Source organism: Sabethes cyaneus, chromosome 2 (assembly GCF_943734655.1).
Source record: "Sabethes cyaneus chromosome 2, idSabCyanKW18_F2, whole genome shotgun sequence".
In the NCBI taxonomy this organism is placed as follows: domain Eukaryota; kingdom Metazoa; phylum Arthropoda; class Insecta; order Diptera; family Culicidae; genus Sabethes; species Sabethes cyaneus.
This window is the reverse complement of record NC_071354.1, coordinates 242,017,661-242,078,608: the sequence shown is the minus strand read 5'-3', so window position 1 is coordinate 242,078,608 and position 60,948 is coordinate 242,017,661. Positions and strand designations below refer to the sequence as shown.

Below are 60,948 nucleotides of genomic sequence, written 5' to 3'. Positions count from 1 at the left end.
AGTGTTGCGAAGCCCACACTCGTGTGGTCTAATTTTCTCACTCACGCGTACTCATTCCAACGAACACGCCGGCATTGAGCAGCCCTTTCGGACTCTCCCTCTTAATTACTATTCTTATTTAGGACCGGAAGCTCCATTCGAAGGTGTTGAGAACGATTAGGGCAAATCCACGGCTGTCGGATTATGGTATCACCAAGAATACATCGTAAGTAGGCTTCGTCTGTTAGAAGAATTGCAACCTTTCCGGGTCAGTAAGCAACCAAGCAGGATACTGAGGCAGAATCTGGTGGTCAAAAGAATCCGATAGTCGGTAGTTGTACAGAGAAGTTCTTACGAAGTGCTAAGAATGGATTCTCATGGACGACCAAACGTACGTGAAGATGTATTATAGGCAGCCTGTCTGGACAAAAGTTAACGGGACGATTTCTTCGAAGAGGACATTAATCCACCCAAACGCCCTAAATTCCGCCCAATTGAGAACTGTTGGGTAAACGTTAAATATAAGTTTAATAACAGTGGAAAGGTGACTCGGGATGCGGCAGCTATGAAGAAGTGGCATCAGCACAAAATGGCTACTCAGATTAGCCAACAGAGTGTCGATGAGTTCTAGATTATTAAATCGAAGACAAATCGGAATAATCTTTTAGCTGTTTCTCCCTGAGTCTCGCGTCAATTCGTAACATATTTTTAGACCATTTTAGACCAGCCGCTGATTGGCCGAATTGGACTGCTTTGCACGCATGAAAAAACACAAAAAGGACACTCAGTAGTGTTGTCAAGAACAATATATTCATAACTTTTGGTAAAACTGCTAGGAAATGTGTGAAAAGTTTCATAAGTTTACTGAAAAGAAGACAAAGACGCCAGTTGTCATGTCACGTCCCAGATTTCCCCTTAAAGCACCCATAAATGACGTTCATTTCCTGTACTCATCATTCTGTCATTTCTTCCTCCTTATAAACTCTTTTAGCCATTATCGCCACTCCTTCTCTCAACCTTGGACAGACTTGGTTCTAACTGCCCCAATTCGTGCTTCAAACGGAAACGGAAAATAAATGACTCAAGCTATATGACAAACTATACACGTACCTACTAGTTTGAATAGATTCCAAAAGAAATATTACTCAATCGGATAACTCATTTGAAGGATTAGAAGTCTACTTTTACTATTTTTTTTGGTTCAAGCCGATCAACATGGGATAAAAAGCAAATTTGATTAGATGGGATGTGAAAATTGATTTAAAAGTCGGTTATACCACTCACTGTCGGTGAATGTGTCATTTATGTATGAATAACTTATTCACACAACCTTCATTTCATTGAATCGTCATTGCGGCAGTACCTTACAGTTGGTCTAGCTCTAGCTGATTTAATATTGGTGATGTTTTGCAAATGTTAATACTAACAAGAAAATAATATGAAATATTTTTGTTAAATTAAAAATACTTAAAATTATTTCCAGCAGTGGCTGTGATGGTATTAATAAAGAATATAAAAAATAAATAAAAATCAGAGAGGTTGTGTACAAGACACGACCGCATATATAGTGACGCAGGACTACGTAAGTCTCTTTGTAGTGATAGTAGTATGTATTCATGCTTGTAATCATTCGATTCTTCATGTATACATGCTATATGGCTGGTAAATGGCTAGGTAATGCGTACCATCGGTGCCTTGTGCACTGGGCATAAAATAGACCCCACAGTGGTTCACAGCCTCTTACCTAGCAACTCCCACCCCAACCTCCTCGTGGTACCAGCCGGGATACGAGCAACCTCGGGTGGAGATCGGGTAACCAACCCCGGTGGAAACCAAGGTCGTATGCTGACAGGGGGGGGAGGGCTCCTTCGAGCTACGTTGGCCCTCCGGCGATACTGTGGGGTTGGTTGCGGGCTTTGCAAGCCTGAACCACTAAAAAAACCAAAGCAATGGACTCCGTAAGTAATAATAATAACTCTAATCGGAACAATCGGCAAAGACCCAGGCGACGAAAACGGACTAACGATTGGAAATTAGGAACATGGAACTGTCGGTCTCTAAATTTCCTCGGAAGTACCCACGTGCTTTCTAAAGAAGTGAAGAGCCGCAAGTTCGACATCGTAGCGCTGCAGGAGGTATGCTGGAAAGGAACGATGGTACGTACGTATAGAGATGGTCATACCATCTACCAGAGCTGCGGCAATACACACGAGCTGGGCACAGCTTTTATAGTGATGGGCGAGATGCAGAAGCGGGTGATCGGGTGGTGGCCGATCAACCCCCGAATGTGCAGATTAAGAATCAAGGGCCGATTCTTCAATATAAGCATAATTAACGTGCACAGCCCTCACCTCAGAAGTACCGATGATGACAAAGACGAATTCTACGCGCAGTTGGAGCGTGAATACGACCGCTGCCCAAGACATGATGTCAAAATTATCATCGGGGACTGTAATGCTCAGGTTGGTCAGGAGGAGGAATTCAAACCGGTGATTGGACGGTTCAGCGCTCACCCGCAAACGAACGAAAACGGCCTAAGACTTGTTGACTTCGCCGCCTCCAAGAACATGGCCATACGTAGTACCTTCTTCCAGCATAACCTCTACCATCGGTACACCTGGAGATCACCCAACCAGACAGAATCACAAATCGACCACGTTCTGATAGATGGTCGGCACTTTTCAGACATTATCGACGTCAGAACCTATCCGGGCGCTAACATTGATTCGGATCACTACCTAGTGATGGTAAGGATACGTCAAAAACTATCTGTTGTGAACAACATACGATACCGCCGCCCGCCACGGTATAATCTAGCGCGACTGAAGCAACCAGAGGTCGCCGAAAACTACGCGTTATCTCTCGAAACCGCGCTGCCGGAAGAGGGAGAGCTGGATGAAGCCCCTCTTGAAGACTGTTGGAATGCCGTGAAAACAGCCATTAACAGCGTAGCGGAGAACGTCCTAGGCAGTGTGGCACCGAATCGACGTAACGAATGGTTTGACGAGGAATGCCAGCAGATATTGGATGAGAAGAACGCAGCGCGGGTACAAATGCTGCGTAGAGCCACCCGTCAGAATGTGGAGCGATACAAACAGAAGCGGAGGCAGCAAACCCGACTCTTCAAGGAAAAGAAGCGCCACCAAGAGGAGAAGGAGTGCGAAGAACTCGAACAGCTGTACCGCTTTCACGACACACGGAAGTTCTATCAGAAACTCAACGGATCACGCAAAGGCTTCGTGCCGCGGGCCGAAATGTGCAGAGATAAAGATGGAGGTATCTTGACTGATGACCGTGCGGTGATCGAAAGGTGGAAGCAGCACTACGATGAACACCTGAATGGCGTGCAGGCGGAAGACCATGATAGCGAAGGAAGTGACCACATTGGTGCAGCAAGCGACGAAGATGTGCCACCCCCATCGATAAGGGAAGTTAAAGAAGCCATCCAGCGGCTGAAGAACAACAAAGCAGCGGGAAAGGATGGCATTGGAGCGGAACTTATTAAAATGGGCCCGGACAAGTTGGCCGGCTGTCTGCATCAATTGATTGTCAAGATTTGGGATACGGAACGACTACCGGAGGAGTGGAAAGACGGGGTTATCTGCCCTATCTACAAGAAAGGTGATAAGCTGGATTGTGAGAACTACCGAGCCATCACTATCCTGAATGCCGCCTACAAAGTGCTGTCGCAAGTCCTCTTTCATCGACTATCGCCAATAGCCAATAGATTTGTGGGAAGTTACCAGGCCGGCTTCATGGAGGGTCGGTCTACAACAGACCAAATCTTCACCCTGCGGCAGATCCTCCAGAAGTGCCGTGAATTCCGAGTCCCCACGCACCACCTGTTCATCGATTTCAAAGCCGCATATGATAGCGTAAACCGACAAGAGCTATGGAAAATTTTGGACGAAAACGGCTTTCCGGGTAAGCTTACTAGACTTATCATGGCTACGATGGATGGGATCCAGTGCTGTGTGAGAATCTCGGGTGGATTGTCGGACCCATTCGAATCTCGCAGGGGACTTCGACAAGGAGATGGTCTTTCCTGCCTGCTATTCAACATTGCGCTTGAAGGTGTTATAAGGCGAGCGGCGATCGAAATGCGGGGCACGATTTTCAATAAATCCAGTCAATTTATCTGCTTTGCTGACGACGTGGATGCTGTCGGCAGAACATTTGAGGCGGTGGAAGATCAGTACACCAGACTGAAACGCGAAGCAGAGAAGATTGGATTGCAGATAAATACGTCTAAAACGAAGTATATGCTGGCGGGCGGGACCGAGCGCGACAGGGCTCGCTTGGGCAGCACCGTGGTAATCGACGGGGATGAGTTCGAGGTAGTCGACGAGTTCGTATACCTTGGCTCGCTGGCAACAGAGGACAACAATACCAGCCGTGAGATTAAAAGACGTATTATCAGCGGAAGTCGGGCCTACTACGGACTCCACAAACACTTGCGGTCGAACAATCTGAGCCCCCGTACAAAGTGCACACTGTACAAAACGCTAATTAGACCGGTTGTCCTCTACGGGCACGAAACGTGGACATTGCTAGAAGAGGACCTACGAGCACTCGGAGTTTTCGAACGGCGGGTGCTAAGAACCATCTTTGGCGGAGTGCAAGAGAACGGTGTATGGAGGCGAAGAATGAACCACGAGCTCGCGCGTCTCTACGGCGAACCAAGTATTCAGAAAGTGGTTAAAGCTGGACGGATACGTTGGGCAGGACATGTTGCTAGAATGCCGGACAACTATCCTGCAAAAATGGTTTTCGCATCAAATCCGGTAGGAACAAGACGAAGAGGGGCACAGCGAGCGAGGTGGCAAGACCAGGTGGAGCGAGATCTGGCGAGCACTGGGTGCCCGCGGAACTGGAGATCAGTTGCCATGGACCGAAACAGATGGAGAAATTATACTGCGCAGGCCTTGTCATAAGACGTCAGGCCAATTAAGTAAGTAAGTACATGCTATATGCAACATATATAAATGTTACATGCGTTGTATGTAACGTTTATCAAAGTAGTAACATTGCATACGTTCAATTCTCAAAAGATTGTGAATTTGGAAACAATTTAACAAAATCAAGAACACAAACTATTACTTTCCTGCTACCTTACTGAAATTAAAGATTGTTTTTATTATCCATGGTTTCCCACGTTGAAGGGATTTTACCAATTCAATCCCATCAACAGCACATCTTTTCACTACACTTCTAATGAAACGGTAAGTATGCGTTTTCATACAGAGTCGTATTATAACCGAACACTACAGCTGTAGCACATTTTTCCAACACAGATATCAAATTCGCCGAGGTTTAATCGTCTCGCAGTAAAAAATTTGCGATCTGTTGGGACAACGAACTTGTGTCATTTTTTCTGGCACACTTCCCTAACACAGACATCAGATTGGACTAGGTTTAATCGCGTTCGTAATAAATCTGTTGGCTCGAGGAATCTTTGTCACTCTCTCTGGCGTACTTCCCAAGCAAGGACATCAAAATGGTCTAAGTTGAACCGCGGTGTTAAGAAATCTTGTTGAAATGAGGAAGCTTTGTCGCTTGTTTTGACTTACTTCCCAAGCACAGATTTCAAATTGGTATAGGTTTAGATCATCGTAAAGAATCTTCCAACCAATCACGAAGCGAGAATTCTGGTAAAACAAAGGTTTATTATTTTTAATTTTTCAATAGTTCAACATCAAGAATCCATACTTTTTTTCATTTGGGTTAATTCTTAGAAGATTTTCCGATCGATTGATGTAAGAATATTGAAAATCGATCGGAAAACCGCTGAGCTATTAGCGCTCAAAACCTTTCATTTTTCGTGACGCTCGCATTTTTCGATTTTTTGGAATGACACCCTATCTCAAAACTTGCCGTAAGACGTAGTCCTACGTCAAAATCATTCGATCATTGTATATCAAGCGAGATACACGTTTCATTCTCGTGTTAATTTAGAGAAAGCCCAATTGTTCTCTATCACGTGTCGGTTCCGCGATTAAGTTATCCGCTATTTCGTTTTTCGATTAATCGTGGAAATTATCAAGTCTACCTTGTCCGCTGTGTGGTGCCAGGATCCCACACTAGCAATAAGCAAATAACAAAAGAAGCAAAATTAATTTGGTTTAATCTAAAGCAACATTGCGCTGTTGTGGAAGCACATACAGAGTATATATTATAACAAAAGTTTGTTTTTGAGCGTCTTAGCAGAATACGAAAGTTGAGTGAAAGAAAAATCAAACCTATTTTCACAATAAAATTCCACTATTAATTTTAATTCAACAGATACGCTTTTCACCTTCCACTTGAAGGCTTCATAAATGTCCTTTTTTCAAACTGTTTTGTTGTTTAGATTTTTCTTTCATTTAAGAATATAATATAGTTTTTCCTAACAGTGATGCCAACTTTACAGTTTTCACTAGTATTGGAACATTATAAATCCATATCAATATTTTATATCAGTATTAACAGTATTAATATATTTTTATTTCTCCAAATAATTATTTCCTTGTGCCTTTTCTGCTCATTTTTTTTGATACTTTCCCTAAATTTGATTCGGAAACCGTTTTCATTATAACAGAGTTGGTACTAACAGGAATTGCGGCATGCATAGATCGGATACTAGGAATAGATGCTGCTGACAGGAAGCGATCCTTCAATATTTCCTTTTCTTCGCAACTCCGGCGAAGAACTAATTTATTTCATATGAATTATATAGAAACCTATACAATGATATACACTCAAGTCTCTTTTTACACGGTTTTTTTTACGATTTTTGAATTAACACGGTTTTTTTTATGATATTTTTTGAATTAACGCGGTTTTTTTTAAACGGTTTTTTGAATTAACACGGTTTTTTTAAACGATTTTTTGAATTAACACGGTTTTTCAGCGCGATATTTATGTTTTCTGAATTTACACAGTATTTTTTCCATGGTTTTTAAATTATAATGTTTGTATATCGTTCGGAAATTTTCTAAAAAAAGCCAGTATATGAAGTACCAAGACATGCTACGTCTAATACGTACATTCCCAGAATAGAATAGCGCAGAACAACGTAGGTCAGAGGAAATGGATATTACGAACCCCCTAAAACACACTCACATTATTAATAATAAAAAATAGTGTTTAATCAACAAAAAACTATCAATTTTAATCACGCGGTTAAGCGTCCCACCAGGACCCTTTCGTCGATTACGGAAAGGAAAAGCAACCTACTACCCGAAAAGCTCGACGCGCTCATGAGCTATAGCATATCTGCTCGATTAGTACCAGTCGCTCCCCCGAGAGCGGTAGCGTTCCCCGCCAGCAGTAGCTCAAGCCGAACGAAGCAGCCAACGCCGAAGGCAGCCAGCGTTCCCCGCAAGCAGCAGCCTTCCCCGAAAGCATCAGCCAGCTCCAGTAGCAGCCGCTCGTAGATCGAGTGATTTCCCCTCCACAGATCCAGAGCAGCAGCCGGCCGGCCCCGATATACTCACACATTGTAAGTTAGGTTAAATAAAAATCATCATCTAAATTGAAAGTTCTTTCTAAGCTGCCGTGTGTCCCTAATCGGTGTCAGAAAGCCGACCTCGAAAAGGAGTCTCTCTCCCTCTAGATCGAGCTAGCCAAGAGAAAAGAGATCGTGAGTATCCACCCCGGAAGTCCCCAGTGGTTCGACCAGCGACTTGGGGTAGTAGCGGGTTGTTTGCTACCAATAATTGAATAATGCATTATGCAACTGTGACAAATAACACAGTTTTGTGTTCCTACTACCACTTTTTTGGTAGTACGAACACAAAACTTCGAATCTAATTACACGTAAATTCATTTAGGACTGTACGAAACTGTTTCGTGGTAGAAAACAACGAAAGGAATTCATGGTACTGATACAAGATTTTACATTTTTACGACGATTTTGGAATTAACACGGTTTTTTTTACAACAATTTTTGAATTAACACGGTGTTTTTACAACAATTTTCGATTTAACACGGTTTTTTTTACAACAATTTTTGAATTAACGCGGTTTTTTTTAAACGGTTTTTTTTACACGGCACGTATCCCCCGTGTAAAAAAAGACTTGAGTGTATACTGCTCAGTTCGTCAATACAACACAGATTTTCGATAAAAGCAATTAGGCATTGATATTTTTTTGCATTTTGCTTTGCGCAAGTGAATGGTACCTATTGTTGCCCAGTTGACATTGCGTCACCTCTGCTGCTAGCCATCTCACATGGTTGAAGGCATGAGAATCTAGGAATTGTTTGTTTGACTTTTCGTTCACTCAATTTTCGTATTCTGCTAAGACGCTCAAAAACAAACTTTAGTTGTATTATATACTGTATATGTGCTCTCACAACAGCGCAATGTTACTTTAGATTAAACCAGAATAATTTTGCTTTGTTTTGTTATTTGCTTATTGCTAGGAAATTTTATTTTGTTTACGATTTGACTTGAAAAATTGGGAATTGTTTGTTTCAAAACGCTATATCTCGAGAACGGGACGGAACACGTCGTGGTTTTGAGTGATTCTTATGTAAAAAAGTCTGATGAACACGATGGTGTTGGTTGATCAAAATGTACTCATTGAGAGAAAAATACAAATTTAATTTTCAGATCAAAAATAAAAGTATTTGGCAGCGCTGCCGCAAAAAACTAATATTTTTTTCGGATTCCTCAGATGATTTCCCATGAAAATGTGGAACAGAGTTTTTTCTAAATTGAATATTTACGAAGATATAAGCAAAAGAAAATAAGCGAATTTGACGAAAATGATGCTTTTTCTAATAAAAGGGGAGGTTCCCAAAAATCGAGAGAAAGTCCAATCGGCACCAAACTTGGGATTTTTGCTTCTTGACCCAAAACGAACAATCTGGTCGAGTTTGGTGAAAATCCGAGAAGGTCGATTATAAGTTTGTACTTTTTCTCGGTCACTTGACGTGGAATGACCCATATTCATACAGAGTCATATTTTAACCGAACACTACAGCTTTAGCATATTTTTCCAACACAGATATCAAATTCGCCTAGGTCTAATCGTCTCGCAGTAAAGAATTTGCGATTTGTTGAGATAGCGAACTTGTGTCATATTTTCTGGCACACTTCCCTAACACAGACATCAAATTGGACTAGAATTAATCGCGTTCGTATGAAATCTGTTGGCACGAGGGGGCTTTATCACTCTTTCTGGCCTACTTCCCAAGCAAGGACATCAAAATGGTCTAGGTTTAATCGCGGTGTTAAGAAATCTTGTTGAAATGAGGAAACTTGGTCTCTTGTTTTGGCTTACTTCCCAAGCACAGATATCAAATTGGTATAGGTTTAGATCATGGCAAAGAATCTTCCAACCAATCACGAAGCGAGAATTCTGGTAAAACATAGGTTCATTATTTTCAATTTTTCAATAGTTCAACATCAAGAATCCATACTTTTCTTCCTTTGTGTCAATTCTTAGAAGATTTTCCGATCGATTGGTGTAAAAATATTGAAAATCGATAGGAAAACCGCTGAGCTGTTAGCGCTCAAAACCTTTCATTTTTCGTGACGCTCGCATTTTTCGATTTTTTGGAATGACACCCTATCTCAAATCTTGCCGTAAGACGTAGTCCTACGTCAAAAATGGAAAACGCTGCATTCGGAATATAATGTTTGACTTCAAATTTGTTTGTTTGTTGATTTGAAAGCGAGTATTTATTACCGGAAATTTCAGCCAGTACAGTCGATGATTCATGTTTCATAAATTTAGTTTCGTGCGGGAAACGTAGGAAATCAGTTTCGGGAAATCTTAGCTTGTGAGCTGTTGATTCGGAAGTGTTTGGCTGTTTACTTTTTCTCTATCACATGTAACTTACTCACGGAACTCTGAGTAGTATGCAGCAGTGAATACTACTACTGCGGCGTGTTCATCAGTGGATCATCAACTTTGCCACCAGTGCCATTAGCAACGTGATCAGAACGACGTGCACGGACGATCTGGTGAATTCACCCGAATTCCGCCGCTGCGCTTGTGCGGGTGTTGTAAAATTGGCACATGGGGTTTCTCTTCGCACGAACTTAAACAGGGACTCTACTAAATTTGCCGGCGTAGATTCTTTGCAGTCCTCCAGCACCCGGACGAAGCAGTCTCTCAGGTTGTCCATGTCACTGTGTTGAATTGATACCGATAAGTTTAGTGTGAAAGGTGGTGATAGATTGCTAAAACTTACTCGCATTGTTTTTTACCCATCACTAGCTTGGGAATTCCTTCGGAAAACTTTGGTGTAGGTTCATCCATGTAACCTCGGAGGGTGCTATTGAAACAGTCAATCAGAGGCTGCTTCTGCTCCTGGAAACATTCCGGTCCTTCTTCGGCGATGAATACTGTAACGGTTGAAAAACATATAATTTTGTGATGAAATTCAAACAGATCATGATCTTACAGGCAATTTGATCTCCATCCTTGTGACACACAAAGTTTAACAAACCATGGACAATGTTGACCAAAACTCTTTTGTTTTCTCGCTCGTCGTCTTCCAAGCAAACGTCGATATCATTCGAGAACGTGTTGATACATTCGATTGCTGTCGATCGCCTTCGACAGTATCTGACAAAATTAACATAATAAATTTAAGTAAACCAGAAGTGTCAGGCAGAAAACTCACTTATTGAAAACCGTATCCAAATCACCGGTCGGTTTCGCTAGCTTTATCTCCTGCTGCAGGTCGCTGAAATCGATCAGATCCTTCAGGCACTCGCTGAGCCGCTGGCCGGCTTGTTCCGCCTGCTCGAAGGCCGCATCGCTGCCGGCTGCTTTCGAACATTTTTCTTTGACAATTTTCTGAATGTCCTCCAGGCTGGGCAGGGTGATGTTTTGAAATTCCGGCGGTATCAGACCCTCCGGCAGGTGTTCCTTCAGCTTGTCGATGTCGAGATCTTTGATTTCCTGGGGAAGCTCATCGGTGGCACGCGTTACTGGCGGTTGAAACAAGTTTAATTTTTTAAGCAATGTGAGAAGGTATAAATAAGTTCCTACGTAAAAGAGCAAGAACATAAAATCCTGAATTTCTTTAGAATAAAAAAATATTCGATGTTTACTCTTAAGGATCAAAGTTACCTATGCCTGTTAACGAATGTCAAGTTTGTCAATAAACGCTGTTTCTGATTCATGATTTTCGACAAAAATGAATTCAATTTTTAAAACCAGTTCCGGGACTATGATAACAACAGTATCGATATCTTGTGAGTAATTTTTTTCAGCCCAAATGCGTGATGTAGCTAATTAGTGATAACACTAACCGATACCCGATAGAATTGAGATTAAAAAGTAATTGGTGGGATTAAAGTTGTGTGAAAAACTACTTATTTGTATCGAAGTCAAGGTGTCTCTACAATTCATATAAGTCATAGAATGTGTTGCCTGACCGCACAAATGTATATGACGTAAACGAGTGAACTTTATTCCTATTATGTTATCTGTTGCTTTAAATCACTCCGCCTGATAAGGACTGGTTGGACACAGCTATTTCTATCAACCAATGATTTCATGCGACATATTTTGTTTGAACAGCACGAATACATTTCAATTAACTAAACTCCACCGAGTATCTGTTACTAGCTTCAAATGGGCTGGATAAATTTATTAAACCAGTTTAAGCACTAATGGTTTTATCAAATTACTCACCTGAGAAGGATACTGCCAGCAATCCGATCGCAGCTATGAGGTTTGTCCGAATCATTTTGTATCCTATTTACTGCTGATAGCTGAATAAAAATTTCCAAGTGGTCCAAAGTCACTGGCGGTTCATCAGGAACTGAGCCTTCCGATCAGTTGCTATATTCTCACCGGTCGGTCATGCAGGAACGGCCGCGCGACAATGGACGCGGCTTGTCTTATCAAGTAAATACTAATTCTTTTTGTTTTGTCTTTATCAGGTACCTACAAGCAAGCAGACGTAATCGAAACTCATTATTTGAAATCATGTATCAACGGCCTAGCCTTGGGATTGTACGGCCGTCTGTGTGATGACTTATCGAAATCGCAATTAGGTTTGAAAACGATTATCCATTCTGGTCTCCTGCTCGAAACACATTTCCGATAAACATTACCCACAGTGTGGCGCTCGGTGACCAATTTGTACAATAATGGAATCAATTCGTTATCGTATACATTGTATTGCCCTTTCGAACTTTTAGAATATCAGTGCATGATGATGGTGTGATACCGGGCTGTTCATTCCTTAGTTGAAACTGAACAATTTAAATAAGCAGTGTGTTAAGCAACCTTTTGGTGGGCCGGGAAAACGAAAACAAGACGGTCTGCACCGCATCAAATTAATGCAAACAAATCAGTTTCAGCAGAAGCAATATCTCACAAAGAGTAATCACCAGAACAAATCTGGTTGCTAGCAAAATTGCTACTCACTTCGACGACTAACCATGAACAAACCAAACGAACACAAAAAAGTGTTTCATTTGACCCTGATCGGTCTATTTTTTTGGCAATCATGGACGGTAGGCCAATTATCGGTTCATTGCAAATTTACACAGTATGATTATTTGTAAAAAACTATTATCTTTTTGACAAAGGCAACAAATCCAGATGTTTTTTTTGTATTTCAAAAATTGCCACTAGTCATAAATAGGCACACACCCCTCTTGCAGCTCTGTTTGTTTTTTTCCTTTCCTTCATCATGAGCATATTCTACGAACGCTAAGCACAATCTGGTGTGGTCTGCGTCGTATTCCCATGATAACAACATATTTTCGAATGCTGGCTTACATCATACACACGGCGATGACACGCAATTTTGATAATGTACAAGCAATGAATGAACGACTTAAGTTAACTTACTTCGATTTATTCTTTTCGCACGGTGCAATTTATATCACAGATTCACCGGTGTTTACTCAAAAAAAAAGCCCCTGTCGAAATTAAAACAATCTCAGTCAGTCCAGGCAAGACGAACCCCGTTTCGAACGAGTGGTAAAACTAAACTGAAGAAGCTCGTCCGTCGCGTCGGTTTGATGGTGGTTGGTAACGCCGCCAGCGGGCTAGGCTAGGAATCGTGTGTACAATGTGTGTATTTTGCCTTGAATGAATGTAGGTATGTTGTACGTGAAGGTCGGTCTGTGTGAATACTGTGGGAGAGGCAATTGAATGAAAGCTATAAACTGCCTGTGGTACCTTCCTACTGCCTGCCACTGGCACTGGTGCCGGCTGATAGTCCAAAATCCAAAACTAGACGGCACTTCTTTCGAGAGAAACGTTACAAGTTTTGGCTATCATTAGCGATTGGCTGAAATCTACGTTGGAATTTACCAGAGGGATTGATCCATGTGAAGCAATTGTATTTTTGAAATTGTTCTGCTTGTTGCTTTCCACTTTTGTTAACCGCCTTCATATATTTGACCATAATTCAAAAACAACAATTGCTATGGTAAAATTTTATTACAAAAAAATTATGGAAATTGTTTAAAAATTTTTTTCATCGCCGCAGGAAATTTGGTGGAAAAATTGCTTTGGAGGAGTACTCGAAGGTCAGTAAGCAACCAAACTAACAGGACACTGAAGCGGAATCTAGTGAGGTTAAAAGACGTAACCGGAAGTTTTACGAAGTGCGAAGGATGCATCCTCATGGACGACAAACGATGGATTATGGGCAGCCCGAAAAAAGGTCTATAAAGCCACTGATCGAGGTGATGTCTCTAACAAATTCAAATCCGTTTTTGCTGATAAATTCGCTAGAAAGCTTATGATCTGGCAGGGTATTTCCAAGGCCATTTCCTGTTTGTCATCGAGGAGTGTCGCATTTTGCTCATTCTATCCTATTTTTAACATTTTTTGCCGTTATAGGACTATACCAAGCGAGGCTTTGAGAAAACAAAACTCGAAAACCTAATAATTTTGTGTAAAGGTACGCTGAATCGAATATACAGGGTTCCTCTTCTTTGGATGACGATTCTCATCACTTGATGCATCAGAAAACTACGGACATCACCCTACATTACCCAGGATAAAAGGTCAACCCAAAATACACAAACCAGGAACCGAAATGCGGAAATAATCACGGTAAACGGATCACCCACGGAAAAGATTGCCAAGTGGTAGGTAACTGAGTTCCAACAGCACATAACAATTCGTCGAGCACCTAAACACATCGGTAGAACTAACAGAAGACGACATAATCTTATCTCTTTCGATGTTACGGCCTTATTCTCGAGCGGTTCTGTGAAAGAATCGATGAGCATCTTGGAAGATTGGCTATTGAAACAACATGGAAACAATGCTTGGGAAAAAAGGTAGGAGGTTACTTGAAGCTTACACGCTTGTATATGGAGGAGACTTATTTACTTTACATTCAGGGGAAACTACTACAAACAGTTGAAAGTTACACCAATGGGCAATCCACTATCACCGTACCTGTGGGAACTATTTATGGCTAACCTTGAAAGTAAGTTAGAACAAAACCAGGTACTCCCGAAAAGATGGTGGCGATACGTCGACGACGATTTCAGCATAATCAAAAAAGGAGAACCGGAAACCATTCTAGCAGCCATAAACAACATCACGCACATATACATACACTTCACTTACGAAATAGAAAAAAAATGAAAACTTCCTTTCTTGGACATATTGGTAATTAGGCAAATAGAAAGTGCAGAACCCTTAACCCTCTCTGTCCCATGGTAGCACAGGTGATCCATGACTTTCGATACTAAAATCAGCCGATTAAGGTTTAAGGCATCTAAATGCGAATATTTCTATATCAGAACGTAGTAAAAACATGGTTTTACAAGCCGTATACTTGTGCTTGACGAATCGCTAATTCAAAGTTTTTTTAGACGACCAAGAACTGTAAACCACACAAATACCCTTGGGATAGAGAAGGTTAAAATTTGAAATATACTGAAAACCAACCAATACAAAATTTGTTAAACCTAACTCATTTAACCACTTGTACCAGCACAAAATGGCGGCTTTCCTTCATATGATACATAAGATGGAAACATTACCGTTGAATGAACCAGGAAAACAAAAAGAATTGGCTTACATATTAGAAACTGCAAAACAGAACGGATAGCAAGAAGCACTGTTCAAGCCATTATGTCCAAGAAAAGGGAAGGGAAGGAAAGCATACAAAAACTCACCAACAACACCAGAACTAACGAAGGTGGCAGTAGAATACGACGGAAACATAACACGTCCTCTCCATCGAAAAAATGAAGAAATTCGTAGTCGACCTCCAAAAAAACCAGCTTAAAAGCAAGTTGGGATCAACTGGGTTATTAGATTGAAGAACATAGAAAATCAGGGATTTATGAAATCAGTTGTCCGCATTGCGAAAAGGTTTACATCGGCCAGACGAGAAGAATTAAATCTGGAAACACGTATATGAGAACACTTGGCAGAGGTAGCCATCCACTAAGGCCATTACAAATCTTTTATAAAGTTTGTCTTTCTGGTACTGGGCAATTGAAGGGGGAGGGGGAGAGGCGAAAAAAAATTTTTTTTTGTTATTGAAAAAAACTGCCACCAAATCTATTGTTGCTATTCTACGAAAAGAAAAACAAAACTATCAAAGACGCAAAAGTAATAAACAACTGCGCAACTCGGGATCTGTAGAAACGAATTTGGTGAATTTCTGCGTAAATAGTATCAGCGCCAAAGCGCAAGTGGATACAGTTTATACCGATTTGAAAGCCGCTTTTGATTCCGTTAATCATACTATTCTTTTAAGCAAGTTGGAGAAACTTGGGTGTACCAGATTGATACAAGATTGTGCAGATGGTTGGAAACTTATCTTACGGATAGGCAACTTTTCGTACAACTTGGTAACTGCCGGTCTACCGCGTTTACAAATGGTTCTGGTGTGCCACAGGGTAGTAATTTGGGACCATTGCTATTCTGTATCTACATAGATGGTGCAGCGTTACTACTCAATGAAGGTGGAAGGCTTTTCATCGCTGGCGATCTGAAAATCTATCTTGAAGTCAGAAGAATCGAGGACTGCAGATTGTTGCAGAAGCTTCCGGATTTGTTTAGTGACTGGTGCGTAAGGAATCTATTGTTACTGAGTGTGGAGAAATTTTGCGTCATCAGTTTCCATCGCACTAGAAGCGCAATAGAGTTCGATTACGAAATTTCCGGATCCAAATTGAATAGGGCAGAACAGGTGAAGGATCTTGGAGTATTACTTGACGAGAAACTCACCATGAAATCCCACATTTCTGCCATCATTGACAAGTCCAATCGGAGTCTTGGGCTCATATTTAAGATTGCTAGTGAATTCAATGACCCGCTCTGCTTCAAAGCTCTCTATTGCTCTATTGTACGGCCAACGCTGGAATTTGCGAGCATCGTCCGCACGAATCTCTCTGGTCCGCCAGACTGAAAAACGTACAGCCAAAGTTTGTTCGATATGCACTTCGTTATCTTCTGTGGAGGAATCAGCAAAACTTAACACCATACGAAGACCGCTGTCGTCTGTTGGGTTTAATCACGCTAAGTCGACGTAGACAGGGTTCGCAATCTTTGATTGTCTGCAAGCTTTTGACTGGCGAATATGATGCACCGGACATCCTATCGCAAATCGGACACTACGCACCTTCACGTTTCTAGGTTAAATGTGGGTAGCCTTAACTTAATTTTTTTCTCGATGTATTTTTGTCACAGCTTGTCACAAAATTAATACCCCCTCTACTCCCTAATTGGGGATCGTCATTATTCAATGTTTTCCAAGTCTAGTCATCTCGCTAATATTAATTTTTAGTTAAGTTTTCCAGTAATTACTGGGTCGATTCGATAACTCTTAGTTGCATTTGAAAGTTACTATATTATGTATGATTAACGGCGGTTAGCTTTGAGATACGATGCGATGTCTAACAAGCCAGAGGTCGTATGTTTGAATCTCGACTGAGTGTTGCTTGCTAGATAGATTCAGCAGAATCGTTGCACTAGCTCTGTAATTGTCCTGTACTGTAACAGAAGCCGGCTGCGAAGCCTGTCGATAAAAAAGAGCAAAGTCTCAGGAAGACGTCAAAGCCCAAGGCATTGCTTTGCTAATTACTTATATGTCCATTTCCGCTGGTTCGGTAGAATTTCACCTGCCACCAGGAGATGCCGCCATTAGCCTCTAGGTCTGCAACTTTTGTTCTCCCCGAGTGGAATAGAAATCTTTCATTTCGAATTGCAGAGTGGTGGATTTTCAAATGGAAGTGAGAAATTTTCCATGAAATAAGTTAATCCAGTAATCGCCAAACTGTGGCCCGCGTGTCTCTTAGATAGTCTCATATCTAATTGGACCACGACAGAGTCAGAGACAAGTAAAACTGAAAAAACACACCCGGTTTGGTACAACATTGAACGTGCCGCTTGTTTGGATGGCCGGAACCCAACTGCTCGCTCGATATCATACGGCAGTGAAAGTGCGGCAGTAGTTTAATTTCAAAAACACTTGGGCACCAACCGATAGAGTGTGGATTGGAGTCCCACCTGCCTTTGAGTGACGCAATATATTTTTGGCCTCAACGAAATTTCCCAGTTCCATCCAGTTTATCATTCCTCTCTTCACTTTACAAAAAAAATCAGAGGGGTTGTGTACAGGACACGACCGCATATATAGGTGACGCAGGACTACGTAAGTCTCTTTGTAGTAATAGTAGCATGTATTCATGCTTGTAATAAGGTGTTTGCAGAGTGCATATCTAATGAAGAGCTGTTGGGCAGGTAAAAGTGACAGCTCCATATAAACTGTAAGGGTTGGAAAGGGCGAGATTTTTTAAATGATTTAATTTCTTCATTGAAAACAGAAATTACTATTTGCGTTATATGTATAGTAAGGTAATATATCTGATTACTAAATAACAAATCTATTTTCAACAAACAAGCTAAAACGCGGTAGAATTGATCAAAAATGTAACTATTAACTATGTTAGCGGCAAATATCTATAACCAGCGATTGCTTTCGGACAAGAAAACAATAAATTATACTAAAATCAATGCTACATTCAGTTGTTTCGAACTTGTAGCGGCATGCTACATCCGAAAATCGTATTTTTGGCTCACCGATTTAATGCTAATTCACTGAAATATTAGTTGCTAAATGTGAACATATATATCGGGATACATTTCTTGGTTGATTTAAGCACTAATTGTTTCGAATGTATAAATAATTTTAGAAAAAATGATCATTTTATCCAACGTGGTTTTGCTGCATCGAATAGGAAAAGATGCAATGTGTGCCTAACAGACGTCTTGCATGTGTGTGTAGCAAAGCCCTATCATTCGATTCTTCATGTATACATGCTATATGCAACATATATACATACTGCATGCGTTGTATGTAACATTTATCAAAGTAGTAACATTGCATACATTCAATTCTCGAAAGCTTGTGCATTTGAATACAATTTAACAAAATCAAGAACACAAACTATTGATTTCCTACTACCTTACTGAAATTAAAGATTGTTTTATTATAATGGGTACACCCATGGTTTCCCACGTTGAAGGGATTTTACCAATTCAATTCTATTTTATCAACAGCACATCTTTTCACTACGCTTCTAATGAAACGGCAAGCATGCGTATTCATACAGAGTCGTATTATAACCGAACACTACAGCTGTAGCACATTTTTCCAACACAGATATCAAATTCGTCTAGGTTTAATCGTCTCGCAGTAAAGAATTTGCGATCTGTTGGGACAACGAACTTGTGTCATTTTTTCTGGCACACTACCCTAACACAGACATCAAAATGGACTAAGTTTAATCGCGTTCGTAAGAAAACTGTTGGCACGAGGGGGCTTTGTCACTCTTTCTGGCGTACTTCCCAAGCAAGGACATCAAAATGGTCTAGGTTTAACTGCGGTGTTAAGAAATCTTGTTGAAATAAGGAAACTTCGTCACTTGTTTTAGCTTACTTCCCAAGCACAGATATCAAATTGGTATAGGTTTAGATCATCGTAAAGAATCTTCCAACCAATCACGACGCGAGAATTCTGGTAAAACATAGGTTCATTATTTTCAATTTTTCAATAGTTCAACATCAAGAATGCATACTTTTCTTCATTTGGGTCAATTCTTAGAAGATTTTCCGATCGATTGGTGTAAGAATGTTGAAAATTGATCGGAAAACCGCTGAGCTATTAGCGCTCAAAACCTTTCATTTTTCGTGACGCTCGCATTTTTCGATATTTTGGAATGACACCCTATCTCAAAACTTGCCGTAAGACGTAGTCCTACGTCAAAAATTGTAATGAGAGTGCTATGTCTCCTGTGGATTCTGTGGGCTTTGCGTTAGATATGCCTTCGATATCCCCAAAGTGAACTAAGGTTTTAGTTTTACGCTTCGAGACCTTCTTTGAAGTATACTTCAAATTTAATTTAAGGACTAATTTTTGTGCGTCGTTTTAATTTTCTAGAGGAAATCCTGAACTAGCCGAATAATAAATACCTGCCCTATATTGAAACCATTGGAAGGATCATTCGTAATAATTTACTCGAAAGAATTCGTATATCTTCTCAAACGTTGTTCCTCAATTTCTAAGTTGCAGAATGTTGCAACCAAATTTGTGCTTAATCATTTTCGGACAAGCACACATATGACTGAAATTTATAAGGCAGCAGACTTTAACGGACTTCATAAGTTACGTCTTACGACTTACATTCGGCAATTTTTTGCCGCTACTTTATTTACTTTACTTTATTATCGCATCACATACCGATTACAATAGGATTAGGTTGTCATTACTAAAAAGCTACATAAAAAGACGTGCTACAATATACTGCTATCCAGTAGTCTGCGGCGATATACGGATGAGCTCTCGTTAAAATCGAATAGGTCAGCAAACTGATTGAACTGACGGACCATTGATGCGATTGGTGAGAAGGCTGCATAATGGGTTGCCTGAAAGTCTACCTGACGCATGGTTCGCGGCCGTAATACTCTAGAAGGTGCGTAGAATCCGATGTGTGCTAGAAGATCTGGAGCACCGTACTCGGCAGTTATCAGTTTGACTATGAACACAGCTTGTGCAGCACGTCGACGTTGGTCTAAGGTCTTGAGGTCCAATAAGCGACAGCGATCTTCATAGGAAGGCAGATTGTGAGGATGGTTCCAATGAAGATTGCGCAAGGCATAACGAACGAATTTGCGCTGAATGCTCTCTATCCTCTCAATCCAAATTTCCTGATACGGGCACCAAACAATACTGGCAAATTCTAGTTTCGAACGGCCTAGCAAACAATACAGAGCTTTGAAGCATAGCGAGTCGTTGAATTCGCGAGCAATATTGAAGATAAATCCCAATTGACGGCTTGCTTTTTCGATAGTCGTTGAGATTTGTGGCCTGAAAGTTAGTTTCTCATCCAGTATCACACCTAAATCTTTCGCCTGTTGCACTCTGCTGAGTTTGGTGCCGGAAATATTGTAATCAAATTGAACAACATATTTTGTGCGATGGTAACTGAAACATTTTTGCACACTTAATGACAGCCGATTCCTCTCACACCAGTCGCCAAAAATATTTAAGGAATTCTGCAGTTCTACGCAATCTTCCGTTTGCCGGATAACGACGTATGTCTTCAAATCGTCAGCAAAAAACTGTCGTCCGACTCGATCAAGAATCAGCGCTGCATCATTTACGAATATTGAGAATAACAGAGGGCCCAGATTACTACCCTGCGGTACACCTGACTGATTCGTAAATGTAACAGATTGGCTATTTCCAATCCGTACGTAGAGCTTCCTATCAACAAGATATGATTCTAATCAGTTACAGATCCTCTCAGTTGTGGTTGACAGTGTCGAAGGGGATTTACAACGAAAAATTGTCCAAACACATTTTAATCACATTTAAGCCAGGGTTGGTGAACAGATATTATTTAGGGTTGATGTAACTTTCTAATTAACATAAAATAAGTGTTTTTCTACTAAATATGCCACTATTTAGGATATTTATGCAACAACCAAACGAGTTTAAAGCACGTTTGGTTTTTTAATACAATATTTTTATGTTGTATCGTTAATTAAAAATCACTTACAAAATGGGGTTTCCGCCAACTTTTATGATTTTTGGGTCACTGTGCGATCCACTCTGATCTATCAACTTTCGCCACAAGTACGACGGGAGGGGGGCCCTGTAGTCGCAAGGTTACCGAGTCTGCCTTGACAAGCGAGTGGTCGTGGGTTCGAATCTTAGTAGAATCCGGCCATTCGATGTTAAGTGACTTTAGCATGGGTTTATTCTCAGGCCCTCCACATCCTTCCTACTGCATTCTGCATTTACTAACAATGAAAGCCTCTTGCCAGGGCAAGTTAGAAGAGTGGTACTTGCTTGAGGTGCGAATGAAGCCTCTTGTTCAAGGGCAAATTATAGCTTGTTCCGCTTCCTGGTTATAGGAACGAGATTGGTAATGCATAAGTAGTAAGGAATACATACACACCCTCACTCTGTGCTGAACTCTGCTTTACCGACCATGAAGCCTTTAGCCGGGACTGGTTATAAGAATGATACTTGCTCGAGGTGCGAATGAAGCCTCTTGTCCAAGGACAAATTGTAACTAGTCTCCGCGCTTCCTGGCTCTAGAGCTAGATTGGTTGAAAAGTAGTAAGAAGCGTAGAGGGAAAAAGGGGTGAAAACACACCGACACTTTAAGCACGGATAATAAGCAGTTCGCTCACTCTATAGCGATACTGCAATAACAACGAAGTGCGGAACAACACCTGGATAAGATCATAATAGATCAAAATGGTGGTCGTAGTGATAATATCCACTTAAAAAAAAAAGTACGACGGGAATCTTTAAATACAAGCAGTACTTGTAGCTCGCGAACCGTATACCTCAGGCACAAGAAAATTGTCACTCATTTTATTTCACTATAACATGTTTAATCGTGTTTAGAATATTTACTATCGAAACAGGAAGCACTGCGCGCATTGTACAATTCCTTCAAGCAAACGGAGATCGTGGGAAAAGCCAGGGTATTATTGTTAGAGTCGGACTACTGCCAGGGTAGGGCCATCGCGATTTTTCAGTTTTAGTAGCTCGTGTCACCTATGTACAAACATTTTAAATCTTACTTCTATGACTGCTAATTTTTCACCGCTAATTGCTAGTTTTGATTGTGTGATAAAAGACGGGCTCTGAATTCAGTAGCTAAAACGATATTCACAAGAAGGTTTGCTGGTGCAATGAATTCATCTTCTATGAATTGGTCTATGAATCCACTATGATGGAATAAATAAGTTATAATTGAGACGCATTGCCAAAAGCCAATCAGCAGCAATGAAGAATTGGTTTAATTTTCTCATACAGTCCGCAACCTGCAGTCAGTTTGGTTTTTCTGACTATCGAGGAGAGTATCCAGGCGCGGACCTTTCTTGGTGTATTAAAATAGTGTTAAGTATGATGTGTTTCATAACCAATATTGAAAGAAAATTCCGTCATGGAACGCGTTTGGTAAGACGAAGCGCTTCTCATCAGACTCAGGCCACTTATGTAGTCATAGTTGGACCAACCTAATTTTGAGCGCAGAAGTGCAATATTTGCTTGCCAACGTTAAATATAGGGTAAAGAACTAGTTTTAAGCAGTCTAAGCGGGTCACTGATTGTTTTACCTTATTACAAGCGATGGGTTGACTAAGTGGGGGATATCAGCATACCAATCTTCTTGCTATCTTTAGTTCTTCAAGCTGTTACCATTGGAAGACACTATTGTTGAGCTAAACTTTTGATTTTTCGCTTTAAAAGTTGGAGCGGTGGAACTAATTTTGAACACACCGAACCCATTTTCACCCGCAAGGTGCTGTTTTCAGCAATCCTGAAATCTGAATTTTTTTACGTCCCGTTAAAAAATCCCTCGAACTTTTCCCCCTATTCAGTAAGTTCGCGTTCCTATCCGCGACCTACTAATCGGCATCTGATGCGTAATCGGCATAGCGTATCGGCATATGCGTAAAATGCCATCTGTTTAAATTGTTTATCGGGGCATACACTCACCGCACCGTTCGGCAAACGGTATTCGTCGTCTCTTTTATTCTCTGGTGTTCTTATGGGAAACTGCGAGTTTGACGTCTCACTCGCTGTTTATAAGGATGGTGGGAGAACAAAAGAGGCAAACATAGAAGTGCACACGATCTAACTTTAGAACAGTGTTGTCATAGCAAATAACATTGAAACACATCGTTGCTTCATTAAATCACTGAGAAAATCTTCGAAAATTATTGAAAAAGCTGTCTTTTGTGTTGTTTTTAATAAAGAAAAATTAATTATGAACATACATTTCTCTTAAAACTATTGAACCACGTTTTCACCATAGGAGGTTTCAGTTAATTTCAAACTTAAAATTCTTATTTCCAGAACCGAAACAGTATCTTGGCAACACGATAGTTCATCAGTTGTGCTGCAGCTGCTGCTACTGGTGAACAGGTTCCATCAACTCAGAATTTGTTTTCAGTTTTGTTAGAAAATAATAAAACTTTCGGCTAGTGACAAAGCCTTAGATAATAGAAAAAAAGATAGTGAATAATATGGTATGTGACAATTGAGTGCTTGACTTTCAGAGTGGTTGTAATCAGTGCTGAAAATTTGATGAATTCGTTAGTAGCGAGGTGGCGATTGCTGAAGAGCAGCTGAAAAATGTACGTTTTTGGACAACAATTTTTAATTCATCATATTTCTTGTCGGAAACCCAGTAAATTGTGTTTGTGTGAATCAAATGTATGGTTAAGTGATTTGTGAAGATGATCCTATCAAAAGATTTTGAAAATATGAATAAAAAAGTGCATTTTCGGATCATTTATGTTCAACTGATTAAAATAGGTAACACTGCTTAACTCGTTCCTTACCCTACATGCATTATGATAAAATAAAGCAAAATTAATATGAATAAAATTTTCTTTGTTTTTCCCTTGCGTAGTATTGCAGTCATAATATACCTCAGAGAAGGCGATAATGGTATTATTAATCTGTTAGACTCCCTATCGAGTGGGTAGGGGATGGTAAAACTCCTAAAATTGATTGAATCTTACTTGACGACCAGACTGCAGATTGTCCGACTGAAAGAACACCTTTCTGACCCAATAAAGGTAACATTCGGGGGGTTTCACAGGGCTCTCATTTAAGTCCTTTTCATTTTGTTTATCAATGACGTAACCTTAATACCGAATCGTTTTAAAGTACTGGTTTATGCTGATGACATGACAAAACCCTCAGTTAAAACTTTAAGTATTTCGACGTTTTTTACAACTGGTGCATCAATAGTCTGCCCGGCCTGCATTTTACTTTCGAAAAAAATAATACAACAAGTCAACTAGGCAGTAACCAAGTTAGTCGAACATTGTTTTATTACTTCTAGTCACAATTGTCCATAGTATGGTATTAAATTATTATGTTTGTCAAATGTTTAAAAATATTAACTGCATAAAAAACATTACTTTCGAGTCCTACAAACTAATAACGCAAAAACAGATGGAATAGACAGAGTATAGCGGGCAGTTCCAAGACTGTGAATGTTTCATCGCACTTTTGAAAATCGCTTTGTTTCTTTTTCTTTTATTTGGTAGCATGCTGCTCATCTAAAGATGTACTTTGATAATAAATAGTATTGTTGCATTTTTAACGACTTAGCATACGTTACGGGACAACTGCGTCCAACAATATTGAGAAAGGTGATTTACAGTTTGTAGGCCTGACGGACCATCAGATCGAAGTAGGCGTCTGAATCGATTGAGGCACTTAGACCGGAGTAGTAGTTGAGAAACTCTTCCTTGGTGACGGTTCCATCCACGTTACCATTCTCCTCGAAATTGGCAAGGAACTTGCGTAGAATGTTGTCCTCAGTTTCCTCGCCGCTGATGTACAGTGGGTGGTTCTTGACCGAGTAGACGTTCCTGTGAAAAATTAATCAATTTCAACATCTGTTTAACTTGAATCATAACCTTGAAACTATACTTCAAATCTTCAACCGTGATAGTTCCATCGCCAGTTTTGTCCAACTTAGCGAAGGCTTGTTCAACGATGCTCTTGCGCGAGTCGGACATGAATGGTCTTATGGCAACCAAGAATTCCGTCATGTTGATGGAACCACTGCCATCCGTGTCGAATCTGTACGAAAAAAAAATTACATAATTTTTATCATTCATTGGTAACCAGTTTACTTCATTACTTATTGAAAATCTCCGTTGCTTCCTCGCTGGTAACTTCCAGTCCGGTGTCGTGCAAACCCTTGATGAATTCTTCGACCGACAGTGCCTTGTTGCCGTCGTCGTCCATACGACGGAAGCAGCGGCCCAGACCTAGGATTCCGGATGCCCCGCGGGCCAGACACATGTGGCGCAGCTTCTCGACGGAATCCGATAGCGAGCCGGACGAGAGCGCACGACGGCTGCGGTTGATCATTTCCGATTCTTGACGCGACATTGCACTGACGGGACGATGTGCCATCTGGAATTCAGTGCGATGTAAAATTTATTAATTAATATCTATTCGTATTAGTAGATAGTATCGTAATAGTAGATTTCTATTACTACATTGTATTTTTTTTTTCATTGAGGATGCAAATAATGTGACAGCATTTGCATCCCAAATATAACCCATCCGGTTTTAAAAAAAAAGGCCGTGTCGATATTTGTAGCAATTACACACCTGCAGCCGCAAGGTTACTCTGCTTTGACAAGCGGGTAGTCGTGCGATTGAATTTTAGTAACATCCTTCCAATTGATGTCTAATGACTAGCGCGGGTTTGTTTTCCGGCTACTTTTTACTGGAAGATAAGGACCACTGCGACCATTATTTTGCTAAATTGTGCTACTAATTTCCTTTCCTTCGTGCTAAATTCTATATCATCCCGCTAAAACCTTTTGACAAGACAGAAGTCACTTTTATAAGTTAAATGTAATGAACAACTTCGCCAAGGATTGCTACCCAGGTAAGGCTTCGTACACAAATTACGTAACGCTTGGAGGGGTGGGAGGGGGCCCAGTTTGCGTTACTTTTTGTTACATAGGGGGGCGGGGGAGTCCGAAGAATAGTTACGTAACAAAATTATGAATACCAAAAAACAGCCGCAAAACGAAGAAAAGACGTGTTGATGGTGTGAAACAGTGAATTTATTTAGACTGATGGAGATTCAAATTTAAAATTCTAGTTTGTAGCTCATGAAGACGATCCTACTACATTTCCAAATATTGTGTATCCAGGACAAAATTGGACTTCCGAAAAAACGGCAAACGATTTTTCTTCCGTACCGTACAATAAACCTAGTGTCGGAAGTGGTGCGCTGTATAGCACGTCTCAATTGCTATAGCGCACTACTTCCGACACTAGGTTTATAATGTATGGTACGGAAGAAAAATCGTTTGCCGTTTTTCCGGAAGTCCAATTCATTGCTGGCGACACAATGTTATGATTGATAACCAATTGACCTCAACATGAATCAGTGCCTGATTGTTGTTTTTAACATGATTTTGTTCAATTCATTAAAATAAAAAATTATTCGATTTGTTGGAATTTTTTTCAATGTAAAGGGGGGAGGGGGTTTGGCCAACGTTACGTAATTTAATGGGGGGGTTATGCCAATCGTTACTTATCGTTACATAGGGGAGGGAGGGGGTAAAAAATCCGGATTTTTTGCGTTACGTAATTTGTGTACCACGCCTAACCAATATTTAAGCATTAACGTAATCAGTAAATCAACCGTTTATTGATATTTCGGGCATTTTTTGACGTAGGACTACGTCTTTGTTTACTATACTGAGACTGGGTAGCACTTTGTGAAATCGAAAATAGAAGTGTAACGTTTGAATGAAAGATTTCAAATACTAATAACTGCTAAACTACTGAGCGAAACTGGACAATTTATATGTCGTTGGATAGTTAAAATGACCAGCAATTTATAGGAGATAAGAAAGTAATTTAATGGAGGGTGCGAGACGGGGGGTTCTTACAAATTTCCTCATGACTCGAGAACTAATCAAGCAAATAGAACCAAATTTAGCATGTGAGGGTTTCAGAAGGCAAGAATTTTTTCTATGGTGTACTGAGACCCCTCCCCTCTTTAGGAGGGGGAGCTCCCATACAAATGAAATCCAAATTTTCTCATAACTCGAGAACTAATCAAGCAAATGGAACCAAATTTGGCAAGTGGGGGTTTTAGAAGGCAGGATTTTTTTTCTATTGTGTGCTGAGATCATCCCTCTTTTAACAGAGGGGGCTCCTATACAAATGAAGTACAAATTTCCTCATAACTCGAGAACTAATCAAGGAAATGGAACTAAACTTGGCATGTGGGGGTTTTTGGAAGCAATAATGCTATTTTATGATAGTTCGAGACCCTTGTGGTAGGAGGATAAGGCAGTCACAGATTCCTATAAACATACATATACCAGAAATGCAGTTCGCACTAGTCTTTGATCTAATGATCTTATATAGTCCTACGCCACCCTTTCGTACCCCGCTGTATACCTTGTAGTTTTTGCTGTACGTTAATGTAAATTAGTTTTCTTTTTTGACTGCATTGCGGTTTTAAATAGGCATCCAAAATTCTATTCAAAGTATTCTTATCAGTATAATTAGCTGCAAATAAGTAATGTCGACATTATAAGAAGGTTAGCAGTAAAGAAGCCGTATACTTTGTCAATAGAATAGTAAACTTAGAACCTATCCTTCTCTAATCGCGCGTTCGTGACACCAGTTTAGCGCAAAAAGAAATGCAGTGCAGGTTCCAGCAAACACCCGGACTATGTCACAATAGAGCAATAGTGCTGGTCGCAGTGATCAGTCCACACAATTAAAAAATACGCTCGTAGTTGCTAGTTGAAACTTTTTTTTTTTGGTTTTTAGTGCTATAAACTTTTATTTTAAACTTGAAAAGCGCGATAACCTTGGAAAAAATATCAAAGTTGTAGGTTGGAAAAGGCCACAAATTTAAAGCTAAAGCTCTATTGCCTGGAAAATAAACCTTTTAGAAATTATAAAATATGTTAGATTTTTTTATATAAAGTTTTGCGAAACTTGAATTAATGTCCTCTCTTTTTACGTCCAAAATTTGTAATTATGTCTTCTTTTTACGTCTTAAATTTAAATTACGGTCCTCTATTTTTACGTTATTAATATTGAATTAATGTCTTCTCTTTTTTCGTCCAAAATTTGAATAGTCCTTTTATTACGTTTGAAATTTGATTTAATGTCCTCTCTTCTTGCATCCAAAATTTGAATTACCGTCCTCTTTTTTTACGCCCGAAATTTGACTTAACGTCCTATTTTTTTACGTCCGAAATTTGAATTAACATCCTCTCTTTTTACGTTCAAAATTTGAATTATAGTCCTTTTTTTACATCTGAAATTTGGATTAACGTCCACTCGATTTACGTCCAAAATTTTAAAATATGTCCCTTTTTACGTCTGAGATTTGAATTAACGTCCTTGAGATAATGTCCTCTCTTTCTACGTCCGAAGTTTGAATTGATATCCACTTTTTTGCGGCCGATTTTTTAAGTCACCCCAATACTGGACGTACAACGAGACTTGATTGTTCTTATGTACTTCTAAATATACAAACAATTCCATGAATAACGCTGATAATGTGTAACTGATAGAAAGGTAAGTAGCAAAAGGTAGAAAAGCAATCTGAAAAGGTAAGAAAACTAATTTGATAAATAACTTGAGGAAAATTATTTGAAGAAAATAGAAACATAAAGTAAGACAAATTGGTAGCATGGTAAGAAAGAGAAGTCTAGATTAGGTGAGATCAAGTGAGAGAAAGTAAATGAAAGAGTTGGTAAGAAAGGGAAAGAGAACGAGTTGGTGAGAGAAAGACAGAAGGAGTCAATGAGAGAGGGATAGAGAACGAGTTGATGAAAAAAAGCGAGAACGAGTTCGCTCGAGAGAAAGAGAACGAATTGGTGTTTGTGCATGAAAGAGAGAGAAGAGTATGTTAAGAAAATAACAAGAGGGAAAAACAATAACGTTATAAAATATTTGTGAAGGCCTAGCGAGGAAAAGCAAAACCCCAAAGTCAAGCAAAATAACGGAAGAAAGCAATATAGCGACAATAAAAGAGCAACCGGAAAAAAATAAAGATAAAATGTAATAGAAAGTAAGAGAAGGGAGATATAGGCGAGAAAGGGGATGTACTATAGTGAGATAGTAAACAAAATAGTTAGTGCGCATTTCCATCTCAACTAGCAAAACGGTTCGAAATTTTACCAATATCATGCAAAAATTCATTTTTCATTGAACATAAATTTCTTCGAAAAGAGAAACTTTTCAAAAGGCCATTTTAAGAAATGAGATTAAGTTTTTCCAAAAAATCATATCGAAAACTGCTTATTTGATTAAAATAACGTGGATGGAAAAGTTGTAGGTAATTAAATGTACTTTTAGAGAAAAATTACACTGAAAGATTAATTTTCTCAAAACAAATGCCCTCAGATTTGCTTCAATTTTTAAAGATGGCTTGAATTATGCCTCTAGTGAAGAACTATCGATGGACACTTTTTCAAGTTAAATCTTTGAAATTTACCAAGTTTTTAAAATTATCCAAATTTTACTTTTTTTTGTAAAATTGAAACAAAATCAAATTTAACGAGTTATTTTGGATATTTCGAAAGTTATGTCATAAACTTTTTCCTCAGGACCATCCATTCTCAAGTTATCGCAAATTTAAAGCCCAAAAATTACGTATTAGTGTAATTCTATGCGAAAGCTGTCTCGGACACTTCGTTTTAGGTTACAAAGCAAAAATCATAAAATCATCACATTTTCAAAGAAAATTGCTCAACAAATTGCTTGCGGCAGTGCTGCCAAATATTTTTTTAATTCGTTTTGAAAAGAAAATTTACATTTTTATCTCAACGAGTAGAAGTTTCAATCCCATCGTGTTTCCCAGGTTTTTTTTTACATAAGAATCACTTGTTATCACGAAGTGTACAGTACCTACCTTGTGCGTTCTTATGCATACCTACTCATTGGTGAAAGAAATTTGTTTCCCAATTTGATGCGGCATAATTATAAAATCAATTACCTTTTTGGGATTTTATTTCCATACTAGGAATGGAAGCAAGACCCCGTAATTAAACAGTAAAGGCGCGGAATACTCAGGCCAGGGTTACAAAAATGGCAGACGTCGGATGAGACCTTGCAGATATTCATCAAACGATAAGGAGCGGGAAAGTATAGTCCGAATTAAAACGAGTTGTTTTTTCAATTAGCGTAAAACATAAAATAAATTCAAAGCATATAATTGTGGTTTATTAAAGCTCAGTAAAATAGAAGGTTAGGTTCATGGTCGTTTTATTGTTAAAGCACGCCTCAGCTTGTGCTTATTATTGATGACCAGCTAACGATAGTGGAAACAACCACTTAGCACTCCATAGTGCGCGAACTCGTCCTTGTATAGGTTAATATAAAAATAGCGCTTCTAACCACTAGTGAATGCATAAAGCAAGCAGTCGTTAGAAGGTTCCTGAGAAGAGAATCTCAAAGTCATCCACAAAAGGAATGTTTCGAAAGAAAGAAAATTGTTCTCTTCGGACAACCGAAACGACTACTCTCAGGTCAAGGTTAAAACAAATGTAATCAATTATAATATCTGAATCCATTGTTGAGCTGAAAATATCTTCACACCATCCCACAATTCAACCTTGATAACGATGTTTATCCTTCACTAGTCAATGACGATAGATCATTCACCCTTCGGTTACTAATAATAATTAGCAGGTTGAGCCCTTTACTGCCCGCCTGCCTTCTTGTGCGGTTCTTTTTCTAAGGTCATCATGAGTACACATTTCTCTGATTCCATTTGCATTAGTTCATCATTTATGCAACTAGTAACTTTTTCAACATTTCAATTTTTGTGGATTCACTGTTGTGCTCAGGTAGTACGTTGGGGCTTGTACGGTCCAATACATGTACTTTTACCAAATTAACGTAACTGGCAATCGGTCCACTATCGACCGTACGTCTCCATTGCGGAATTTTGTTTGACAAACACGCACTAGAGTCGAACCGCCCACTGCCAAGCTTTGGAAGCGTAAGGGTGGGGGATGATTTTTATAACTTAAATGACCTCATTTTAACACCACCAGTCTTACGTTGAATGGGAAAGATCAATTCTGCCTATACTGACAATCTTCTGGTTGATCATTCCGATGAAAACAACCGAATTGCACACAAAAAAGTAGCACCCGATTGCGTATCACTGCGAAGTTCGCCGACGTCATCGATTTATCAAGGTTCCCGGATCGAATCGGCATGGGAATTAGGTCGTTAATGTATTCATTCATTCATAGATACCTTGAGGGAAATTCTGTTGTTGAAATTGTGTATCGCCCGCATAGTGGTCGTCGCTTTGTAAAAGAATAGAATATCCGTTTTTTTGGTGTTGTTCAGGAAAACCGCGAACGGACAGACGAAAAGTTAGGACACAGGGTTTTTTCTTCACTCTACTGAGGTAGACGCGGTCACTGTCGTAATTTTGCTTAGGTTTTGCAAATGTGCAGATTTACTCGAAGTCCCCGGTTGAAGAATTATTGAAAGGCACTACTGTAGAGCTCATATTTCGCTTCTAGCCTATTAGAGTAGATACTAGTCTCTAGCAGTACGTTTCGATTGTGCAAAAATCTACCAACGGAAGATCGGTTCTTTGATGTTCGCTATACGCGCACGAAACGAGTACGGATTGTTTACTCGGTTAAGACTCGGCAAGGACTAATCTCCGCTGCAAGGAATGTGGAAAGCGAAAGGCTCAAGCATAGGGAAAATACCCAGTAGCCAAAGGTCTGCCGTACACACACCTCTTGAAACGTCCGGTGGTGTGTGAAAAGTAGGTGAACTCGGTGTCGGCGAAAAAAGGGTAAAACGGGAGAGCCGGGGGGAAGTGAAATCAACTGATAAATTATGGAACGTGTTGTATGGGTAATTGACGTGTGCGGCTTAAATTTGTTATTTTGTTATTTTTTCCCATTTTTGTTTCGATTTAACATCTTCTGGAAAACTTTTAGGGAAAATCTAGTTAAAAAATATCGGACTTTTAAAATAAATCAATATCCTAATAAAAGGAGGGTTTGTTGATCAACAAACATATGCTTTCATTTCTTCGTCGTACTGCAAAATATGTTTATCCATTGGAAGTGAAATCAATCGGTTACTATTGATGTCAGTCGCCAGTAGCTATTGTTTGCTGTTACGCAATCTTTTCCCCCAGCACTTGGAAGGAAGGCAATCAAGAAGCAACACTTTCGATAGCTTCCGTTCAATGCAATGTCTAAAAACTAATATTATCATATTAGCACGTTCTACAGTTCAAATTAATAATTGACTTCCGTGTGAATTCAAAACTGCTATCATTCATTTTACCTACATCGCACGATTTGCGAAATTCCCATCAACCACCAACTCTGATCGTGCGTTCCCATCACACCCGTTCAGTCAGTAGGCGTAGTAGGTGGTGGGGTTTGTTTATACCGGCGGATCCTATGGCAACGCCATAGCAGTTTTGCGCTTAGAAATATACCTAGGACTCCGTTCGGTAAAGCCGTGTACGACAAGAACTATATTGAATGCCTATGTGGTCGTCGGAACGAATGCGAAAGTTCACATCCAATTCCGTGTGGGGTTCGTGACTTTCGCTTTCATCACGACTCTTCTGCCTCTGGTGAGCATTTGCCGTGTGACTTGGCTTGATTGGGTTTTGCACATGAAGTGAAGGCACATTGTCTGTTCCAGTAACGGTAGGAAGTTAAAATGCTGACTGGGTGAATCGTTAGCTGAAGCTCCTGCTAGAGGGCGATAGATGGCGCATTGAACCGAGCCGGTTGTGCTTTTATGGAATTGATGGAACTGTATCGTTTTATTACTAAATTTTAATGAATGTACTGCTTCAAGTGAATATTTGGCGTACTTTTTTTTGGCAAATTTTAAAATTGTTCTAGAAGAGGATACATGATGTAAAAGCACAGATTGAAGTGAGTAAATTGGATGAGAAAATTTCGGTAATTAGGTTTTTTTTCACTTCAACAGAAACACATTTTTTGTTAAAATATGAAATCTGAAATTTTACTAAATTTGCCTGGAAAATCAGGGATTTTTGTTTTTCGTATCGAGTTGCCATGCTGATCCATCAAAATCGATTGCGCGATTAGGGTAGCCAACCTATGTTGGATCCCATCAGCAGCCGTCTACAATTTTGACACTTCCATTTGATTTTGCTGTAAATGTCCAAATTATGTACAGCTGCCGATGGGGTACAAATACGTTGGTTACTCGGTAGGGCGATATCTTTGAAATAAAAAAAAAGGGCGTAACATAAATGTGGGCGCTCTCTTCGAAAACTCAAATGCTTCTCAACAATGGATCGGCTTAACAGCTCGGAATCGACTATTCTACCGAATCCCAAGTGATTAGATCGTTCAAGAAGCATCAGACTAAAGGTCGGACGGGAGAGTATTTTCAGCCATCTCAGTGGTATCCTGAACAATATTTATGAATTATGGTGCAACTCTTTTCGAAACAAATTTACATACCAATTGGTTGGATAACATTTGCTGAATATTTAAGTGCATTTTGGTATTAACCCTTTATAAGGCAGTAGCATCTACGTGTAGAATTAACACAAATCATTCATTTGATGCAATCTAAGTGTGTTAATATTGGCTGGGAGCGGTTTGAGGTTTTTGAATATGTCGATGTAATGAGATGCTTCCAGTGCTCCAGTATGGGCACAAAGCAATTAATTGCAGCAACACTCTGTGCTGTTCTAAGTGTGCTAAAGGACATCCTGTCGGCCAATGTGAAGCAAACACCGAAAAACGCACTATATGCGTTTCTGCAAACGAACAGCTAAAAACCATCGCGCGCTGAGCAGCTAGATGTAAATCATGCATGCTGGAGTACAAAATGTCCACTGTATCCAAAGCGTCTCAAAAAATCAAAGTTCAAAATTGACTATGCTGCATAGCAGTCAGTTCAAACTTCACCGTGGATTGATGCCAACTCTGGACCGGTGGCTCTAAACGACGAGTACGATGGACCATGCTGGTGTGGTGACAGGGTCTTCTAACCCAGTTATGCAGGCAAGTGCAATTGTAATCCGGACATTCCTTCCGCTGATGTATTTCCGCTTCCAACTTGGAATCTCCACATGCAGAGAGTTTTGTTTCGGAACTTCCACGTCAATGGCGTGGATGGTATTTGTGCATACTATCAGAATGTACGAGGTTTAAGGACTAAGGTGGACGACCTATTCCTTGCAACTAATGACTGCAACTACGATGTAATCCTGCTAACTGAAACCGGCTTGGACGGCTGCATCGATTCCCTTCAGCTGTTTGGATCTTGCTAGCGCTGCTGTGGTCGATAGATTTGAATTCCTGAACTTGAAACAAGTCAATTCACTGCGTAATAATCTCGGACGAACACTGGACCTCGTTTACTGCCTTCCTGAACAAGAGATCGCTGCGCGTCGGGCTATTTCTCCGTCACTTCCTGTTGATTTTCCCCATCCTCCATTGGATTTATTTTTGCCTATACTGGCATGCCCCGTTGAAGTTCCGGCTGTCAGTTTCGAAATTGCGCCTCTGAACTATCGTCGTATTAACTTTGATGTTCTTGTGAACCACCTTTTGTCTCTGGATTGGGCTACTTTATTAGACGAGATCGTTGTGAATGATATGGCACTGCGGTTTCGCGATGCTATTTGCACCTGGCTGAACGAGAATCTTCCCAGAATTAAACCTCCTTCAAAACCTGTCTGAAGTAATAGTGAGTTGCACAGATTGAAACGACATCGAAGCGCAAAGCAGAGACTACTTCGTAAGCAACGAATACCGCAGAATAAACACGCTTTCAAATTTGCCAGCGATGCATACCGTAGGCTAGATAGTTCTCTCTACAAATCACACGTACTGTGGACGCAATTCAGATTGCAAACTAATCCAAAAAGCTTCTGGACATTCGTAAACTCTAGGAGGAAAGGATTCCTTCTAGTGTATTCTTGGGCGGAACGGAATCATCACCTGTTACTGAATCTTGCGAATTATTCGCTGATCATTTTTCTTCTGTGTTCGCCAGTGGATGTACCACGCAGTCTGATGCTGAAATAGCTGCGTCAGGTGTCGCCGATGGTGCTATTGATCTGGACATTTTTGACATCACTCCCGACATGGTCATTTCTGGTGCATAGAAATTGAATCGCTCCTACTCGCTTGGTCCCGATGGTGTTCCGGCTATTATTTGCTGTCGCTGCGCTACTGCTCTTGCTGTGCCTCTAAGTCGAATTTTCACCAAATCGTTTGAGCAACGGAAGTTTCCAACGCTGTGGAAACAGTCCCATATGTTTCACGTATTTAAAAAAGGAGAAAAGCGAGATGTAAGGAACTGCAGAGGCATTACCAGTCTTCTGCTGGATCAAAGCTCTTTGACATTATCGTAAGTAGTATAATTCTGAATAGCACCTAAAATTATATATCAGTCGACCAGCATGGTTTTATGCCCGGTCGTTCTGTGGCGACGAACTTGATGGATTTCACTAGTACCTGCATCTCACTGATAGAAGCTGGAACTCAAATTGACGCTGTGTACACAGATATTCAGGCCGCTTTCAACACAGTGGATCATCGAATACTCTTGCACAAGCTCTCTAAACTCGGTATATCTGATTGACTTCATGGTTGAGCTCATATCTAACAGACCGTACTTTACGGGTCAAATTGGATTCCACAGTTTCACGTGCATTGAGTAATACTTCTGGTGTTCCGCAAGGCAGTAACCTGGGACCTTTGTTATTCGCCTTGTACTTTCACGACATAACCATTCTGCTTGGTTCCGGATGCACACTGGTATATGCCGACGGTCTAAAGATCTACTTCGTTTTGAAATCTATCGCTGATTGCTACCGATTGCAAATGCTGTTGGACACCTTTGCTGATTGGTGTAATAAAAACAAGCTCACAATAAGCATTGCCAAATGTGTGGTTATAACATTCCACCGATGTAATACGCACATCTCATTTGATTGCCGAATAAACGGAGCTATTCTCGGACATTATACTGCTGTCATCTCTAGAGCTTCGCAACAATTTGGGTTCATCACAAAAATTTCCCGAGACTTCACAGATTCCCATTGTTTGAAGGCATTGTACTGCGCGTTGGTATGGCCAATACTTGAGAATGCCTGTGTCATTTGGACTCCTCATAACCTGTGTTGGAAAGTCAGAATAGAACGTGCTCAACGAAGATTTGTTCGAATCGCCCTGAGACATCTACCCTGGCGTCTACCTCACAATCTTCCCCGCTACGTAGACCGATGCCAGCTTTTGGATTTGGAGACATTAGAGAGTCGTCGAAGGATTTAACAAGCAACTTTTGTGGCCAAGCTGCTTAACAATGAAATAGATGCCCCGGCTCTGCTGTCCCGTATTGAGTTTCGTGCTTCACGTAGACAGCTTTACTCATCCAATTTACTGGCAACCAGATTCCATCGGACTATGTACGGGTTTTATGAACCATTGACGTCATGCATCCGCACCTTCACGCTGGTCGAAGAGTTATTTGACTTTGGAGACATTTCTTCACGCGCCTTCAGTAGAAGACTGACAAGATCTAGGATGCTGCAATAGCTTTGTTCTAGATTTAAGTTTATATTCATGTAGATAATATCAAAATTGTCAGATGAATCGACCAAAATACAAATACAAATAACACTAATGGCCGGCTGTGAAGTCTGTCGATAGAGAAGGCCAGAAGGGTCATGTTTTAGAGAGACGTTTAAGCCCAATTTACCTCCGGTATCAAGTCTCATTAAAAACCTAATGTAAGTGCCATTTCATTTCCGATTTCAAGCGCAATTTAAAGTCCTAATGAGGCCAAATTGGTTATTTTAATTCAATGCTAATTTTAAATTCAATTTCAAATCCGTTTTCAGGCCCAATTTCAGGAGCTTTTTAATATTCGATAAGTAATTACAATTATGCCTCAGATCTTAAGTACAATTTGAAGTCTAATTTAACGTTTCAATTTCAAGCCTAATTTAATTTCATCATTAATTTTAATTCATTATTAAAATACAAATATTACGGGACGCAAAAATTTAGGTTGACTTTAATTTTATATTTTACATAATTCATTCTAATGATGTTCTCCTAGTTGGCCTCGAGGTATGATGCTGGCCCAATAAGTCAGTCGTCGTATGTTCGAATCTCAGCTGGGAGAGGCTGTTAGCGTTAGTAGGATCGTAGCAACTGGCCCTGCAATTGTCCTGTACTCTTACAGCTGGTTGCGAAGTCTGTCGTATAGAAAAACAGAAAGTCAAGTTTCGATAACCCATTTAGGTCAAGTAAGATTTCTGTTAATGTTGATCGAAGAATCCTAGAATGCATAAAGTCTTCTCGACAGGAAAGGAAATTCAGGTAAAGCTAACCAGGGAGAGGGTGACAAGGGGGTAATCGCTGATCCGCAGTGAACCACTCTGCAAAAGTAGGAGCAAAATATTAAACCTTTTAGTTAATTTTATAAATTCAGAAAGGAGAGAAACACGTTTCAACGTCTTAACGTTGACAAGATTGGTATTCGACTGTATTACAGAGTTGAAATCATATATCTATGCAGGCTGCGGGACCAGCGGTGCGTCTGATAGCAGCGGCTTTTTGGGATTTGGCAACGGATTCTCGTTATAAATACTGTGCACTAACTGTTTAGTCTCGAGGGTTGGGCTTGGGACACGGGTGCGGCTCTATGATTTAAAGTTTCTGTCGACTAACGCGAACGCTCACGCCTTGCTGCGCTCAATTTACTTTGTAGAGCTACACAAATGGCAGGGGAATGGAATATGAAATTTGTTCCATGAGTCGAGCAAGTTGATAATTTCTTTGTGGTTCATTTGTGGTTGTTTGTGTGGAAAAATTGATGACGGGTGCGCAGTTGATGACGACCCGTGTTAGACGGGGCTGACATCTCCACTTTTTTCTACACTACCACCCCTATTCTGTATTTCGAACGAATCTTTTGCTCGTTCGACTTGTTTCGAACAAGATGTTTTGCCCATAAAAATAGGTTACACGTACTTACACCACCAATGATAAAATGGTTCAAAGTAAAATGAGAAATTGATAAAAATCAGCAAACCTCTCGTCTTCTCTATAAATTTTCTCTACAGGGTGTTAGGTAGGTTTATGCAACTATTTCAGAGGAAAATAGACGACCACATTTGATGAAAATGAAAAGAATCCTTCTACGCATATAGTCAATCGTTATAACGATTATTAAACGTTTTTAGCTTTCGGTTAAGTTTGCCTTAAATTAGTTCTAGTACAAAAAGTATACTTACTAGCTCAATTCTCTTACCTTCATTCGAAAACTGAGCAAATTTTTCATTGGAAATTGCCTTTAAGCTTTCTATTGCATGAAATTTAGTAACTTCTCAGAAGTAAATAAGCGTGTTAAAGTTGGTTGCTTTTATCCATCAATTTGCAGCTCTGGTATCGATCTACAATTCGTTCTGTAGCGTGAAACGGCTATCTCTTATAATTTCATTGCAATTTAATTTTAAACGTATCGTGCTGAGTGTTGAATTACTATCTGAAAACACACGAGTTCATACAGCACGCATAGCACACTAGATCACCGCGTGCGACAGACATGGTTTGGCATGTATGAAAAACAACAATGCCAGCAACCACGTTTTTCATAAACTGAGGATTCGCCTTCACTTTTATGTGCATAATCCTGCAAAACTCAAACTGCTTGGGGTTTTCCGCAGGCAGTAGCTCTTGAATATGTAGTGTAGAAAGGATGCATTTATACCGGTTCAGCACGCTCCATACCTTCCAGTGCGACACGGGGTTGTGGCGCAACTTGGCTTATGTTTGTCTTGGGTCTTGGGAAAAGAGATAACCGCTTCACGTCAAAAGACGAATTGTAGAACGGTACCAGAACTTCAAATTGATAGATAAATGCAATCAACTTTATTACGCATTTTTGGGAGAAATTTGATGAAAACACTTATTTCAAAGCGCTTTGCTTCTGAAAAGTTACTGAATTTCTTGAAGTAGATATAAGTGTTATTGATATTTAATTTAGTCATTTCCCAACCAAAGGAAATCAAACTTTAAGAAAATTAAGAAAGAAACGCTCACAAAAACCTTAGTCCTTGAGAAAATGTTAATTGCCTTTACCTGTTGCTTGTGTGCACAAATTTCGAACTCTATTCAATTTTGACCTCTACAGGCATTCAGGTAATTTAGACAATACCAATTTTTTGCTATTTTCCAGCTTCAACTTCAATTTAATATTCAGTCACGCCTTTTCGTACCAGTTTTCGCAACTCATTTTTGATTTGTTTCAGGCTATGATTCAACTGGCACTAATTCACGTCCATTCTATATTTTCCACCACGTTATGAGTCAAAAGTAAACCAGTACCATTTGCCAATAAAAGTATGAATTATTTGCAATAATTCTGTATCCGTTCTAATCGAATGCCGCAGCCACAAGTTCAGTCATCCAGGGTTTTCCACACAATCTTTCAGCGTAAACATGGTTGAGGCCGAGACCTATTCTGGCAAAATGTGCTCACTAGAGTTTCATCGAGAACGGAGGAAAAACCAGCCACGCGTGAAATTATTCGTCTTGGTTAAGTCGTTTTCTTCCGATGCGATGTGTGTCGTTCGACAACAGTGCGGCCCCAGCCCCAGACAAGGCCAAATATGGAACCTTGCGACGTCGGTTGCTGCGAACAAGCAGGCAACAGTAAAACCCAAATACGCTTCGCTGACCCCGATCACCCAATGAGCCGGGCCGTTACCATACCTAGGTAAATGATCCTAATTTAGTTTAGGTTGCTTGAAACAGTTTCAAGCTGAAGTGAAATCATTCGCTTAATTTTACGGTGAACTTAGTTTTCCTCTTATTAAGTACGCAAATACTAGGATCAATCACGACGAATTGCTCATATTGCTTCAGCTCTGAGCGTTCACATTTTTTCCTATGAATTCATCGCAGATGTATGAATGAAACAATTTGCGACATCTTGTGACTCATTTCGCACTTTACAAGGCCACCATCGTGATGTGAAGATGTGAATCAACTGCTTTTTTCTAAGCCTTATAAACACACATAAAAAACAACATGTAGAGTAGATAGAGAAGATTAAGATATTTACACAATGGTACGCCCCACAGATGAAAAAATCTGCCTCTATTTAGAGCAGAGGAAAAAAGTGTTAATTTCTTATTTTTCCACAACACTTCACTAGCGTCCGTCAACACCTGTGCAGAAATGCAGCAAACTATCTGAAGCACTGTACACTGTTAATTTTAAGCCAACCGAACGAGAAGCGAACTTAACCGGACCGTACCGTTGAACGCGCAAATCGCAAATGCGAACCAATTTTTTCTCGGCTGGCGGCTTCGCCGTCCATTACTATTAGTCAGCCGGGCGCGCGCCACGTGAATATCTGTGTTATTCTTTTCCGGCACAGCACCCCCTCCTCTGCCGATGCCGATGCCGGTGGCACCTCGGATACAGTAATTTAATACCCTTCTATGGGGGTGGGGCGGAGGTGCCCGATTGCCCCGGCTCACCGCGCTGTCTGCTGTATGCATTTCAATGGGGCAGGGTAAATGGCCGTTTTCTTTTCCGAACAAAGATAAAATCATGGAAGGAACACTCCTAATGGACAGTTATTTTGTGCTTTTGGAATTAAACTTAACGTTGACATTGAATTTTGTACGGTTTTCCAGATTTGCAAAAAAAAATAAATTTTACTTTAACAGACTAATTTTTCTCTTCTATTTATTACTTCCTTTCTATTGCACGAAACGTTTCGGACTTTCGATTAAATATTGATCGCGTGTGCTTGTAATAAAGGATATCCATTATCGTTGTCCTCGTGGACCGGGAGTCCACGTTGCTTCTACCTAATTATGGTGCTCTTATCGCGTTTTACTATTCATGTAATATCCCCCGTTTCAAAGAAAGTAATGTTTGACACACAAAAGATAATGATCAATGGCAAACCACGGTTACGGTCATATTACGGTCCGGGTGATGCGATACGATGCGACGTAGGGTATGTTGCTGCTTCGTCGTAATTGCCTATTCCCGTCCTATCCAACACAAATTATTAAAAATATCAGCATTTTTATGAAACACAATGCGAAACTAGTTATTCCCTAATATTTTAGTTTGCTGACTATCATACGTGATCAGTCAAAATGAGCTGAGGTCTATTTAAATGCTTTTTATCATTAAAGATGTCCTACCAGCTAAATTTCCTACGTTTTTTCGTGCGACGAAGAAGAAAATGTCGACTAATCGTTTTAATTTCCGTCATTCATAAATGAAAATAACTCACGCAAGGCACTGTCGTTATTCTACAGCCAGGAAAACTTGCCTGACCAGCAGAAATTTTGCAGAAAAACATTTGTCCTGCCGTCCTACACAAATACATGCGCGTTAGCTTCGTAAACATTGTTGTGATTTTTAGTTCGAACGATGAAAAATTTTGATGGACGGATTTTAAAACGGTACGACGAATTTAAGAAATAAATTCAAGTGATTTCAAAGTTCACGGATCGGAGGGTAAGTGTGTTTTAGTCAAATCAGCACAAGAACTTTTGGAGTATTCATTAAATCCAACCAACAAATGATGAAAATTAGAATAGATTTACTTACTACGACGGGAAATTAAAAATAAACCCTATGTCCGCTTCAATCGATTGCAATGTATTAGAAATTCTGAACTATTCATGGCTCTGGGAAAGTGTTTTGTTTTCAAACTGCAGTCTAGGTCATCATGTGATGATTTTCCTTTTATCGATTTTTTTTCACTAGCAACTACGGGACATTCAATTATAGAATTATAGGTAAATACAGAGCGATATCAATTTTTAATTCTCTGTCGCTGGGTATTTTATATTTAACGTTCATACTATCGAATGAATCTGATTCTGATTGTGAATGCAACTCTCATAGGTAACTTTCAAATCTGTGAAGATTGTATCAACTTGAACCTTTTTGTTTCATGTGCAAAATGCATATAGACGTAAAATTAAGAAGATTCGTGCTAGTAGACGGTCCAGGGATAAATCCATGTTGATCAGTGGAAATATAATCTTTCGTACGAGACAGAATAAAGGTGCTTACGACAATTTCGAATAGTATATTTGGTGAAAGACCCTGTGGGTTCAAACCACTTTTTTATAAAAAAAAATCGAATATCTTAGAGGCGGCAGAGACACTCCGGTCAACACTGAATGTAACACAATGTTGCTGTTATGTAACACAGAAGCAACATTGTAATGTAACAAAGTTACCAAAATTTGAGTAACATTTAAATAAAAAAAATTTTTTCATTTAAATGTTACGTCAAATTTTGATAAAAGTTGTAATGTTACACATTTAATGTTATTGCTACATAACCTACAGGTAACATTTTAATGTAACAATGCTACCATTATGTTATTTAAATGTAACGTCAAATTTTGATAACTTTGTAACATTACTTTGTGTAATGTTACAAAGTTATCAAACAACATTACAAGCAACATTACTTTGTGTAATGTTACAAAGTTATCAAAATTTGACATTACATTTAAATAACATAATGGTAGCATTGTTACATTAAAATGTTACCTGTAGGTTATGTAGCAATAACATTAAATGTGTAACATTACAACTTTTATCAAAATTTGACGTAACATTTAAATGAAAAAAATGGTAGCATTGTTACGTTAAAATGTTACCTGTAGGTTATGTAACAAGAACTTTAAGTTTGTAATGTAACAAACTTAATGTTATTGTTACATAACCTACAGGTAACATTTTAACGTAACAATGCTACCATTTTTTTATTTAAATGTTACGGCAAATTTTGATACCTTTGTAACATTACAATGTTACTTCTGTGTTACCTAACAGTAACATTGTGTTACTTTCAGTGTTGAACACCGTGTGTTCACCACAGACGTGCTGGACAAAAGGAGACTGCAAACCCCTCTTATTAAGTTATTTTTAGGCACAAATTGTGCCTCTTCCTTCATCTACTGTAGAACCACCGACCGAGAAGTTTAATCTAATTTTGTTTCTACTGGCGGGACGACGACACTATGCAGGTCCTTGCGACTTACAAAGCACTGTGTGTGACGTTTGATACTTACCAAATGAAACTGTTACTGGTATATCGATACTTAATATTTTTTTGAAATGATGGTTTTTACAATTGATGGAGGGATGGTAGGGGAAAGTAATGAAATTTATTTGGGAAAGGAGGGGAAAGAGTGGAAAGGAAGGGGGGTGATAGGTAGCTACGCTTAACACGTTGTCGTTGTGACTCCTATCTTTTGTCCAATGCTTGTTAAGCGACAACGACAACTTGTTAAACGTAGCTACCTATCACCCCCCTTCCTTTCCACTCTTTCCCCTCCTTTCCCAAAAAATTTTCATTACTTTCCTCTACCGTCCCTCCATCAATTGTAAAAACCATCGTTTCAAAAAAATATTAATATTAATGCCTGACCGCATTGCAAGCATAGATGCCATTTTCACAGATTTTTTCACACGCATAAATTTGGGACCCTATCATTTCTTCCGCAATATTTAATTTTTCTAGCGTATTTTTTTCTATAATATACATAGTTTATGAAGTACTTTAATTATCAGACACATAGTAGAACCAGAACTCACAGGAACTGACATAATTGGTGGGTCCCAAATTTAAGCGTGGGAAAATATCTGTGATTCTGGCATCTATGATAGCAAGGTCAAAGACTAAAACACGAGTTTGGTCAATATCGATACTTGTCAAACTGTACCAAAATCTGCAAAAATAACGGAATATTTAAAGTTTCCACCACTATAGGTACTACCACAACTACTCGAGCATCTACCCTACATGAATTAAAAGGAATCGAATAATAAATGATGTGGAATCTAAATGTACTTTTTATTTGTCGATTATTTAAAGAACAAAGTTTGTTGACGGAGGCCTGAATATATGTAAAGTCTCGAAAATACTAGACGAAATGACTAGCAAATGCGCTTGCTAGCTAATCGTAAACTGCGTGAGTTTATTATCAGCTTTTAAGTGCACTTGCTAGCAGTTAGTGAATTCGCATAGTATTTTCGAGTCTGTACATACATTCTGGTGGCAAGTATTATTGAGGTGTCACAGTTAAGTATTTTTTGTGACGTTACAAAAACATTTATATTGTTACATAACGGTAATAATAGGATTGTTACATAACAATGGCAATAATGTAACGTAACATTACATTTCTTTAATGTTATTGCAATGTTACATAAACATTATCGCAATGTTACATTGTAATGTAACAATGTTATGTAAAAAAGTGGGAAATTCAACCATCCTGTTACTCTCAGGTTACGTAACTTCAACATCACATCATAACACAGTTACGTAACAATCTGGTTAATGTTATGTAACAATGTTGACCGGGTAGTTATGCCCAGGGCCGGCGCTTCCTTCAAGCAAAACAAGTAGCTTCTTGGAGCGCCACTTCGAGGGGGCGCCATTTCGCCTACATTAAAAAACTGTAGCATTAAATGAATAAGTGGTTAATGTAAAACTTTCTTCCTTCTCCTTTAGCAGCATAAAACCGGGATCGCAAGTGGTGTATCTAGAGTCTCTCCGCTGTATTGGGTCCTGGGTTATTTGCCGCCAATTTTTGACCATCTCGACACAAGCAAATCCTGGACTTCAACCTGGTCGAGGCATCTAGTAAGTTGGGTTAGCTCTATTCCTCTCTATTCCTAAATACACGTACGAACATGTTGGCCGAAAATGTTGGTGAATTCATGTTCGTTCGACAGTCTCGCCTGTGTATGAGCGTCACGAACCAAGCACGCGAAGGAAGATGTTGGGCTTGTCGCTCGACCTGAATGACCCGCCAACATTTTATTCGTTTCCAACCCAACGTATGCGTACGTGTCTGGGGCCCTTAAGACCGATGAAGGTCTAGAAGAGAACAGATTCACTGCACGGTCATACGGTATTCTTGTGACGTGACCGACCCATCGTATTCTCCCTACTTTCGACGAGTGTATTTTGAAAATCATTCCAAGTAGTGCCTGCAGTGCATGACTCATACGCCTACGCCATTCTTCGCTTTCCGTTTGCGCTCCACCTCCTCCTGATGAAAATCTGTTCGCAACAAAACACAACAATCAAAACACTCAGATAAACGTGGTGGGAAAGTGACATTGATGATATTAAATTATTTAGAAATTTTTCGGGAGAGACTTTCGAATCTGTTCAGAATCGGCAATCAGCAGATTCATCTTCGATGAAGTAGCAAGGTATGAGGACGAAATTTCTGAAGTATATGGAAATATGAACCGAAGTTTTTCGTTTTTAAAGCTTTATCATTCTAATAATGGGTTTCAAGAAACCGACAATTATTCAAAAGAAATGGCGGTTGACTTCGACCAGCGTTGCGAAGCCCACACTCGTGTGGACTAATTTTCTCACACACGCGTAATCGTTCTAATGAATAGGCCGACATAAGCATTCGGACAAGCTTGCGGACTCCCGCTCTTGTTTATTCATTCACTGCAACGCCTTTTGCGAGTGTGTATTTAGCTAACAGCCACGGTCGTCGCTCTCGCACGCCATTACAGCCTGAGCACTGATACCGATCACTCACGAGGACTCGTACTCCCGCCCGCGTGTAAAATTGAGGGCGTAAGATGAAGAAGAAAACAAAAAGTAATGCAACATCTGTATCCCAGTGTGCCACCAGCTCTCACGGGCACCTGGCTGCTCACGAGTTGTTTGCCTCGTGAATGGCTATGCAGAAAGACGCTACGAGACTATGCGTTTGCGAGTGTGTAGGTAGTAAAATGTCTGCACACAACAACGCCGGCTGTTGTTCGTTTGTTCTGGGGGCGCCATTTTGAGAATTTGCGTGGAGCGACAAATTAGCTAGCGCCGGCCCTTGTTATCCCACGATAGTTCCTCACGTTCCGACGATCGCCTCTTTTGAATACTGGAAACATGAAAGATTCCTTTCAAATAGCAGGAAATTTATATTGGTCGAATGATTTGTTGAATATACAACGCAAAGGTTCAGCCAAATCGTGCGCACATTTACCGATGACGACATATGGAATCCCATGCGGACCCGCAGAAAACGACCGTTGCATTTTTTGCAGCAATTAAGATCATATTCCGTAGTTATATCAAATGTGCTTTTTATTAAAGGTGGATGAGCGTTTAGAATGGTAGACTGGATGAAAAATATATTGCGCAGTTCATTTGCTGAGTGGGACTCTAACCCACACCCTCTCGGTTTGCCCAAGTGTTTTAAGAGTTCAGGTAGTTCAACGCTGTGTTTTCGATAGTTGCACATTGCCAAGCTGAGTTGGCATTAATATTGCACTCAGCAGTCAGTGTGATAGCTAATGGTGGATGATACGGGTCAATGGCGTAAACGTCAGGTACACATCGTCATTCGGAAGAACAGAAATCCAAGTCCTTGATGATTGCATTGATAGTTTGCCTGGCGGAGATTAAAAAAAAAATCCAAGCCATCCACTAGCGCCGCAGCCGCAACAGACAGTTGTGTTGTGCATACTATTGAAGCAATTGTTCCAATTAATACGAGGCTGTTTGTAACAAACTAAACCCCAAACTAAAACTACTGCTTTTCTTGTAGACCTATTGCTGCACAGTTCGGAAAGCGAGGCAATATGCGTATCGATAACACCAACCAGCTAGCTTTTGTCAGGTAGAATATACACGCCACAAATTGACAATTTTATACCACGCACTAAGGAACGACCATTCGTTGTTTCGACAATAGAACTGCAATGGTCATTTGCGACAGCAATGAAAACGCCTCCAAAGCAGGTCTTATCACTAATAAGACGATTCCGATCACAACGAAATACGTTGAATGATGATCCAAAAATTTGTGAGTGGTTGCGATCATTCAACCCGGTCTCAGTCAGTTTGATAAGGTCACAGCTGGATGCAGGCGTTGTCAAGAATATATCGTCAATTTTCGGCACTTAGACACCTTACGTTCTGATAGAAGTGGTAAATTTCATTCACATTGTTTGCATCACACGTGGGTTGTTGAGCGAGGAAGTGGGAAGCCGAAATATTAGAACTAGACGAGTACGAACTAGGACGAGAACGAGAACGAGTTTCACCAGGTAGTACGATTGTGTCCGAGGAGGGCACTATGGGGCTTCCATAGTGCCTGTTAACGAGTGTCCCGAGTCCAGAGTGGTAGAAACAGTAGGCACGTGAAGGGTATCATCTACGTTTTTAGTAAGTTGACCCGAGTATGTTCCCCCAGTTTATTCTGCTATATAGTAAACTAGCTGACCCGACAAACTTCGTATTGCCACAAATTAACCTGTGTTGTACATAAATCATGAATCTCGGATGATCTTTGTCACTTCTCGAGTTTTGCAAGTCCCCCAGTGGGCGGCGCTTCCGACGGCGGGTCACCGGCAACACTCGCGACCGGCTCGTCCTGAATGATCTAGTGTTACTATAGATAGTTTTTGTGGTCTTGTTATTGATTAATGTTTTATGGAAGAGTCTCGAATTTCTCGAGTTGGATTAGTTTTTGAGTTTCGCAAAAATTTCTGTTTTATTTGTATGAGAGTCCATATCCCCCTACCACAGGGGTGAGAGGTCTCTAACTATCATAAAATAAATTCAAGACTCAAAAATCTCCTACATGCTAAATTTGGTTCCATTTGCTTGATTAGTTCTAAAGTTATGAGCAAATTTGTATTTCGTTTGAATGGGAGCCCCCCCCCCCTCCTAAAAAGGTAAGTCCTCATTCATCATGGGAAAAATGGTTGCCTCCAAAAACACCCACATGCCAAATATGGTTCCATTTGCTTGATTAGTTCTCGAATTATGAGGAAATTTGTATTTCATTTGTGTAGAATTCCCCCCTTTTGAAGTGTGGAAGGATCCTAATTCACCGTAGAAAATATTTTTGCCTCCAAAAACCTCCACATGCCGAATTTGGTTCTATTTGCTTGATTAGTTCTCGAGTTATGGGGAAATTTGTATTGCATTTGTATTGGAGCCCCCCCTCCTAATGTGAGAAGAGGTCCTAATTCATCACAGAAAAAATTCTTGCCTCCAAAAACACCTACACGCCAAATTTGGTTCCATTTGCTGGATTAGTTCTCGAGTTATGAGGAAATTTGTATTTCGTTTGTATAGGACCCCCCCTCCTAAAGTGGGGAGGGGTCCCAATTCATCATTGAAAAAAAATTGTCTCCAAAAACACACACATGCCAAATTTGGTTCAATTCGCTTGATTAGTTCTCGAGTTATGAGGAAATTTGTATTTCATTTGTACAGGAGCCCCTCCTCTTAAAGTGGGGAGGGGTCCTAATTCACCATAGAAAATTTTCTTGCTCTCGAAAACCTTCACATGCCAAATTTGGTTGCATTTGCTTGATTAGTTCTCGAGTTATGAGGAAATTTGTATGGAAGTCCCCCCTCTTAAAGGAGAGAGGAGTTATAATTCCTCTTATAAAGAGGGAAGGGGTCTCAATTCACCATAGAATAAATTCTTGTCACCAAAAAAAACACCCACATGCCAAATGTTGTTCTATTTGCTTGATTAGTTCTCGAGTTAGGAGGAAATTTGTATTTCATTTGTACAGGAGTCCCCCCTCTTAGAGTGGGGAGGGGCCCTAATTCACCGTAGAAAATTTTCTTGCCCTCGAAAACCTTCACATGCCAAAGTTGGTTCCATTTGCTTGATTAGTTCTCGAGTTATGAGGAAATTTGTATGGAAGTCCCCCCTCTTAAAGGAGAGAGGAGTTATAATTCCTCTTATAAAGAGGGAAGGGGTCTCAATTCACCATAGAATAAATTCTTGTCACCAAAAAAAACACCCACATGCCAAATGTTGTTCTATTTGCTTGATTAGTTCTCGAGTTATGAGGAAATAGGTATTTCATTTGTACAGGAGCCCCCCCTCTTAAAGTGAGGAGGGGTCCTAATTCAACATAGAAAATTTTCTTGCCCTCGAAAACCTTCACATGCCAAATTTGGTTCCATTTGCTTGATTAGTTCTCGAGTTATGAGGAAATTTGTATGGAAACCCCCCCTCTTAAAGGGGAGAGAAGTTATAATTCCCCTTATAAAGAGGGGAGGGGTCTCAAATTACCCTAGAATAAATTCTTGTCACCAAAAAAAACACCCACATGCCAAATTTGGTTCTATTTGCTTGATTAGTTCTCGAGTTATGCAGAAATTTGTGTTTCATTTGTATGGGAGCCCCCCCTCTTAGTGGGGGGAGGGGTCTCTAACCATCACTAAAACCTTTCCTGGCCCCAAAAACCTCTACATGCAAATTTTCACGCCGATTGGTTCAGTAGTTTTTGATTCTATAAGGAACACAGGACAGACAGACAGAAATCCTTCTTTATAGGTATAGATAATAACTAATTCTACAAATATCCCATATATAACTTTTTCAAATTTTGCCTGGCTAAGACCAGGCTTGGTACGCTCTTTCCGCTTCGATTTTGCTCTTTTGATTACTGCTCCTCAACCAAGCGTGGATGGTGAAAGGTAGCTGCTCGATCAGTTAGAACCCCGAATGTTCGGCATCGTGGTACTGTAGGAGATCCTACGTCAGATCGCGAGAAGGTGTAGAGGATTCGTGGCGGCAAAGCCCACAAGCCGACACGAATGATAACGGCCAGCGATGCATCAACTTTGCAGCTTCCCGAAGCTTGGTGATTAGAAGCATTTCTTTCCCCATAAAAATATCCACAAAGCTACCTATAGATCATCTGACCAACGAACCTTGAACCAAATCGGCCATATTCTCATCGAAAGCCGGTTTTTCATCACAAACGTACGCTCAAAACTATCGACGTTTAATATCTCGCGACAAAGCCTCGGTTAAACATTCGGCAATTAGGCAACCCGCGAGTTGCCGAGAACTACTGTGCGCGTACTGGATGAAGCTCTACCTACTTAAATGCTTCGACCCTCGAAGACCGATGGAGTCAATGTCAATGAGGCCGTCACGTCAACCCAGTGCTAGGGGAGGAAACCTCGAGCGCACGAAAGGATTGGTTACGGGGAATGCCAACAAGCGATGAAGGAAAAAAGGAGGAAAAATTATCTAAGCACTTCCACGAGAAATAATTTGGCCAAGTATCGACGAGCGCGGAATGAGTTGGCCACGAACCTGGGGAGGAAAAAGCACCAGAAGAAGCCCAGGAATCGTTCAGAGTTAGAACAACTATTCCGGGCTAATTACACACGGAAGTTTTACAAGAAGGTGAACCAAACTTGTGAGGACTACACACCGAAGCTTGGCATTTATAGAGACGACGGCGGGAAACCAATAACAAACGAGCACGAGGCGGTTGACAGATGGAAGCAGTTCTTCAATGAGCATCTCAATGGCGATTTAACGGAAGGAAACGCAACGGAAGTTAATCTAGGAGTGCTTACAAACGATAACAGCTTGCCGACTCCCGATCAAAGAGATCCAGAGAGAAATCGGTCCACTAGCAATGGCACTTCACTGGATAATTTCAAGGATTTGTGAAGAGAAGAAACTACTGGAGGAGTGGATGGAAGGTGTGGTTTGTCCCATCGACAAAAAAATAACCAGCCGTAATTGGTTTCGGCGCTTCAAAGACGGTGATTCCAATCTCGATTATCGTTCACGTACGTGAAAATAGACCAAGCATCTTCAAAAACGCTAAATTGGCATTGCTGGATGCAGATCCGTGCCAAACGTAAGAAGAGCTTACTTCGGGGTTATGAGTAGTTACTTGCCAAAGCATTTCCAAACGGTTGCATGCGTTGGGAATGACTCAAAAGCAAGGAACTTCAAGCGTCCTTTTTTCGTCTGTGAAAACAAACGCTTCATGCAACGTGACGGTAATATCGAAAAATTTAATTCTGTTTGCAATATGCTCTTACATGTTTCTCGGTTATTTTTACAACTTAAAATGTAGACAATAATCATACTATGGATTACAAAATGTTTTATCGCAGCAAAAAATCGGTAGTAAAATAAGATTAGCAGCGAAACTAAATAGGAGTCTATTGCTCATAAGAAGCAGTCCTGTTAGCAATAATGATTATAGACTAAACCTCATGATTTTAGTCATGAACTTGAAATGCGGTCAGGCATATATTAATATTTTTGCGAAACGATGGTTCTACAATTGATGAAGGGACGTGAAGGGAAAGTAATGAAGGATTTTTTTTTGGGAATGGAGGGGAAAGAGTGGAAAGGAAGGGGTGGGGGGGGGGGGTAATAGGTGGGAGTCACAACGACAGCTTGTTAGGCGTAGCTACCTATTACCCCCCTTCCTTTCCACTTTTTCCCCTTCATTCCTAAAAAAAAATCCTTCATTACTTTCCCTTACCGTCCCTTCATCTATTGTAGAACCATCGTTTCAAAAAAATATTAATAATGATTAAATTATGTTGTTTGTTTTTATTAACACATAATTCTGCCCTCACTATAACCACGAAAACCGTCGCTATGGCTATTCAACATTCAGCGAAGCAGTAATTTTTTGTCTAATTTCAACCTTTTACACAGGTAACTTAACATATTTAGTAGTAGTAGATTCGTTCGCAAAATTATTCTTTTCCGCTTCTGATTACTGTGCTCTGAGCAATGGATACCACCATTAAGGCGAATATCCTCACGAACTTTCATGCGCCAATGAAAATATAAGACCAGCAGTATGAGGGTACAGAATAAATACTATGAGGATAGGAATATAATGAGAGGAAATGGAAAGAAATTAAAATAAACGAGTCAATTAACCAGACAAAAAGTTTCTTCGAACTTGTTTGTCCAGCGTAGTGCATTAACGAAACAGATGTTCTGGCGATTTCGCTTTCCTAGCAACTAGACACGTGTACTTTCATAGGGATCGATGATTGCCAGTATTGTCAGGTCAGGTCTTCCCCATTGCATTGGAGACTTGTCTCCAAGTTTTCCGTCCGATATTTGGATTTTGAAACTAACAACTAATCTTAAATCTTCATTCACTACGTGAAGCGTCTCGCGCCTCCACCAATTACGAAGAAAAAGCGGACGCGTGGTTATTTATTAGCTTAATCACTATAAGCGTGAAACGTATCGCGCCTCCACCAATTGCAAAGAAAACGCGGATGCGTGGTTATTTATTAAACACCTGACTTTTGATAAGAGTGAAATAAGACGATCTTTTATTTCACGTAATTTGAAAGGCTACTGTGCTACAGGTGCAAGATGATGTAGTGAGTTTCGTTGAACTGAATCAACAGGTTTCAATTCTCACAGCACAAATAATCCTGTTATCGATTTTTCATCGCTCGTTTGAACCACACGTGCCTTATCTCTTGGGCCGTAACAACGGGGGTTTCTTATCACACTAACCGTTATCTTATGCCAGTCTGGTATTTTCCGGCCGGAATACCACATGTTGAATTTTCCGACCGTCGGATCCCAACCTGACCACTCTATCAATTTATGAACTTTTTTCCATGTGAAAATAAAAATAATATTTTTCATTCTTTTCACATCCACGATAATAAATACCAAAAGCACTCATTAATTAATTCTGTAAATATTTCACAACCATTTACTAAAGTATTCACCTTCCTATTATCCCGACGGATCGCCTCTTTACTGTCTGCAGTTACACCGGATTGCATAAACTTTCTCTGCAGCAACGATTTTTTATCCAACACTATAAGCGAAGCGAAGACACTACTATGTTGCTATTGGTAAATGAACCGAAAGAAAAACCTCTGAAAACTGATTCGTGTGTGCCGCACAGCAGCAGGCAGGATTCAATGTTCAGGCTGAACTGCCATAAACGGCTATGGCCCTCGGAGTTGGAATAGGTTGAACACGATTTCGGCTTCTTACTCTGTTGTTGTTGCTCTTACCACCAGCGTTCTTCCTCCGATTGTTGTCGCTCGTAGTTTGTCGGAATCTGCCTGACTGACTGGAATGACCATTTAGTTAGGTGCGGCCGAAACTACTATATTACTATCCTCAGCAACTGCATTGTATTTAATTTACTATGCCTAGGTTCAACGGCTTTCTAGTGGAGCGACACGGACATGCTTTTTTGGAGGTCAAATTATTTAATACGGTGAAATTGAAAGTGGTCTGGGGGTAATACACCCAGTTAATGGAAGATTAACGATAGAAAAAAATGATAAAAGCTTTTTGTACGCTTTTTTACATATTTTGTAAATAGAACACTGTATCGAAATGGTTTGTCTCGTTGGGTGGCGTTAATGGTCTGCTATCATGCTGAATCAAGCCTCTTGTATATAAAGCATATATACAAATAGATATAGTTTTCGATCGCATGTCTTTTCTTTGGTGTCTGGAAACATTCTCCATGAAAAAGGTACCAAGCTTTGCCAATAATTGCTTGTTATGGCATAACCACATCAATTCGCTTGGCAGAGACGAATTTCCATTTGATTCCACGTGTGTGACGAGGAAGTTTACGCAATTTTGCTCGATTTATCGTTCTAAATTTTTGCTGCTATAATTCAACGTTAATATTGAACCGATGCCATCAGATAGCTTTAAATTGCACAAATGGATTATCGTATGTCATAAGGCAGTAACACCTCCGGCCCGACCTTAATTCGCTAAACATAAATGATTCATGCAATCGTCATATGATTTATTACTTCACGCTTGGTTGGTATTTGACTGATATGTGTAGCATACGGACAATGAAATATCTGTTGGTTGTTTGTTCGCAAACTAATTTAAGGAGACTATATGTATATGTTGCACAAGCCACCAGCAGTAGGAGTGTCGCAATTCTGGTAATACTTTCATATTATGATGTCATTCAAGCCACGACAGAATGTTGAAATGTAGATAGATTTGACTCATTTTTACACTACCGCTGAGAACTTTCATACTAAACCTTATTTTGGACGACAGTAAGTTCGACCGGCGTCACTTATTGCTGGAGACGCCTTGTCTCTGATCTACCAATGACTGGTGTACTGTTCAGCGCGGTTTCGTTCAAGCTTTCGAGCAGTGAGCTCGAATGGTTTCCCGTTTCACGGCGTGATGGAGCCACCATGCAACCGTCAAAGGTGTTCACTGCGAATCGTACCAATCCTCGCTAGGCTAGCCGGCAAAACGTATTCGAGCGTACGCACGTGTTGCTGTATGTATGTTTCCATCGCTTACTTTGTTCGTCATCAATATTGGAAGCTACAACGACTTATCGCCGGCATTTTTTGCTCAATGTGGCCTCTCGTGATTGACCTCTTTCGATTGAATAATCTTTTTGTTCCGCAAGTAAGACGCGGAATGGAAGTTTCGGAAATTGCGTCCGCAAAGTCTATTTTAGAAACACGTTTTTAGTAGTGTTGGTTGATAACTGATTTGATTAAGTTGGATTGTAAATAAAGATAATGAAGATCAATTATGAAGGATACATGAAATTATTATCTGATAAGTTTCAAAACAAGAACGAAAACAATTTAAAATACTAAAAATCATCTAGATATAGGGCTCTTGTGAATATGTCAACATCAAAACCCAACCCACCACGAGACAAGACAAGAGCCATCGCCGCTGTCTCGTTTGACTGTAAATTGATGGGCTTTCATTGGATGGAAAGCTTAGTTTGTTTCATTTCATTTTCTCGCTCTCGTTGAACCCGCCGGTGCCGGGCGGTGCAATAAAAATGTTTTTTTACTAGAAACAGTAAACAGAGAAACCGGTTAAATCTTAGCACGTGATGTCAGCGTGCTCGCCAGCTGATCGTTGTTGGTTTGTGTAGGATTGTTTTTTCTTTCTCTTACTTTGTAAACACGATTACCGCACCTCTTCTGGAACACTTTACAGTTCACACTGGAAAAGAATGGTGCCGTAAGATATGGGTAAATGAAAGAAACGAACTGTCAGCGAGCGCGCAGGTGAAAGACGGTGAGGACGGTGGGTTATTTTATATCCGTCAACACCGCATCACGTAGAAAGAGGTCTTATCGTGTCTAGCTACGTACGTTGTCAGCGAATTAAAATGTAATTTTCTTCGACTCGCTTTACTTTGCTACTCGAACTCCGTGTCCTGCTGAAGCCGGCCCGGTTCTGGCTGGCTGACACGCGGAGACAGTTAGTCACTGTTTACAGTTGAAGGTGTTAGTAGCGAAGCAATCAACCGATTTTACGATAATCACGTCAAGCAGCATGGAATGTGCCATACGGCTATGCGTGTCCGTTTTCAGAAGATAAACTTTGTAGGTCGGTTTGTGATGAAATTTTTGGTTCGATTAGGGCACACGTTCAATAATTTTACGTGTATTTGTCAAGTTTTCTACGTGCCACAATGGCGGACACCGCAATGAATGTTTAAAAATTTTGACATTTATTGTGACAAGTTTATTTACGTCAGTTTGACAATCGATTTCTTTCCACATGTTCTCATGCCAACACTAAAGATACATGTGAAAAGTGTTAAATTTTTACTTAACTGCATCTCTTGCAAATACTTTCGCCGGTTTGTATTCGCTTTCATGACGATTATGACCAGTTGCTGTTGCTAATCCTAGCACTTGGTAACTGAATCCAATGAGATTATCAACTCTTTTTATTTTAATCTTGCGAGCATCTAAAAATGTTTCCATCGGACGTCCTTCTGATCCACCTGCATCTGGTGATATACCGATAATCATTGAAGTACTTAACTATACCCAATTATGTTCCATTTGGTTTTAGTATTAGGTACGTATATAAGTTCCTGCTATTGTTAATAGATGGCTCTAAAAGTAAGTGTTGGTCAATGTTGACATACCCAAAACGTCATAAACCAAACTTAGTAAACACACCGCTTTGACAACAGGTCTGATAAAAATGTCTGATTTTGAGGGTGCTAGGAAGCTTGGCGCAAATATTTCAGGGGATGATAGAGAACCACATTTGCCGAAAAAAAATCCTTCTGCGCATATGGTCAATCTGAATCGTTACCGAATTATTAAACCTTTTTAGTTTCTGTTTCTGTTTCCCTTAAGTTAGTTCTGGTACAAAAAGTATGCTGGCTAGCTCAATTCTGTTACTTTTATTCAACAGCTGAGAAAATTTTGTACTGAAAATTGTCCTTAAACCTTCTATTTCGTGAAATAAAGTAACTTGTCAACAGCAAAAAGCTTTGAAATAGGCGTTTCTCCAAGGTTTGCATCATTTTTTTCCTAAAAAAGTGCGACAAAGTTGATTGCTTTTATCTACCAATTCAAAGCTCTGGTACCGTTCTACAATTCGTTGCAACCCTCAAGCCGCTTAGGTCCGAAGGTAACAGCTCTTGAACCTGTAGTGTAGAAAGGATGCATCTTTACCCGGTTCAGCACGCTCCTCAGCTTCCAGTGCGACACAGGGCTATGACGCAACTTGGCTTACGCTTTTCTTGGGATCATTTCCCAAAATCCCCATGGCCAAAAGCATCTCTTTCAGCAGCGCTCAACAGCTCATACGAGGGTGGGGGGAGATGTAGTGACCCTAATCGCTTCTTATCCTAATTATGCGAATTTTGTCTGAATCCGGAGGATGGAAGCCCGGATAAGTCAGCCGGGCCAGTCAGCCAGAAGTTGTCTCGTCTGAGTGTGTCCCTGTATGTCTGTGTTTTGGCACCTACATAAAAAGCCAAGAATAACCGTTTCCAGTATTGATTTAATTATTTAATAATACATATATCATTGTAACACAAATAACCTCCTACTGGTTCTCAAAGTTTATGTACAATGTGATGAACAACTCCTGCAGATCAGTTTAATGTGGCAAAGAATGATCTACATGTTTTTTTAAAAATTTGGTAATTCCTGGCATTTTTACACACACTCGGTAGACAGTTCCATAGACAAACACTACGACGGCGGAAAGTTTTTTTGCCGACATTAGTTGTGCAACTGGTTAACAAAAGATTATTTGTTCTAGGCGATAGAGAAAACGAGTAAAAGTCAGACAGGTAAGCTGGCCCATCAAATAGTTCTTGAATGTGCCGCCAACCACAGATTTCTGGAACCCTGAAGCCTGAAGTATTGTCGAATCGGCGAGCATTGCGGACGTAACGAGTAACAGAATTGAATGCCAATTTGAGTCTTTCAAAGTTCTCGTTTGAGACGTTTGCGTACAGGACATTTCCATAATCAAACAGTGGAATTATGAGGGCCCTAGCTAAATGTAACCGAATCGCTTGAGGAGTGGAATGATGCAGTGCAACTAATGATTGCATAGACCCGTAAACCTTTTTACATACGGCTGATACTTGAGCATCCCACTCCGTGTAACTGTCCATGAATATGCCCCAGTTTTTGACATCCATTGAATAGTTGATTATTTTGTCTCTAACCACTATATTATCAACCTCATCGAGAACCATTCTCTTTGTTTTAAAAACAATTGCTTGAGTTTTGGCCGCATTTAATCGAATGCCATTGGAGATACTCCATTCCATAATTTTACTGATGTTATTGAGTTTATTGACTACTTCACGCGTTTCATTAGTTTTCCCGGAAAGATATAATTGAAAGTCGTCAGCATACAGATGAAATTTACAATGCAGAAGTTGTTCAGGCAGATCGTTAATAAACATAGTAAACAAAAGCGGTTCCAAAATTGACCCCTGCGGAACTCCGCTTGTTACGTTTAATAAGTTCGATTTCATGCCGTTGAACTCAACATATTGTGATCTTCCCGAAAGATATGAGTGGAGAAGATCAATAGCACATTTTTCAAGCGCGAATAAACGCTTAAACTTTTTACAACCAGGGTCTTTGTTTAGTAAAGTGGAGGAGCATCTCTTGTAAATCTCTCCGTTACATCGATCTTCCACGCCGAGCAGTTGTTAATTACTTTTGTGTTGTCAGTGGTGAGCGGATGGTTGTCGTTGAAGACATGTCAGACCTTTCTCGGCATCTCTTGATGCTTTTGTTACCTCTGCCAAGTGTTCTTTAGTTCGTGTTTCCAGATTCCTTCTAGTCTGGCCGATGTAAACCTTCTCGCAATGTGGGCAACTGATTGTTGATCGTAGTCCTCCTTGTCCATTATAATCACTTTGTTACCTTTGTCTGCGTTCATGTAGTATACCGGTTTTTCTTTCAGTTCCTTGATGATGCGGACTTCAGGGTTCCTCTTCTTGAAACAACAAACAATTGAAAGGTGCACCGATGGGCAATCCATTATCACCGTAGTTGTACAAGTAACTGGGAGACAAAAACGGGGAGTCCGGTAAGAACTGGAAGGGAGGCCACTAAGCGACGAGCTAAAAATAAAAAAGGTTTTATTAGTCTTCTATTGTAGGGATTTTCGGCGGGTACTGATGCTTGTAGGGAGGAGCTGAAAACCTTGAAACTCCTGGGATTAAGAAAAAGGGGGCTGACGAGTCGGGGAAGGCATGTTGTTTGTCATAAGAGAATCAGCACAGGCGGTTGACAAAAGGGGGATAGTCACTAATAAGAAGGGAGAAGTATTGTTTGAGTTAGTCACCGTTCACTTTATAATCTGAGTTTCTTGATTTTTTCAATGAAATTTAGACCAATACTGTGTTTACAGCGGACGTTTAGACCTACTGTTCTTCGGTCATTGACTACGCCTAAAACATATAACATTTATTGGGTAATTTATACAGTAGACATTGAACTATTTTCTTCGGCTGTTACCCACTTACATTAACACGTATATTCTCTACCTCGTCATCTATCTAACTAAGCTAAGCTATCGTTTTTTCTTCTTGTCGTCCAATTGTCGTAATTTGAGCATTAGTCCGTTATATATGTCATTACAATTTCCGCTTTCTCGTTGTAAATTGACTGTTCTCTCGTTTCCTCTAACTTTTATGAGAAACATTTCGGCTGCTAATCTCGTGTCTTTGTTGCTTATTTTTTCTAAAATCCGCGTTTTGATAAAATCAAATATATGACCTTCTTGTATTGTATGTAAAGCTAAACCTTTTCTTGCTTCAGATTTTTAGAGTCATTTTTATGTTCTGCTATTCGAGTTTCCAATTTTCTTCCTGTTTGCCCTATATAATATAATGGTATATATAATGGTTGTTAAAGCAGCACGTAAGTTGAAGCGACCCTTCTCCGCGGGGCCCGATGGAATTCCTGCTGCTATTTTTTGCCGCTGCGCATCAGAATTATCTACGCCACCGTGTCATATTTTCAACAAATCCTTTACGCAAGGCAAATTTCCTGGTATCTGGAAACAATCCTTCATGTTCCCCGTCCATAAGAGTGGTGATCGCCGAAATGTACGGAACTACAGAGGTATCACAAGCTTGTCTGCTGGCTCCAAGCTTTTCGAAATTATCGTAAGCAGCGAAATTCTCAATCGTACGAAGAACTATATATCCTTCTACCAGCACGGGTTTATGCCTGGGCGATCGGTCTCAACTAACCTACTCGATTTCGCTTCCACGTGCATTGTGCTACTCGAGGAAAAAGCACAAGTGGATGCAGTATACACTGACCTGAAAGCTGCATTTGACCGTATCCTTCTACGAAAACTTCAGCGACTGGGTGCCTCACAGTGGCTATTGTCGTGGATTAGTTCATATTTGAGCGACAGAGTCTTGCAAGTTAAACTAGAATCGTGTGTGTTCACCAATAAATCTGGTGTCCCCCAAGGAAGCAACATGGGACGTTTGCTCTTCATTCTATTTTTCAACGACGTGACTACACTGTTTGAAGCCGGATGCGCACTTATTTACGCTGACGACCTTAAATTGTTTCTTCCCGTGCGTTCCATCGACGATTGTCTCCGGCTGCAAGAATTACTAGACGTCTTCGTGAACTGGTGCAAGTTGAACTACTTGATTGTAAGCACAGGAAAATGTGAGGTAATCACATTTCACCGCATCCAGAGCCCAATGATCTTCGACTATAACATAGACGGGAGTACTCTCAGGAGGGTGGATCACGTTAGCGACCTCGGCATCGTACTCGACTCCAAACTTTAACCTTCACTATTTTGCTATTATTTCGAAAGCATCTCGACAGCTTGGGTTTATTGCCAAAATTGGGAGAGATTTCAAGGATCCTCACTGCCTCAAGGATCCTCAACAGGCAACGCTTGTGCAAAAATAGTTCACATTGATTCACCGACTTTACTGACAAAACTAAACTTTCGTGCATCGCAAAGACAATTACGCACCACGGCGCTATTGCATCCCGAGTTTGATCGAACCACGTTTGGGTACCATGAACCAATGGCTGCATGTATCCGGACATTCCCCAGGTAACCAACAAGCATTTCTAATGCAATTTAAATGCAAGCCAATAAGCATTTAAGTTGCCCTAAATGCTACTTAAATGCTATTTTGGCAAAATAAGCGGCTACTATACTGCTAACCCTCTTGTGGATGCCAATTTACAACAGTTATGCAGTCAGAAGGCTGATAAACAGCAACCTGCAGTATAAAACGCCAGGGATGCTAATAAACGATTGATTTACTGCTTATACTAATGCTTATTGGTTACCTGGGTCACGCAGGCTGAAGGACTGTTCGAGTTTGGCGAATCTTCTGGAAAATTTGTGCAAAAATTGAAGAGAACTGACTGGATATAATATTAATTAGTTAATAAATATATATAATAAATATAATTTTTGTTATCTCCTGCTCCACATGGTATAGAATATATAACGTTTTTTTATCTCATCATTGGAATTGGATCTTTTAATTGGCTGAAAATTTGGTTTCTTGTTTTGTCCCTGGGTTTAATAGCTGTTATTAAATCACTTTTACGGAGAACTTTTGCCAATTTTTCACTCAAGAATTGAGAAGGGAGAAGGTTCAAAGAAAAGCTTGCGTCATGCGAATTTTCGATCGATAACAGATATACAAGTGAGTGACTAGAAGATAAAAGAGGGTTCTGAAAAGAAAGGGTAACCATTGACAAGGGAAGAAGATTAAATAAGGAAAAAAGGCTTTATTTCTCTTTCATAGGGAACAAAAGGGGGGAAGGATATTCAAATGAGGAAACGGGATTTTGTTTCTTGC

The 60,948-nt window shown here is 40.0% G+C and overlaps 2 protein-coding genes across 3 annotated transcripts; both read right to left on the bottom strand.

Moving 5' to 3' along the window:
- Positions 1 to 9,632: 9,632 nt before the first annotated feature.
- On the bottom strand, positions 9,633 to 12,902 carry LOC128736978 (27 kDa hemolymph protein-like). The gene is made up of 6 exons (XM_053831502.1): positions 12,787 to 12,902; positions 11,617 to 11,871; positions 10,598 to 10,907; positions 10,376 to 10,539; positions 10,163 to 10,316; positions 9,633 to 10,100 (listed from the first exon to the last, which is right to left on the bottom strand). Exons 2-6 carry the CDS (start codon positions 11,669 to 11,671, stop codon positions 9,863 to 9,865), a joined length of 921 nt encoding a protein of 306 aa, XP_053687477.1. The 5' UTR covers positions 11,672 to 11,871; positions 12,787 to 12,902; the 3' UTR covers positions 9,633 to 9,862.
- Positions 12,903 to 24,258: 11,356 nt separating this feature from the next.
- LOC128735024 (calcyphosin-like protein) lies at positions 24,259 to 40,279 on the bottom strand. Of its 2 annotated transcripts, XM_053829483.1 has the most exons (5): positions 40,094 to 40,279; positions 25,107 to 25,384; positions 24,893 to 25,045; positions 24,574 to 24,831; positions 24,259 to 24,516 (listed from the first exon to the last, which is right to left on the bottom strand). In XM_053829483.1, exons 2-4 carry the CDS (start codon positions 25,382 to 25,384, stop codon positions 24,615 to 24,617), a joined length of 648 nt encoding a protein of 215 aa, XP_053685458.1. In that variant the 5' UTR covers positions 40,094 to 40,279; the 3' UTR covers positions 24,259 to 24,516; positions 24,574 to 24,614. The 2 variants fall into 2 exon arrangements, with proteins under 2 accessions (XP_053685458.1, XP_053685457.1); XM_053829482.1 differs by having other exon boundaries at positions 24,259 to 24,831.
- Between the last annotated feature and the right edge of the window lie 20,669 nt (positions 40,280 to 60,948).

What these genes read in the sequence shown, in the direction of transcription:
- LOC128736978 (XM_053831502.1), bottom strand. Translation starts at nt 11,671, where the DNA reads ATGATTCGGACAAACCTCATAGCTGCGATCGGATTGCTGGCAGTATCC. An exon ending in GCTGGCAGTATCCTTCTCAG is followed by an intron (nt 10,908 to 11,616) that starts GTGAGTAATTTG and finishes TTCAACCGCCAG; the next exon opens with TAACGCGTGCCACCGATGAG. An exon ending in GGATGGAGATCAAATTGCCT is followed by an intron (nt 10,317 to 10,375) that starts GTAAGATCATGA and finishes CAACCGTTACAG; the next exon opens with TATTCATCGCCGAAGAAGGA.
- LOC128735024 (XM_053829482.1), bottom strand. Translation starts at nt 25,384, where the DNA reads ATGGCACATCGTCCCGTCAGTGCAATGTCGCGTCAAGAATCGGAAATG. An exon ending in GCAACGGAGATTTTCAATAA is followed by an intron (nt 25,046 to 25,106) that starts GTAATGAAGTAA and finishes TTTTTCGTACAG; the next exon opens with ATTCGACACGGATGGCAGTG. An exon ending in ATCACGGTTGAAGATTTGAA is followed by an intron (nt 24,832 to 24,892) that starts GTATAGTTTCAA and finishes AATTTTTCACAG; the next exon opens with GAACGTCTACTCGGTCAAGA.